At 31.2% G+C, this 72,089-nt stretch overlaps 1 protein-coding gene across 1 annotated transcript; it reads left to right on the plus strand.

Moving 5' to 3' along the window:
- Positions 1–3,107: 3,107 nt before the first annotated feature.
- On the plus strand, positions 3,108–53,893 carry LOC119606557 (inositol-trisphosphate 3-kinase B-like). Its single transcript, XM_037960108.1, is given in 10 exon segments — positions 3,108–3,605; positions 49,953–50,202; positions 50,267–50,416; positions 50,419–50,496; positions 50,499–50,533; positions 50,591–50,652; positions 50,654–50,699; positions 53,134–53,149; positions 53,152–53,346; positions 53,349–53,893. Coding segments are annotated over 10 exon segments (1,281 nt in total). The 5' UTR covers positions 3,108–3,350; the 3' UTR covers positions 53,543–53,893.
- Positions 53,894–72,089: the final 18,196 nt, after the last annotated feature.

A 72,089-nucleotide genomic window follows, 5' to 3' on the forward strand; every position in this document is an offset into this window, starting at 1 on the left:
AGTCTATAGTCTAGTCTATAGTCTAGTCTATAGTCTAGTCTATAGTCTAGTCTATAGTCTAGTCTATAGTCTAGTCTATAGTCTAGTCTATAGTCTAGGTCTATAGTCTAGTCTATAGTCTAGTCTATAGTCTAGTCTATAGTCTAGTCTATAAGTTAGTCTATAGTCTAGTCTATAGTCTAGTCTATAGTCTAGTCCTATATCTAGTCTATAGCTAGTCTATAGTCTAGTCTATAGTCTAGTCTATAGTCTAGTCTATAGTCTAGTCTATAGTCTAGTCTATAGTCTAGTCTATAGTCTTAGTCTATAGTCTAGTCTATAGTCTAGTCTATAGTCTAGTCTATAGTCCTAGTCTATAGTCCTAGTCTATGTCTAGTCTATAGTCTAGTCTATAGTCTATAGTCTATAGTCTAGTCTATAGTCTAGTCTATAGTCTAGTCTATAGTCTAGTCTTATAGTCTAGTCTATAGTCTAGTCTATAGTCTAGTCTATAGTCTAGTCTATAGTCTAGTCTATAGTCTAGTCTATAGTCTAGTCCTATAGTCTAGTCTATAGTCTAGTCTATAGTCTAGTCTATAGTCTAGTCTATAGTCTAGTCTATAGTCTAGTCTATAGTCTAGTCTATAGTCTAGTCTATAGTCTAGTCTATAGTCTAGTCTATAGTCTAGTCTATAGTCTAGTCTATAGTCTAGTCTATAGTCTAGTCTATAGTCTAGTCTATAGTCTAGTCTATAGTCTAGTCTATAGTCTAGTCTATAGTCTAGTCTATAGTCTAGTCCAGTGGCTGCTCAAACACATACTACCATAGTTTTATTTGTGTTGGTAAAGCAGCAGAGAACAGAATTTAATTCAAAAATAAAAGTATACTAATAAAATGACTAACAACTATAAAGTATATGCTAACTGTCAAATATTTATTATGGATTTTGACAGCCAGCGTATAGCAACGTCTATATATAAAAAACTATCAACTGTTCTCGTACATTAATTCGGCTTTCTCAAAATTTTGTTGTTGTATTTCTGTGTGTATTTTAAAAACGTCGCGCACAGACCTTGCTTTGGCAAGTGCTGATCAGCAACTGATTTGATTTTGTTTTTCAAGTTGAGAGCAAACCAACTGATATTGCTCATTATAAAAAGAAGAAGAATTAAACCTATAGTGTATGTGTATCAACTTAGCGTCAGCAGAATTTTCTTACCCTATCACGCGTGCTATGACACGGCCATATTGAGCTTCTCTGGTCTAGTCTATAGTCTAGTCTATAGTCTAGTCTATAGTCTAGTCTATAGTCTAGTCTATAGTCTAGTCTAGTCTAGTCTATAGTCTAGTCTATAGTCTAGTCTATAGTCTAGTCTATAGTCTAGTCTATAGTCTAGTCTATAGTCTAGTCTAGTATAGTCTAGTCTATAGTCTAGTCCTATAGTCTAGTCTATAGTCTAGTCTATAGTCTAGTCTATAGTCTAGTCTATAGTCTAGTCTATAGTCTAGTCTATAGTCTAGTCTATAGTCTAGTTATAGTCTAGTCTATAGTCTAGTCTATAGTCTAGTCTATAGTCTAGTCTATAGTCTAGTCTATAGTCTAGTCTATAGTCTAGTCTATAGTCTAGTCTATAGTCTAGTCTATAGTCTAGTCTATAGTCTAGTCTATAGTCTAGTCTATAGTCTAGTCTATAGTCTAGTCTATAGTCTAGTCTATAGTCTAGTCTATAGTCTAGTCTATAGTCTAGTCTAGTCTAGTCTATAGTCTAGTCTATAGTCTAGCTATAGTCTAGTCTATAGTCTAGTCCTATAGTCTAGTCTATAGTCTAGTCTATAGTCTAGTCTATAGTCTAGTCTATAGTCTAGTCTATAGTCTAGTCTATAGTCTAGTCTATAGTCTAGTCTATAGTCTAGTCTATAGTCTAGTCTATAGTCTAGTCTATAGTTTCTGTTCTAGTTCTGTTCTAGTTCTGTTCAAGTTCTGTTCTAGTTCTGTTCTAGTTCTGTTCTAGTTCTGTTCTAGTTCTGTTCTAGTTCTGTTCTAGTTCTGTTCTAGTTCTGTTCTAGTTCTGTTCTAGTTCTGTTCTAGTTCTGTTCTAGTTCTGTTCTAGTTCTGTTCTAGTTCTGTTCTAGTTCTGTTCTAGTTCTGTTCTAGTTCTGTTCTAGTTCTGTTCTAGTTCTGTTCTAGTTCTGTTCTACTTCTGTTCTACTGCTGTTCTAGTTCATTTCTACTGCTGTTCTAGTTCTGTTCTAGTTCTGTTCTAGTTTTGTTAGCCTGGAGTGTTGCTTATATTGTGGCCTGTGGCCTATTGTCTTCCATTGTTTTCAATAGAAGTGTTTAAAAGTTTCATTTTTGATTGCTTGTCTTGTATTTCAATTTTTTGTATTACATACCATGAAAAAATGTAGCAAGTGTCTTGTCCAGATAAAAACTGTATATTATATAAAAAAATTTAATAGTTGTAATATTTGTTGTACGTTTTTTTGTTGCTTCAGGCAATGAAGTGTTTTTTTCAGTGATCTACGACACTTATCAGGCCTTAGGCTCAAACCAAAATGTGTGACCATTTATGTCTGTGTATTGTTTGTAGTAAGCTGTTAGTATTTAGCGGCTAAATGTTTTTTTTATAGTATTGAGTAAATATTTATTGTTAGTGTTTTTTAAAGGTCTAATTGCAACAAAGTTATTTGAAGGAATTTTTGTATTTTATTTTTTAACTAATTAAAGTTTATTGATTAGCTGTTTGTGATAGAGAATTTTTAAGAATTGTTAGGTGGAAGTGGAAGTTTTCGTTTTGTGGTTTGTGTGAAAATATTTAAGGAACAGGTAGATTTAGATTATGAGGAAATTAAAAGTCAAGACTAATAGTAAGGCTGTTATTTTGCCCTTAATTTTCTTAAACTTTTTGTACAAATTTATTAATTTATTTAATTTCTTTTTCTTTGCAGGTATGTAATTTACAATATTTCCTTAAGACAGCAATTACAATTTTAAGTTTGTGAGGAATTTTTAAGAAATTTTGTTGTAGAAGGGATTCTCGTGTAACAAAACCCTTCTAGTTTGTCTAAAATTTAAAACGTGATAACCCGGTTTCGAAGTATTCTTTGATAAATTGAAGTTTTTATTTGTTTTTCTTTCAACTGTTTGAATTTTTTAAAAAATTTTCTTAAAAAAAATTAAATAAAATATTTCATAATATTTCCAAATAATAGGAAATCAAGCGAAAAAATATATTTTTTTTTAAAGAAAACATGTTTAAGTGTTAATAGACAACATTAATTTTGCACACAAAACGAAAGACTTAAGCAACAAACTTGTATTTAAAGAAAAGAGTGTAATAAATCCCACAACAACAACAACAACAGCAACATGGCATTATTTCCCTCATCCTCACGACCGCGTAGTCTAATGGAACAACTGTTGGCGCGTAAAATCGAAGCGGCAGCACAATCTGTTTCGGGGCCAGGTGGCACAAGACTACGACGTACCGATTCATTAGACTCCACCAGTAGTATTGGGTCATTGGGGTCGCTAATATTGGGTGATGATGTATGCCGCTGTGACGATTGCCTGCTGGGCATAGTCGATTTGTATGTAATCAGCGCCGAGGCAGCCAAGAAAAAGGTAAGAGTCACAACTATGTAAAATTTGCCACAACAACAGCAACAACAACAACAATTGATTGACTTACAACAAGCTATTTCACTAATTACTGGCTAATTACAACGACACTGACAATATTTCTTTTTCATTTAAACAAATACTTTTCATTAAACTACAAGAAAAATGCCCAAGAAATCCTCACCACTAAATGGACCACAACAAAAAAAAAAAAAGTTTTTTTCATGTGGTGCCAATGTATGGTTTGGCAATTTACATTGCCCGTAACATACAACACACGGCAGGTTGTCATGTTAAGGCTACAGAGACCACAAAAACCCAAGAAACGAAAAAAAAACTTAAGCAAAAAACTCTTTAAAGAAAATGTATTACCAAAAGTGTTTTTTTTTCTCCACTGAAATAGAGATAGATCTTTAGCAAAAACTTTAAAGAAACAAAAAAAAAAAAAAAAAAAAAACTATAGTTTATCAGTGGGTGATCATTAATCATTGAATATATAGTATATACAAGACACCTTTTGTGGCAAGACCAAAAACAGCTGCAGGCTGTCACAAAACTTAAACATGATGTCATTTCATTTAAATTTATTTTTTTTCACATTCAAGAGAAAATTGTTACAATTTTTTGTTGTCATAAGCAACAAGTGTTGCTTTTTCTGGGGGAGATATTTAAACAAAAATATTTGCAAAAGAAGTGATCATATTTAGAAATAAAAGATGAATGATGTTTTAACTAGAGTGACAACAATAAGGAATTTGAAACTAATAAGAAATCTTTGTAATATATTAAAAAAATATATAAATTATATATAGAGACTAGACCATAGACTAGACTATAGACTAGACTATAGACTAGACTATAGACTAGACTATAGACTGGACTTTAGACTAGACTATAGACTAGACTATAGACTAGACTATAGACTAGATTATAGACTAGACTATAGACTAGACTATAGACTAGACTATAGACTAGACTATAGACTAGACTATAGACTAGACTATAGACTAGACTATAGACTACACTATTGACTAGACTATAGACTAGACTATAGACTAGACTATAGACTAGACCATAGACTATAGACTAGACTATAGACTAGACTATAGACTAGACTATAGACTAGACTTTAGACTAGACTATAGACTAGACTATAGACTAGACTATAGACTAGACTATAGACTAGACTATAGACTAGACTATAGACTAGACTATAGACTAGACTATAGACTAGACTATAGACTAGACTATAGACTAGACTATAGACTAGACTATAGACTAGACTATAGACTACTAGACTAGACTATAGACTAGACTATAGACTAGACTATAGACCAGACAATAGACTAGACTATAAAGTAGACTATAGACTAGACTATAGACTAGACTATAGACTAGACTATAGACTAGACTATAGACTAGACTATAGACTAGACTATAGACTAGACTTTAGACTAGACTATAGACTAGACTATAGACTAGACTATAGACTAGACTCTAGACTAGTCTATAGACTAGACTATAGACTAGACTATAGACTAAACTATAGACTAGACTATAGACTACACTATAGACTACACTATAGACTAGACTATAGACTAGACTATAGACTACACTATAGACTACACTATAGACTAGACTATAGACTAGACTATAGACTAGACTATAGACTAGACTATAGACTAGACTATAGACTAGACTATAGACTAGACTATAGACTAGACTATAGACTAGACTATAGACTAGACTTTAGACTAGAATATAGACTAGACTATAGACTAGACTATAGACTGGACTTTAGACTAGAATATAGACTAGACTATAGACTAGACTATAGACTGGACTTTAGACTAGACTATAGACTAGACTATAGACTAGACTATAGACTAGACTATAGACTAGACTATAGACTAGACTATAGACTAGACTATAGACTAGACTATAGACTAGACTATAGACTAGACTATTGACTAGACTATAGACTAGACTATAGACTAGACTATAGACTAGACCATAGACTATAGACTAGACTATAGACTAGACTATAGACTAGACTATAGACTAGACTTTAGACTAGACTATAGACTAGACTATAGACTAGACTATAGACTAGACTATAGACTAGACTATAGACTAGACTATAGACTAGACTATAGACTAGACTATAGACTAGACTATAGACTAGACTTTAGACTAGACTATAGACTAGACTATAGACTAGACTATAGACTAGACTATAGACTAGACTATAGACTAGACTATAGACTAGACTATAGACCAGACAATAGACTAGACTATAAAGTAGAATATAGACTAGACTATAGACTAGACTATAGACTAGACTATAGACTAGACTATAGACTAGACTATAGACTAGACTATAGACTAGACTATAGACCTAGACTTTAGACTAGACTATAGACTAGACTATAGACTAGACTATAGACTAGACTCTAGACTAGTCTATAGACTAGACTATAGACTAGACTATAGACTAGACTATAGACTACACTATAGACTACACTATAGACTAGACTATAGACTAGACTATAGACTACACTATAGACTACACTAGACTAGACTATAGACTAGACTATAGACTAGACTATAGACTAGACTATAGACTAGACTATAGACTACACTATAGACTACACTATAGACTACACTATAGACTAGACTATAGACTAGACTATAGACTAGACTATAGACTAGACTATAGACTAGACTATAGACTAGACTATAGACTAGACTATAGACTAGACTATAGACTAGACTATAGACTAGACTACTAGACTATAGACTAGACTATAGACTAGACTATAGACTAGACTATAGACTAGACTATAGACTAGACTATAGACTAGACTATAGACTAGACTATAGACTAGACTATAGACTAGACTATAGACTAGACTATAGACTAGACTATAGACTAGACTATAGACTAGACTATAGACTAGACTATAGACTAGACTATAGACTAGACTATAGACTAGACTATAGACTACTATAGACTAGACTATAGACTAGACTATAGACTAGACTATAGACTAGACTATAGACTAGACTATAGACTAGACTATAGACTAGACTATAGACTAGACTATAGACTAGACTATAGACTAGACTATAGACTAGACTATAGACTAGACTATAGACTAGACTATAGACTAGACTATAGACTAGACTATAGACTAGACTATAGACTAGACTATAGACTAGACTATAGACTAGACTATAGACTAGACTATAGACTAGACTATAGACTAGACTATAGACTAGACTATAGACTAGACTATAGACTAGGACTATAGACTAGACTATAGACTAGACTATAGACTAGACTATAGACTAGACTATAGACTAGACTATAGACTAGACTATAGACTAGATATAGACTAGACTATAGACTAGACTATAGACTAGACATAGACTAGACTATAGAACTAGACTATAGACTAGACTTGACTAGACTATAGACTACTATAGACTAGACTATAGACTAGACTATAGACTAGACTATAGACTAGACTATAGACTAGACTATAGACTAGACTATAGACTAGACTATAGACTAGACTATAGACTAGACTATAGACTAGACTATAGACTAGACTAGACTAGACTATAGACTAGACTATAGACTAGACTATAGACTAGACTATAGACTAGACTATAGACTAGACTATAGACTAGACTATAGACTAGACTATAGACTAGACTATAGACTAGACTATAGACTAGACTATAGACTAGACTATAGACTAGACTATAGACTAGACTATAGACTAGACTATAGACTAGACTATAGACTAGACTATAGACTAGACTATAGACTAGACTATAGACTAGACTATAGACTAGACTATAGACTAGACTATAGACTAGACTATAGACTAGACTATAGACTAGACTATAGACTAGACTATAGACTAGACTATAGACTAGACTATAGACTAGACTATAGACCAGACTATAGACTAGACTATAGACTAGACTATAGACTAGACTATAGACTAGACTATAGACTAGACTATAGACTAGACTATAGACTAGACTATAGACTAGACTATAGACTAGACTATAGACTAGACTATAGACTAGACTATAGACTAGACTATAGACTAGACTATAGACTAGACTATAGACTAGACTATAGACTAGACTATAGACTAGACTATAGACTAGACTATAGACTAGACTATAGAGTAGACTATAGAGTAGACTATAGAGTAGACTATAGGCTAGACTATTGACTAGACTATAGACGAGACTATATAACTGGAGCTGATGTAATTCTTAAAAGAACTAGAACTGAACTAGAACTGAACTAGAACTGAACTAGAACTGAACTAGAACTAGAACTGAACTAGAACTGAACTAGAACTGAACTAGAACTGAACTAGAACTGAACCAGAACTGAACTAGAACTGAACTAGAACTGAACTAGAACTGAACTAGAACTGAACTAGAACTGAACTAGAACTGAACTAGAACTGAACTAGAACTGAACTAGAACTGAACTAGAACTGAACTAGAACTGAACTAGAACTGAACTAGAACTGAACTAGAACTGAACTAGAACTGAACTAGAACTGAACTAGAACTGAACTAGAACTGAACTAGAACTGAACTAGAACTGAACTAGAACTGAACTAGAACTGAACTAGAACTGAACTAGAACTTAACTAGATCTAGACTTTTTGCTAGAATTTACTTTGGCTAAGGACTAAGCTATTGCGTACACTATACAGTAAAGTATGTTCGGAAATATAAACAAAACTAAATTATGGTTAAGATTATAGACTAATTACTTTTTTTTTTTTTTATCCTAATCTTTACTTCATTAAAAATACCCACTTATTTCAACAATCTCCACAGTTGTGCTATTTTATAATAAACCATTTTTGCTAGTTAATTAAAAAAAAAACTTCTCTTTTATCCTTTAGACATTAATATTTTATTTACGTTGTCATTTCCATCATAGTTTCCCATAAATAATCATTCTTAAAATTTATCAATTACTTATTGCTTTTACGCATTTTTTTCGTTTCGCTCTACAATATTCTGGCATCATTAAATCATTAAAGGAATTATTTATAATAGTTTAAATTCCCATAATAGCTTTACGATACAAGAAGCTCTTTTACATTAACATAAATTTTGCATACGAACATGTTTGAACAAGTGGCTTATGCTAAGACCTAATAAAAAATAAAAAAAAAGTTCCAAACGAAATCCAAAAAAATAGTACTCATATAACACAAGCAATTAAATTTATAGACAAACAACAAATAACAGAAAAAAAGTAAGAAATATCGATAGCACTAAGAGGCATTTATCTCCTCCTGCGTACGGGACGTGATAGAATTGAAAGTAGAGAAGGACGGACGGATGGTTAGTGTTAGCTGTATGCTAAATACCATTGAACAACATTGAAATGTGTTTTTTAACGACCACCATGTGTAGCACCTTCTGTGGTAACCTCCTGCCGTCTTTTTTGTGCGGTAACTGTAGTCCTCCTTCTGTACCACCTCCTTCAGCTAGTTTTTTTTTTCACTCATTTTTCTATTTTTCTTCCTTTTATGAGGCTGCTACATGTAAGTATTTGCTTTGGTTTTATTTTTTTTTTGCATTTTTTGTAATTTTTTTTTGTTAAGCCGCTCTCTATAAATTCTCATTGACATTTCAAATGCAACATATTCATTTACATTCCTTATACATATTGCCTTTTGCAACGTTTGTGGCTGCAACATTTATTTATGCGGCAAACAGCCAACAAGCTGCATTACATTTCAGGCGCCACATTCAATGTTGCACTAGTGCTAGCAAAAATGTACAGATTCATGGTGACAGTTTAGTTTAAATATAGAGCAGTTTTTATGAAAACAATTCCAGTTTGTATTACAACTAAGTTTTTGGTTTAAGCTGTGCTAATTCGTTTAACACTACTGTTATTACAAAAATTTATTTCAAATCATAGATTAATTATGCTAATAAATTAGTTTTATTAATATTCTTAAAAAAAATCTTAAATTATTTTAATTGTGCTACTTTATTGCTCTCTGCTGTTTTCTAAATTTTGAAAAAATACTACTTTTACGCTATATTATGAAAAGTTTTACTTTAAATAAAAGTTTTCATTGAATTTTTAACCAAAAAAAGTTATTTTATCAATTGTGCTATTTAGTTGACCACTGCTGCTGGTTGAAAAATATAATTTTTTATATGTTGTGTTAAAGCAACATCTATTTGAATCAAGAAATTTATGAAAAATCAATTAAATACAAAACTTTTTTATTTTATCAATTGTGCTATTTAGTTAACCACTGCTGTTTGTTTAAAAATATAATTTTTAATAAGTTCTATAACATCTTAATAAGTTTAATTCCAAAAATATAAACAAATCCTACAAAATACATCAATTTTCCTACTGGTGCTACTTAGTTGACCTTTGCTGTTTGTCTAAAAACATATATTTTTTAAAGTTTTGTTAAAATATCATATATTTAATTACAAAAATATAAAAATTAATCATAAATTCTCAATTTTTCTAATAGTGCTATTTAGTTGTTTAAGGCTGTTGTTCAAAAATTCTATAAAATTGTAAAAAATTTATAATTGAACACTTAAATTAACAAAAAACTGAGACATAAAGTTCATTTCGAAGCAATTTATAAAGTTGTAAAACATGTGCTATTTAGTGGGTCTCCGCTGTAGTATAAAATATTAATATTTTATCATGATTTTTACAGAAAATACAGCTTTTCTTTAAATTTTGTTATAAAACTCCCAAGCAAACAATAATTTTTCAAAAAGTGCTAGTTAGTTGATCCCTGCTTTTGGACTAGAATTGACATGTAACAAAAATTTTACAAAAAAAAATCTAAAAAAATACAATTTTCCCAAAAGTGTTACCTAGTTGAACCTGACCTCTGCTGTGCTACTTATTTCCCCTTTGCTGTTGATACTAAACTTACTAAAATCATCTTTAAAATTTTGCAAAACAAACAAAATTATCTAAAAACATGTAAAAATCCTACCACCTCTGTGCTATTTTTACGCCCGCTGCCAACAGCAGTAGCTTAACTTTAGCACACACAACCAACCACTTTTCCCCTCCTCACAACATCAACCACAACACAAAAATCACACTTTATCATTTCTTCAACATTATTATTATCGTACAAGTATGACTTACAACACTTGACTGTTGCACATACAAGACAGCCACTGTTACGATTGTCTGTTGTGTATGAGAGAGTGTGTGTGCTGTTGTATGTCTGTTTTACAGACATAGATAAGTTTTTGCGTTTTGGAAGGCATAATTTGCCAAGTGTTAAGAGTGAAAAAAAAACATACGACACCAAAAACATGCACAATTCACCAGACACTCCTTAACAGAAGGAGGAAGCAATACAATGTGTGGCAGGGCCAACACAGGTTAATTAGTTGTTAAAATTATTATTTACAAATGGAAAAATTTGTTCAGAGATTAAAAACGAACAGCTTTTAATCAGTTGACATTTGAAATGGAGAGGAAAAAAACAAGTAGCCAGATGAGTATACAAGGTTGTAGTTAAACATATAGAAGATTAAGCTATGTTTTCGATAATAGTGTATAGTACAGTACATAGTTTAGGTCGAATTCATACAAGTAGTTTAAACCAAAATTTAAATACAATCTAGTTTTAGTTCTAGTTCAGTTTTAGCTCAGTTCTAGTTCTAATTCTGGACTAGTCTAGTATAGTATATAGTCTAGTCTATAGTCTAGTCTATAGTCTAGTCTATAGTCTAGTCTATAGTCTAGTCTATAGTCTAGTCTATAGTCTAGTCTATAGTCTAGTCTATAGTCTAGTCTATAGTCTAGTCTATAGTCTAGTCTATAGTCTAGTCTAGTCTAAGTCTAGTCTATAGTCTAGTCTATAGTCTAGTCTATCGTCTAGTCTATAGTCTAGTCTATAGTCTAGTCTATAGTATAGTCTATAGTCTAGTCTATAGTCTAGTCTATAGTCTAGTCTATAGTCTAGTCTAGTCTAGTCTATAGTCTAGTCTATAGTCTAGTCTATAGTCTAGTTATAGTCTAGTCTATAGTCTAGTCTATAGTCTAGTCTATAGTCTAGTCTATAGTCTAGTCTATAGTTCTAGTCTATAGTCTAGTCTTAGTCTCGTCTATAGTCTAGTCTATAGTCTAGTCTATAGTCTAGTCTATAGTCTAGTCTATAGTCTAGTCTATAGTCTAGTCTATAGTTCTAGTCTATAGTCTAGTCTATAGTCTAGTCTATAGTCTAGTCTATAGTCTAGTCTATAGTCTAGTCTATAGTCTAGTCTATAGTCTAGTCTATAGTCTAGTCTATAGTCTAGTCTATAGTCTAGTCTATAGTCTAGTCTATAGTCTAGTCTATAGTCTAGTCTATAGTCTAGTCTATAGTCTAGTCTATAGTCTAGTCTATAGTCTAGTCTATAGTCTAGTCTATAGTCTAGTCTATAGTCTAGTCTATAGTCTAGTCTATAGTCTAGTCTATAGTCTAGTCTATAGTCTAGTCTATAGTCTAGTCTATAGTCTAGTCTATAGTCTAGTCTATAGTCTAGTCTATAGTCTAGTCTATAGTCTAGTCTATAGTCTAGTCTATAGTCTAGTCTATAGTCTAGTCTATAGTCTAGTCTATAGTCTAGTCTATAGTCTAGTCTATAGTCTAGTCTATAGTCTAGTCTATAGTCTAGTCTATAGTCTAGTCTATAGTCTAGTCTATAGTCTAGTCTATAGTCTAGTCTATAGTCTAGTCTATAGTCTAGTCTATAGTCTAGTCTATAGTCTAGTCTATAGTCTAGTCTATAGTCTAGTCTATAGTCTAGTCTATAGTCTAGTCTATAGTCTAGTCTATAGTCTAGTCTATAGTCTAGTCTATAGTCTAGTCTATAGTCTAGTCTATAGTCTAGTCTATAGTCTAGTCTATAGTCTAGTCTATAGTCTAGTCTATAGTCTAGTCTATAGTCTAGTCTATAGTCTAGTCTATAGTCTAGTCTATAGTCTAGTCTATAGTCTAGTCTATAGTCTAGTCTATAGTCTAGTCTATAGTCTAGTCTATAGTCTAGTCTATAGTCTAGTCTATAGTCTAGTCTATAGTCTAGTCTATAGTCTAGTCTATAGTCTAGTCTATAGTCTAGTCTATAGTCTAGTCTATAGTCTAGTCTATAGTCTAGTCTATAGTAGTCTAGTCTATAGTCTAGTCTATAGTCTAGTCTATAGTCTAGTCTATAGTCTAGTCTATAGTCTAGTCTATAGTCTAGTCTATAGTCTAGTCTATAGTCTAGTCTATAGTCTAGTCTATAGTCTAGTCTATAGTCTAGTCTATAGTCTAGTCTATAGTCTAGTCTATAGTCTAGTCTATAGTCTAGTCTATAGTCTAGTCTATAGGTCTATAGTCTAGTCTATAGTCTAGTCTATAGTCTAGTCTATAGTCTAGTCTATAGTCTAGTCTATAGTCTAGTCTATAGTCTAGTCTATAGTCTAGTCTATAGTCTAGTCTATAGTCTAGTCTATAGTCTAGTCTATAGTCTAGTCTATAGTCTAGTCTATAGTCTAGTCTATAGTCTAGTCTATAGTCTAGTCTATAGTCTAGTCTATAGTCTAGTCTATAGTCTAGTCTATAGTCTAGTCTATAGTCTAGTCTATAGTCTAGTCTATAGTCTAGTCTATAGTCTAGTCTATAGTCTAGTCTAGTCTAGTCTAGTCTAGTCTAGTCTAGTCTAGTCTAGTCTACTGTCTAGTCTAGTCTATTGTCTAGTCTATTGTCTAGTCTATTGTCTAGTCTATTGTCTAGTCTATTGTCTAGTCTATTGTCTAGTCTATAGTCTAGTCTATACTCTAGTCTATAGTCTAGTCTATAGTCTAGTCTATAGTCTAGTCTATAGTCTTGTCTATAGTCTTGTCTATAGTCTTGTCTATAGTCTAGTCTATAGTCTAGTAGTCTAGTCTAGTCTATAGTCTAGTCTATAGTCTAGTCTATAGTCTAGTCTATAGTCTAGTCTATAGTCTAGTCTAGTCTAGTCTATAGTCTAGTCTGTAGTCTAGTCTATAGTCTAGTCTATAGTCTAGTCTATAGTCTAGTCTATAGTCTAGTCTATAGTCTAGTCTATAGTCTAGTCTATAGTCTAGTCTATAGTCTAGTCTATAGTCTAGTCTTTAGTCTAGTCTATAGTCTAGTCTATAGTCTAGTCTATAGTCTAGTCTATAGTCTAGTCTATAGTGTAGTCTATAGTGTAGTCTATAGTCTAGTCTATAGTCTAGTCTATAGTCTAGTCTATAGTCTAGCCTATAGTATAGTCTATAGTCTAGTCTATAGTATAGTCTATAGTCTAGTCTATAGTATAGTCTATAGTCTAGTCTAAAGTCTAGTCTATAGTCTAGTCCATAGTCTAGCCTATAGTATAGTCTATAGTCTAGTCTAAAGTCTAGTCTATAGTCTAGTCTATAGTCTAGTCTATAGTCTAGTCTATAGTCTAGTCTATAGTCTAGTCTATAGTCTAGTCTATAGTATAGTCTATAGTCTAGTCTAAAGTCTAGTCTATAGTCTAGTCCATAGTCTAGCCTATAGTATAGTCTATAGTCTAGTCTAAAGTCTAGTCTATAGTCTAGTCTATAGTCTAGTCTATAGTCTAGTCTATAGTCTAGTCTATAGTCTAGTCTATAGTCTAGTCTATAGCCTAGTCTATAGTGTAGTCTATATTCTGGTCCATAGTCTAGTCTGTACTCTAATCTGGACTCATAAAGATATTACTTTCGTAAAAAAATTTAAATAATTGTTTTATAAGATTTATTACATTTTATCATTAACATTTGTAACCCTGTAACTGAACATAAGCGTACAAGAGCTTTTGACTATTAAAAGCTTTTTAATGTAAACTTACATGACTGAGATGCTAAACTACTCACAACTAGATGGCGCTGATAGATTACTGTTATAGTTAATTCGCAGATACCATTCGCAGAGATTTAAATTTAAAGAAAACGTTACTTTTTTTAACGTTTCTAAAATATGGATTTTCAATAGATTTTTAATTTATTCATAAATTTTATGTAAATTGACAATTTTTTATATTTAATTGTGTCTCTTTTAGCTAAAAAAATTTCATCTAAATTGTATTTGCTTTTATTAAACACAACGAATGTTTAAATGCTATTGAAGTGTGTTTACCGAAGTATTATTCCTGTTGTCATTTATTTTATTTATTTATTTTAAATTAAATAATTTCGTTTCTTTTTTATTATTGCCAAATTCATTTTTAATTTTTCTGCTGTTGTCACAAAAAATACACACACACAAATTTGGTTTGACGTCACTGCGTAGCTTTGAACTAAAAAAAATTAAAATATTTTTTTTATTTAATTTTTTCAAATCGTTTATTTAATTCATTGTGTTGTTTGTTCAACGTTCAAAGTATTGAACGCTGATGTTAATGGTTGGTTGGTTGCTTGGGGTATGTGTTTTCTGGAATTATATTTTTATATTTAATTTAGTTTTTTCAAATTGTTGATATTCTTATCAGCAGTTTTTGACTTCAACTTATAGTAAGTGAACATTCACACATGGTTTACTTAGAAGAGAAATTTCTGAGCAAAATAAATAGTTTCTAATAGAGAACTACCAAGAGAAGTAGTTTTCCATTAAAAGTATTCAGAAGAGTTTTCTATGAGAAGACTAGAATAAAAACTAGAATATAGACTAGAATAGACCATAGACTAGTCTATAGACTACATACTATACTATAGAATAAATTACAGACTAAACTATAGACTAGACTATAGACTAGACTATAGACTAGACTATAGACTAGACTATAGACTAAACTATAGACTAGACTATAGACTAGACTATAGTCTAGACTATAGACTAGACTATAGACTAGACGATAGACTAGACTATAGACTAGACTATAGACTAGACTATAGACTAGACTATAGAATAGACTATAGACTAGACTATAGACTAGACTAGACAAGACTAGACTATAGACTAGACTAGACTAGACTAGACTAGACTAGACTAGACTATAGACTAGACTATAGACTAGACTAGACTATAGACTAGACTAGACTATAGGCTAGACTAGACTATAGACTAGACTAGACTATAGACTAGACTATAGACTAGACTATAGACTAGACTATAGACTAGACTATAGACTAGACTATAGACTAGACTATAGACTAGACTATAGACTAGACTATAGACTAGACTATAGACTAGACTATAGACTAGACTATAGACTAGACTATAGACTAGACTAGACTATAGACTAGACTATATACTATAGACTAGACTATAGACTAGACTATAGACTAGACTATAGACTAGACTATAGACTAGACTGTAGACTAGACTATAGACTAGACTATATACTTCATTATAGACTAGTCAATAGACTAGACTATAGACTAGACTATAAACTAGACTATAGACTAAGCTATAGACTAGACTACACTATTGACTACAAACTAGACTATAGACTAGACTACGCTATTGACTGCAAACTAGACTATAGACTAACTAAGCTATCCTCTATCAATGAAGACACTTTTCTATACGAAACTGTCTTCTTTCAATAAGAAAACAGTCTTCTATCAAAGAAGACACTTTTCTATAAGAAAATTGTCTTCTATCAAAGAAGACACTTTTCTATAAGAAAACTGTTTTCTATAAAAGAAGACGCTTTTCTATAAGAAAACTGTCTTCTATTAAACAAGGCTTTTGTCTAGAAGAAAACTGACTTCGATCAAAAAAGACACTTTCTATACTAAATTTTCTTCTATCAAATAAGACACTTTTCTATGTTTAAACTGACTTTTATTAAAGAAGTCTATTTTCCTTTGTTGTCTAGTGTTATGTGTTATTCAATTAAAGTTTCTGATTTGATTTCAAGTTTTCCCTTATTTTTATTAAATTTATTTTACGTTTTAGTAATTTAATAATTTTTGTGGTGGGTGGTGTTTTTGTTTTCAAAATTGACAATTCTTTTTTTCAGTTTTGTTAAATTGATTAAATTACTTTTTAACAATAAAACCACTTTAAATCATATGATTATCAACATAATATGATAAAGTGATATTTGTATTGTGGTTAATGATTTAAAGCTAAGGTTTAAGTGACACATGACGTCAAGCTAAAAATTAAGGGATCTTTTTTTCGGAATCTGTTTTTATTTCTTTGTTATAATAGTTATTGACAAAAAGACTTAATCAAATTGACCTTCAAAAATTGAGCTGAGATTTAGTTTAAGAATTTTACAATGAATTAAAGATTTAAAAATGTGGGAACTCAAACTTAGACTAGAGACTATTGTTTACCTTGTCCATTACTTGGAGTTAGGGAAGTGGATCAAATTTCATAAGAATTTTTTTTTTTTTTTTGTTAAACAGCCCTTAAATCCATATTTTATTTATAAAACGTAGTTTTCTTTAGATTTATTTATATTTAAAATTTTAACCATAAATACATACATACCTGTTAATATGAAACCTGTAAGAAAAACAACAAAAAATTAATAAAAATTTCAAATCAAATAATAATAATAATAATAAAAAATAATTATAATTGTTTATTTTGTGTGATAAAAAAAATGTACTAAACAAATTAAATTTCTAGGCTAAATGAAAAAAAAAACGAAATTAATACTCTCTAACACAAATTCAATTATAAAGCTTGCTCTCGCCCTCTCTTTTATTTACTTAATTATTCTCCAATTGAAGTGCTCTGTTTAAACTTGAGCTCTAAGTACAAAATATTAATTTGGTTGCTCTTGTTGTTGTAGTTTTCTTACGGTACATGCTATGCCCAAAAGGGAAAATTAATAAGGGGATTGTACAAAGGTCAAAATTAGGTACTATTTTGGGGTACTTATAAAAAAAAGTCTGCTTTTATAGAAAACAGTTTTCTTATAGAAAAGTGTCATCTTTATACTAAACTATAGACTAGACTATAGACTAGACTATAGACTAGACTATAGACAAGACTATAGACAAGACTATAGACAAGACTATAGACTAGACTATAGACTAAGCTATAGACTAGACTATAGACTAGACTATAGACTAGACTATAGACTAGACTATAGACTAGACTATAGACTAGACTATAGACTAGACTATAGACTAGACTATAGACTAGACTATAGACTAGACTATAGACTAGACTATGCTATAGACTAGACTATAGACTAGACTATAGACTAGACTATAGACTAGACTATAGACTAGACTATAGACTAGACTATAGACTAGACTATAGACTAAACTATAGACTAAACTATAGACTAGACTTATACTAGACTATAAACTAGACTATAGACTAGACTATAGACTAGACTATAGACTAGAATATAGACTAGAATATAGACTAGAATATAGACTAGACTGTAGACTAGACTATAGACTAGACTGTAGACTAGTCTATAGACTAGACTATAGACTAGGCTATAAACTAGACTATAGACAAGACTATAGACTAGGCTATAGACTATAAACTATAGATTATAAACTATAGACTAGATTATAGTCTAGACTATAGACTAGACTGTAAACTTCTTTTATGGAAGTTTTTTTATAGAAAAGTGTCTTCTTTGATAGAAGATATTTTTCTTAGAGAAAAGTGCCTTCTTTGATAGAAGATAGTTTTCTTAGAGAAAAGTGTCTTCTTTTATAGAAGATAGTTTTCTTATAGAAAAGTGTCTTCTTTGATAGAAGATAGTTTTCTTAGAGAAAAGTGTCTTCTTTGATAGAAGATAGTTTTCTTAGAGAAAAGTGTCTTCTTTGATAGAAGATAGTTTTCTTAGAGAAAAGTGTCTTCTTTTATAGAAGATAGTTTTCTTATAGAAAAGTGTTTTCTTTGATAGAAGATAGTTTTCTTAGAGAAAAGTGTCTTCTTTGATAGAAGGTAGTTTTCTTAGAGAAAAGTGTCTTCTTTTATAGAAGATAGTTTTCTTATAGAAAAGTGTCTTCTTGGATAGAAGATAGTGTTCTTATAGAAAAGTGTTTTCTTTGATAGGAGTTTTCTTATAGAAAACAGTCTTCTTTGTTAGAAGACAATTTTCTTATAGAAAAGTGTCTTTTTGGATAGAAGACAGTTGTCGTCAAGAAAAGTGTCTTATTTGATAGAAGATAGTTTTCTTATAGAAAAGTGCCTTCTTTAGAAAAGATATTTTTCTTAGAGAAAAGTGTCTTCTTTGATAAAAGATAGTTTTCTTAGAGAAAAGTGTCTTCTTTTATAGAAGATAGTTTTCTTATAGAAAAGTGTCTTCTTTGATAGAAGATATTTTTCTTAGAGAAAAGTGTCTTCTTTGATAGAAGATAGTTTTCTTAGAGAAAAGTGTCTTCTTTTATAGAAGATAGTTTTCTTATAGAAAAGTGTCTTCTTGGATAGAAGATAGTGTTCTTATAGAAAAGTGTTTTCTTTGATGGGAGTTTTCTTATAGAAAACAGTCTTTTTTGTTAGAAGACAATTTTCTTATAGAAAAGTGTTTTTTGGATAGAAGACAATTGCCGTCAAGAAAGGTGTCCTTTTTGTTAGAAGAAAGTTTTCTTATAGAAAGTTTGTCTTCTTTGATAGCAGATAGTTTTCTTATAGAAAAGTGTCTTCTTTGATAGAAGACGCGTTTCTTACAGAAAAGTACTTTTAAAAAAATACATAGGTACTTTTCCCTTTTAAACCCATCTCTTATTGAAACGATCGTTTTTGAAAAAACAGGCTTTTGGTCTCGTAATTTTGTAATTGAAAACGTTCTTTCGTTCGTGGTTTTCTGTTATTTACAACAATTTTTGTTGTTGTTGTTTTTATTGTTATGATTATGAGTCTTGCTGGCAGTTGTTGTTGTTTTTACTTCTTTAATTACAGTTTTTTTATGTGGTTGTTGTTGTCTCTTTTAAGTATCGATAGGTTGGGTTGTTGCTGAGAGTTTGCGGTTGTTTATACTTTTTTTTGTATGTATTAAGTTTGTTGTAAAACGAGTGCAAGCGATTACTTTTCGTGATAATGTCGTACTTGTTGCTGCTATTGTTGTTGTTATATTTTTGAGCTATATTGTTGTTGTTTATTGCGGTTGTTTGTTTTGTTGCTATTGTATTGAAGTGTATTGTGTTTTCATTATTATTTTGCTTTTTTTTGACAATATTGTTGTTATTTTTTATACGTATGCTTTATGAGCTTTAATTTGTTATTGTTGTTGTTGTTTTTATATTGATTATTACTACGAGAGTTAAATTTACTCTCAAGCTTTGTATTAAAATTCAGTTGTATTTTCACAGTGAACGCGTGCGTGCGTACGTTTTAGTGGCGCTGTGAAATTTTTTACTCTGCTTTTTTTTATACAAAAATAAAAAATTTTTATAAAAATTTTAACAGATAAAGGGACTTTTTTTGTAGTTGTTTTGTTAATGTCTTCCATTATCACTTAACCTCAATTAATTAATTTAGTTAATTTATGGCTTTTAAACAAAAATAAATAGTAATTTATATAAAAAAACATAATCTTGTGTTGTTGACTTTGTTTTTTAAGGAGAAATTGTGTTAAAGAGTTTGTGTTTTTTAAAATTATCCATTAACAAGTGAAAGTGCAGAAATTTTTATGTAATTTCGAAAAAAAAAAAATCTGAAAAACAAACATAAGTAAAGCAATAAAAGGCCTGATTAATAACCAGTAATTAAAAGAAACAAGAAATTTAAAAAAAGTAAATAAAAGAAAAAATTAAATATAAAAAAATAATAAAATTTATGAAACAATCCATCAGTAAATTAAAAAAAAAAAAAAATTATAAAAAGAAAATCATAAACAAAAAAGTAAAATTTAAATTAAATTTTTCAAAACTTTTTAGAGAATAAAAACTGATATTTTCCGGTATCTAAAGGTTTATCTTAGTAGAAATCAAACTCCTAAATTTAACTATAATTTTTAAGATTTAGGTAATTTCTAGTTTTGAGTCAATTTATGTTAGTTGCGCTAAAGAAAGTGCTCAGAAATTGTATATAATTTTAAAGCAAATCTTATCTATTTTCCAGAAATATATAAAAAAGTTTCAATATTTTAATATGTTAAGTTTTTAACCGTAAAAATGAATCAAAACCTTGATTTCAAGTTGTAGGGTCACTTCTGTCTTCTATACTAAAGAAAACTGATACAAATTGTATATCATCTTAAAGCTATTTGTTTCTACTTTCCAAAGATATACAAAAAGTTTCAATATATTATTATGTTTCCTCTTAAATGACAAAATTAGTTGATATGAAACATTTTAAGTAATTTTCAAGACCTCAACTTTAGATTTCGTTTATTTTGAAGGCATTAAATAAAAGGCTTACAAATTATATATCATCTAAAAGCTTATTATGTCTACTTTCCAAAAATATATAAAAACCTTCTATATATTAATATATTTATTTCTAAATGGCAAAAGAGTTTCCTAATACATTTTAAAAGAATTACATGTTCGCTACTTTTGAGTCCATTTACTTCGGGGATATTCAAGAAAAGGCACCTAAACTATATATCATTTGAAAGCTATTTATAACTACTTTCCAGAAATATATAAATATAAATATATATGTTTTTAAATTATCAAACACACTTGTTTTTTAAAATACCAAAGAAATTATTAAACCCCAAACTTAGGGTACATTTATAGCTCCTAAACTTAGTAAATTGCTCACAAATTGTATGGCATCTTAAAGCTAATTGTTTGTACTTTTCAGAAATATATAAAAAAGTAACTAAATTTAAGAAAACTAGCAAAACTTTTATAAATAAAAAAAATAACGTAATAAAAAATTATTAAGAAAATTGTAACATTTGAACTATATAGGTAGGGGTCTTAGGGAAATCGGGAGGGATTTCCGGTTTTTACAAATCTTAGAGTCCTTACTCTTGAAATATGCCTTTAGAGTTATACTTTTTTAAATAAAATTTTGTAAAAATTTAAATTTTCTTGAAGACCTTTTTTGTTCAAATGAAAATTTTTATTTATTACAAAATATGGACTTTGGATATTTATTATAATTCGAGGGCTTGAAATAACCAAAAATTTGTATAGCCCAGACATTGCTTAACATATGGGACTTCCTAGAAAATTTTTTAAAAAATTGTATCTGCTCTTTAGGAAAAATTATTTACAAAAAAAGAAAATAAAGTCAAAGTTAGAAATTGAATTTTTCGAATTATAAAGACCTTTACTCTGAAACAATGCTTCAGGTGGGGTGCTGAATAGAATCGAAGCCGGACAGCATCTTTGTAAAGGTATTGAGAATACCGGAACTTTTAAATAAAAATTCTCTCTTGTCTAGGAGAAAGGTCATTTGCAAAGTAGCAAATTAAGTCAAGTGCAAAAATGTAACATTTTTAAATTAAATGCTGACTTTGGATATTTTTATAAATTCGGGCGTTTAAGATATTAGAATTATTTTTAGGAGACACCATTTCTAAGAGTATTTGGTATACTGAAAAATATAAATAAAAATGGTCTCTTACTTGATGGAATAGTTATTATTGGAAGACCAAATAAAGTCAAGAGAAAAGATTATTTCTTTTTAATTTTAATACTGACTTTAAAAATTTATTAAAATTCGGGGGTTTAAGATTATTGAATTATTTTTAAAGCAAACCCTTTTTAAAAGTACTACGAATCCTAAAAAATTAAAACAAAAATGCTCTCTTGCTTAAGAGAAAAGTTTTAAGCAAAAGAGAAAATTAAGTCTAGAGCGAAAATTCAAATTTTTTTAAATTTTAATACTGACTTTAAAAATTTATTAAAATTCGGGGGTTCAAAATTATCGAATTATTTTTAGAGCAAACACTTTCTAAAAGTATTAGGAATCCTACAAAATTAAAATAAAAATGCTCTTTTGCCTAAGAGAGAAGTTTTAAGCAAAAGAGATAATTTAGTTTAGAGCGAAAATTAAATATTTTTAATTTTGATACGGACTTCAAAAATTTATTAAAATTCGGAGGTTTAAGATTATCGAATTATTTTTAAAGCAAACCCTTTTTAAAAGTGTTAGGAATCCTAAAAAATTAAAACAAAAATGCTCTTTTGCTTAAGAGAAAAGTTTTAAGCAAAAGAGAAAATTTAATCTAGAGTAAAAAATTCAACATTTTTAATTTTGGTACGGACTTCAAAAATTTATTAAAACTCGGGGGTTTGAGATTATAGAATTATTTTTAGGGAGAATTATAACAAACAGTATAAAGAATTGTAGGAGATTTTTTAAATACTCTCTTGCCTAAAGGAAAAGTTTGAAGTAAGAGAGTAACTAAAGTTAAGAGAGAAAATCTATTATTTTTAAATTTAAAGCTGACTTTGAGGAGTTTTATAAATTTGGGGGTTTAAAATATAAGGAAAAATTGTACGGGAAACTTTTTCTATAGGTATTAGGAATACAGGAAAATTAAAATAAAAATGCTCGCTTTACTAAGGGAAAAGTTATAAGCAATGTAAAAAAAGTCAAGACCAAAAAAATTGTTTTTTTTTTTAATTTTTTCTTGTTTTTAAGAAATTATTAAAATAAGATGGTTTACACTAATTAGGACAAAATATCGAAAAAACTCAAACACCCAGTTGACAAATTTGTTAGAAATTTTCCTACCAAACAAACCCACTGTTTGGTTTGCTTTATGGCCTTAATTTAATTTTTTTTCGACATTTTGTTTATTAAAAAAGCCATAAATCTTAAGGAAATACCTTATTTTGCCACAAATTATTAATTCCTTATTGTTTATTTTTTTTTTTATTTTTCTCAAATAAAATTTACAACGCGTATTCTTGTTTGTGATTTCAAGCTACAAATTTTTTGAAAACATTTCATTTACTGCTCATTCGCTGACATGTTGGTAATAAAAGTTACGATTCAATGATTTACGCATGTTACGCCGCCGCTGTTGTTGTTGTTTTTCGCCAAATATGGTGAAATGCTAATGTGTCGGGTAACCATAACACTTAAAATAGAAGATTGACTGGCTGGCCGTCCGGCCGGCCGTTCGTTCAAATGGTTGGAGGGACGGACAGACAGACTAAATTGAATTAAAACAATTGCCTTTTGGACATTTGTTTAAAATATTGCTGATTATTTTGTCTTAAATTTGAAATTTTGACGTTTAAAAAAAAATTTAAAATTTAATGGGAAAAATTTAAGTTTAAATACGATTGATCTAAGGTGTGTGTGTGTCTAGACTTTAGTCTGTTAAAGGTTTGTGTCTTCACTTTAGTCAACTATAGTTCATGGCAAAACTAACGATTGAAATGGTATGCTTTTTACTCTTAATTAATTCTGGCGGGAAGATTTAAATTGTCGTGTGAACGATGTTTAGGGTTTGTGTCTTTGCTATTCTTTGTGATCAAGTCATGGCAAAGGTTCTTATCTTGGTGTCTTTGCTAGACGAAATCTTGCAGCTTTTAAAGAGACGAAATCGTTAGATTCGAATAAATCTTTTCTGAAGGGTACTATAAAGGAAGGGTGAAAATTCTTTCTATATATTTTTTTTTTCAGTTATAAAAAGCTTTACAAAAAGCTGTGTTTAACCTAACAAACGTGTTATGAAATCTAATTAGACCAATCAATCAAATTAAATGTTTAAATATAAAAAAAACTTTTTGCGTTTCTAAAAATTCTCCCAACAAATCGTGCTATTAACAAGAAAATTTTAATAAAAGTGTTAAATTTTGTTTTTAACAAATTAATAAATAAATAATAAACTTAAGCCTTAATACTCAAAATAGTCATTATTACAGATTTTCCAATGTATTACTTTTTGGTCTTCCTAAATACTTCAGGTTTTTTGGCTACAGTCTGCCAAAAAAAACCAACAATATTATTAATATTGTTGTATATACTTTTATACAAAGGCCTTCAAGTGCAATTTATTTAGCTTAATTTGGTAAAAGTTATTTTGCTTGTCATTTTAAAATTTATGATAACACACGCATTTTTTGTTGCTGCAACAAAAATCTGCTAAAATGTTTTTCTTGGTTAAATCTGTGTTTTATGGTGTTAACAACAAGATGCTGTTGACATTATTGTTTGTCACTTAAACCTTAATAAAAATTTAGCAAACAAAAGGCGATTATATGAAAAATTAGATTTGGTTCGGATGCTGGTGAAACATATTAAATGGTAAAAAAATATAGAAAAATCTATATAAACAACTTAACCAATTTACTAGATTATAGACTACACTATAGACTAGACTAGATTATAGACTAGACTAGACTAGACTATAGACTAGACTATGACTAGACTATAGACTAGACTATAGACTAGACTATAGACTAGACTATAGACTAGACTATAGACTAGACTATAGACTAGACTATAGACTAGACTATAGACTAGACTATAGACTAGACTATAGACTAGACTATAGACTAGACTATAGACTAGACTATAGACTAGACTATAGACTAGACTAGACTAGACTATAGACTAGACTATAGACTAGACTATAGACTAGACTATAGACTAGACTATAGACTAGACTATAGACTAGACTATAGACTAGACTATAGACTAGACTATAGACTAGACTATAGACTAGACTATAGACTAGACTATAGACTAGACTATAGACTAGACTATAGACTAGACATAAAGGTATAATTGGTATAGACTATAGCCAATTAGACCTTTTTTTATCAGAACTTATAATAATTTATTTTATAAATTGCTTTTTTATCACAAAATATTTTCTTTTTATAAAAAAAGTAAACAATTAAGTAATCATAATTATCGTTATAATTATAGTATTTTATCTTTGACAGGAAAAAAATGGAAATAGTTTGATAATATTTACAAGATAAGCATTAAATATTATACGTTCATATATATTTTGTAAACAATTTTCAAGCGGTTTGAAAAATCTATTTAAATTTTTATTTATTTATAAAACAACACACCCTTTTAAGGCTTAAATACATACCCACACGTAATTCGTTTAAATATACAATGAATTTTAATAAAAATATAAAGCAAACGCCCACCTTTATGTTAAAGACTTGTGGTCATAAATCAGATTTTTTATAGAATAATTTTTCTCCTAAAAATTCTACTTTGAAGTAATTTTTATTTGCTTTACGAGATAAAAAAAAAATGAAACAAAATTTACCCGGTCTTTGGTTAACTTTGCTTACTTCATAAATTATCTATAATTTCTTTAAGCTTTTATAAGATAATTATTGTTATTTATTAGACAATGTTTGAAAAGGCACAAAAAAAAAAAATTGTCAGTTAATTTAAATTACAAAAAAAATCAACATCAAACATAAAATTATGACTTATGTTAGATAAAAACAAAGTAAAGCCACATTTTTAACGTCATTATCATACAATGTATATAAATTCAAATTAAAGTTTCTGAATAAATACTTTAATATCTGGTTTAAGTCACCTTTCTATAGCTTAAGGCATTTTTTTGAAATTAATTTTCCTCTTTTTTTCTCTTCAAGTTTTAAGACAGTTTGAAAGACAAACAAACAGGGTGACAGTTAGTTGAGATTATAATTATAAGTATTTATGAATATTTGTGGCAAATTAATGTGGATTTGAAAGTAGGTTGAAGTCAAATGTTGTTGTCAGTCTTCTTTGACGGACGCCTACTTGATGTTAGTCTTTGAAAGGAAAAGTGTTTACTTGGACATTTTCCTAATAATTTAAAAAAATTAATAAAGGAGACAAGTTATTATAAACAAGTCCAGACAAGAATATGCGATAGACCATATTAAACTACAGTCTGGACTAAGGCTAGACTATAAACTAGTCTACAGACTAAAATATAGTCCAGACTATAGACTAGAATATAGTCCAGACTATAGACTAGACTATAGGCCAGGCTATAGACTAGACTGTAGTCCAGACTATAGACTATAGTCCAGACTTTAGACTAGACCGTAGTCCGGACTATAGACTAGACTATAGTCCAGACTATATAGACTAGACAATAGTCCAGACTAGACCATAGTTCAGACTATTTATTAGACTAATCCAGGATATAGACTAGACTATAGTCCAGACTATTGACCATATAGTCTATAGTCTGGACTGTAGTCTAGTCTATAGTCGGGACGATAGTTTAGTCTATAGTCGGAACTATAGTTTAGTCTATAGTCTGGACTATAGTCTAGTCTACAGTCTGGACTATAGTTTATATTATATTATACTATAGATTATAGACTAGGCTATAGTCCAGACTATATAGACTAGACAATAGTCCAGACTAGACCATAGTTCAGACTATTTATTAGACTAAACCAGGCTATAGACTAGACTATAGTCCAGACTATTGACCATATAGTCTATAGTCTGGGCTGTAGTCTAGTCTATAGTCTGGACTGTAGTCTAGTCTATAGTCGGGATTATAGTTTAGTCTATAGTCGGAACTATAGTTTAGTCTATAGTCTGGACTATAGTCTAGTCTACAGTCTGGACTATATATATATATATATATATACGATTGATTAGACTATGGACTAGACAGACTTATAGACTAGACCATTGACTAGACTAAAGACTATACCATAGACTAGACTATAGACTACACTATAGACCAGACTATATATTAAACTATAGCCTGGACTATAGGCTAGACTATAGGCTACTGTATAGACTAGAATATAGTCTAGACTATAGACTATACTATAGTCGAGACAGTAGACTAGTCTATAGACCAGAGTATAGTCCACACTATAGACTAGAGTATAGTCCAGACTGTAGCCCAGACTACAGTTTGGACTATATAGTCTGGACTATAGTTTAATCTATAGTCTGGAATCTAGTCTATTCTATAGTCTGGACTATAGTCTAGTCTATAGTCTTGACTATAGTCTAGTCTAGTCTATAATCTGGACTATAGTCTAGTCTAATCTATAGTCTTGATTATAGTCTAGCCTATAGTCTGGACTATAGTCTAGTCTATAGTCTGGACTATAGTCTAGTCTATAGTCTATAGTCTGGACTATAGTCTAGTCTATAGTCTGGACTATAGTCTAGTCTATAGTCTGGACTATAGTCTAGTCTATAGTCTGGACTATAGTCTAGTCTATAGTCTGGACTATAGTCTAGTCTATAGTCTGGACTATAGTCTAGTCTATAGTCTGGACTATAGTCTAGTCTATAGTCTGGACTATAGTCTAGTCTATAGTCTGGACTATAGTCTAGTCTATAGTCTGGACTATAGTCTAGTCTATAGTCTGGACTATAGTCTAGTCTATAGTCTGGACTATAGTCTAGTCTATAGTCTGGACTATAGTCTAGTCTATAGTCTGGACTATAGTCTAGTCTATAGTCTGGACTATAGTCTAGTCTATAGTCTGGACTATAGTCTAGTCTATAGTCTGGACTATAGTCTAGTCTATAGTCTGGACTATAGTCTAGTCTATAGTCTGGACTATAGTCTAGTCTATAGTCTGGACTATATCCTAGTCTATAGTCTGGACTATAGTCTAGTCTATAGTCTGGACTATAGTCTAGTTTATAGTCTGGACTATAGTCTAGTCTATAGTCTGGACTATAGTCTAGTCTATAGTCTGGACTATAGTCTAGTCTATAGTCTGGACTATAGTCTAGTCTTTAGTCTGGACTATAGTCTAGTCTATAGTCTGGACAATAGTCTAGTCTATAGTCTGGACTATAGTCTAGTCTATATTCTGGAATATAGTCTGAACTATAGTTTAGTCTATAATCTGGACTATAGTCTTGTCTATAGTCTGGACTTTAGTCTAGTCTATAGTTTGCACTATTATATTGTCTATATTCTGGACTGAAGTGTAGTCTATAGTCAGGACTATAGTTTAGTCTATTGTCTGCGCTATAGTTTAGTCTATAGTTTATAATTTAGTATATAGTTCATTTAGTATATATAGTTTAGTCTATAGTCTTGTTTACAGTCTAGTCATTGGTATAGTCTTTGCTTAAGTCTAGTCTAGTTTATAGTCTGGACTATAGTCTAGTCAATAGTCTGAACTATGGTCTAGTCGGCAATCTGGACTATAGTCTAGTTTAGATTCTGGACAACAGTTTAGTCTATGGTCTGGACTATAGTTTAGTCTATCGTCTGAACTATAGTCTAGTTTATAGTGTAGCTAGAGTCTTATCTATAGTCTAATCTTTGGTCTGGACTATAGTCTAGTCTATAGTGAGCACTATAGTCTGGACTATAGTCTACTCTATAAACTATAGTCTAGTCTATAGTGTGGAATATAGTCTAGTCTTTTGTCTGGACTATAGCCTAGTTTATAGTCTGGACTATAGTCTAGTCTATAGTCTTGAATATAGTCTAGTCTATAGTCTGAACTATAGTCTAGTCTATAGTGGGGACTATAGTCTACTCTATAAACTATAGTCTAGTCTATAGTGTGGACTATATTCTGAACTCTAGTGTGGACTATAGTCTAGTCTACAGTGTGGACTATATTCTAGTCGTTTGTCTGGACTATAGTCTTGTCTTTAGTGGGGACTACAGTCTAGTCTATAGTCTGGACTATAGTCTACTCTATAAATTATAGTCTAGTCTATAGTCTGGACTATAGTCTAGTCTATAGTCTGGACTATAGTCTAGTCTATAGTCTGGACTATAGTCTAGTCTATAGTCTGGACTATAGTCTAGTCTATAGTCTGGACTATAGTCTAGTCTATAGTCTGGACTATAGTCTGGACTATAGTCTAGTCTATAATCTGGACTATAGTCTAGTCTATAGTCTGGACTATAGTCTAGTCTATAGTCTGGACTATAGTCTAGTCTATAGTCTGGACTATAGTCTAGTCTATAGTCTGGACTATAGTCTAGTCTATAGTCTGGACTAAAGTCTAGTCTATAGTCTGGACTAAAGTGTAGTCTATAGTCTGGACTATGGTCTAGTCTATAGTCTGGACTAAAGTCTATTCTATAGTCTGGTCTAAAGTGTGCACTATAGTCTAGTCTATAGTCTGGACTATAATTTAGTCTACAGTCTGGACTGTTCTATAGTCTATAGTCTGGTCTGTAGTCTTGACTATAGGTTAGTTTATAGTGTGGACTATAAGTTATTCTATAGTCTCTGGACTATGTTCTAGTCTATTTTGATTTTTTTTTCAAAATAACTAATTGTCTAATCTTTCATATGATGCAATTAATTTGTTTTCCCCATTTCCTATCTAATTGCTCTACAACTTGTGTGGCAGTCAATTGTCTAAAGTTAAGAAAACAATTTAATTTCAACACTTTTTAAACGGTTTAATAGCAGCATTTGTATTTTGCTGTCATTTTTTTTCGTTAGACTTATAAAACGCTTGATTGCGTTGATAAATTGCAACGACAGAATAATAAAACAAAAAACAAAAAAACTTAATAAATTCTATATGAAAGTCTCTAGAAATAGAATAAAAAAGAACAATTTATAAAATTGTATGATTAATTAGAAATAAAATAATAAAAATTACACAGTAAAGGCGAGTTTATTTAATTGTTATAATTAAAATACTAATGACGTCAATTGTAAATAAAGAGTAAAAATTACATAAATATAGTAGGTTTATTAAAGAGTTTATAATAAAAACTAGAAGTGTCTAAATTGAAAGAATTAATAATTAATTTTTATGCAAAAAAAAAAAAAAAAGAAAGACGGATTTCAACTAAATGAGTCATTAGGCAGGGGTTGGCAAAAATTTTAATTAAAGATAATTTAGTGGGAATTTCGCAGGAAATTCTAGGAATTTAAAATGAGCTATAGATACCGGAAAGTAACAGTTAGGGGAATAAAAGTTAACTAATATTTTTTTGCAAATATTTTAGTTTCCATAGAAACCAGTGAAAAGAAAAATTGCATTTCAAGTTGAAAAAAAAAATGTTAAAAATTTTTAAATTATTTACGTTAAAGTGTTAAAAATACTATGAGTGTTATTTTGTTATGCTGCCAGTGAAAATGTCTTTATGTGCCTATCCCCAAGTAAGAATCTACGAAGACTTTGATAAAATGAGTGCCAAAGAGGTGTATTACAACGAGGCTGGCAAGAAGATTACCGTAAAATTATTACATTTTCCCGAAGTGCCTCCTGAAGAGATCAATAATATAAGATTTGAGGAAGAAGAAAAACAACAAATGGAAATTATTAATGGCAATAAACCAGTACCAGTTGCAGTGGAGGCTATAGCTCCTAAAGCCCAACAAGAGGAGGATTTTCTCGATAATGAGGAAGAGGATGATGATCCTGAAGAAACTGAGGCTGATGAGGATAAAGAAGCAGATGAGGAGGAGGTGGTGCAGTCAAACAAAAAAGAGTCTTCGCATCATCATCATCATCCTAAGAAAGCTTTACGTAAAAAATCTTCTGGTAATTTAAATCATGGTCGTAAGGTTAGCATGGCTTTTGCCCAGGCCCATGGCATGCCCATTTCTTCACCCAAAGGCGCTGTACCCAAAACTCCTCCTCCTACACCCACCATCATGATACCGCCCAAGACCCCTAGTGATAACAAAGACACTATAGCCAATCTGCGCAAAAATTCTCTACTACAACGTCGTTCTCCCTCACCTCATGCTCTTAGCGGTAATCTTAGTCCTGGCTATGTCCAGTATTCGAAATCTTTACTTGAAGTCCCTTTACCTCGTGATTATGGCTATGCCTCCAGTGATGATTTAAGTTCGGAATGGGATTCAGATGTACCCACCACCAACAGCCAAGTAAAAAAGGTAGGTGTTTCACCAAATGCAAAAAAACAATAAAACTGGTCTATTTAGTTCCTTTAAATATAAATCCATTATTTTAATCTACACTCTTTTTTCTAAAAAATCACGTTTTTGCAATGACGTTGTTTCTTTCTATCGTTTTTTGAAATAGTACAAGTTCACACCAAATTTACGTCACGTTTGCTGCGCAACGTTAGCAGCAACAAAAACAATAAAATTATATTAAATTTAGTTGTCATTTGATAATAAAATATTTGCATTAATTAACATAATTAAATATTTAGAAACTAAGTGGCGATTAGTTGTTAGTTAATAGATTTGCATCAAATACATATTAACGAAGGAAGTAATAAAAGTTAAACACCAATTTCTCTAGACTTAAAGGTAGTTCTGACGTCAGACTATAGTTCACAGTATGGATTAGACCATAGTCTAGACGATGGAGTAAACTATAGTCCAGACTATCACTCCAAAGTATAGTCTAAAATATAGTATAAACCATAGTTAAGACTATAGTCCAAACCATAGACTATTCACTAAACCATAGTCTACATTATAGTAAAGATTATAGTCTGCTCCTAGTTCTATATAGGCAAGACTATGCCTCCACTTCTAGTTCTGTTCTAGTTGTGTTCTAGTTGTGTTCTAGTTGTGTTCTAGTTGTGTTCTAGTTGTGTTCTAGTTGTGTTCTAGTTGTGTTCTAGTTGTGTTCTAGTTGTGTTCTAGTTGTGTTCTAGTTCTGTTCTAGTTCTGTTCTAGTTCTGTTCTAGTTCTGTTCTAGTTCTGTTCTAGTTCTGTTCTAGTTCTGTTCTAGTTCTGTTCTAGTTCTGTTCTAGTTCTGTTCTAGTTCTGTTCTAGTTCTGTTCTAGTTGTGTTCTAGTTGTGTTCTAGTTCTGTTCTAGTTCTGTTCTAATTCTAGTTCTGTTCTAATTCTAGTTCTGTTCTAATTCTAGTTCTGTTCTAGTTCTGTTCTAGTTCTGTTCTAGTTCTGTTCTAGTTCTGTTCTAGTTCTGTTCTAGTTCTGTTCTAGTTCTGTTCTAGTTCTGTTCTAGTTCTGTTCTAGTTCTGTTCTAGTTCTGTTCTAGTTCTGTTCTAGTTCTGTTCTAGTTCTGATCTAGTTCTGTTCTAGTTCTGTTCTAGTTCTGTTCTAGTTCTGTTCTAGTTCTGTTCTAGTTCTGTTCTAGTTCTGTTCTAGTTCTGTTCTAGTTCTGTTCTAGTTCTGTTCTAGTTCTGTTCTAGTTCTGTTCTAGTTCTGTTCTAGTTCTGTTCTAGTTCTGTTCTAGTTCTGTTCTAGTTCTGTTCTAGTTCTGTTCTAGTTCTGTTCTAGTTCTGTTCTAGTTCTGTTCTAGTTCTGTTCTAGTTCTGTTCTAGTTCTGTTCTAGTTCTTTTCTAGTTCTGTTCTAGTTTGTTCTGTTCTAGTTCTGTTCTAGTTCTGTTCTAGTTCTGTTCTAGTTCTGTTCTAGTTCTGTTCTAGTTCTGTTCTAGTTCTGTTCTAGTTCTGTTCTAGTTCTGTTCTAGTTCTGTTCTAGTTCTGTTCTAGTTCTGTTCTAGTTCTGTTCTAGTTCTGTTCTAGTTCTGTTCTAGTTCTGTTCTAGTTCTGTTCTAGTTCTGTTCAAGTTCTGTTCTAGTTCTGTTCTAGTTCTGTTCTAGTTCTGTTCAAGTTCTGTTCTAGTTCTGTTCTAGTTCTGTTCTAGTTCTGTTCTAGTTCTGTTCTAGTTCTGTTCTAGTTCTGTTCTAGTTCTGTTCTAGTTATGTTCTAGTTCTGTTCTAGTTCTGTTCTAGTTCTGTTCTAGTTCTGTTCTAGTTCTGTTCTAGTTCTAGTTCTGTTCTAGTTCTGTTCTAGTTCTGTTCTAGTTCTGTTCTAGTTCTGTTCTAGTTCTGTTCTAATTCTGTTCTAGTTCTATTCTAGTTCTGTTCTAGTTCTGTTCTAGTTCTGTTCTAATTCTGTTCTAGTTCTGTTGTAGTTCTGTTCTAGTTCTGTTCTAGTTCTGTTCTAGTTCTGTTCTAGTTCTGTTCTAGTTCTGTTCTAGTTCTATTCTAGTTCTGTTCTAGTTCTGTTCTAGTTCTGTTCTAGTTCTGTTCTAGTTCTGTTCTAGTTCTGTTTCTAGTTCTGTTCTAGTTCTGTTCTAGTTCTGTTCTAGTTCTGTTCTGTTCTAGTTCTGTTTTAGTTCTGTTCTAGTTCTGTTCTAGTTCTGTTCTAGTTCTGTTCTAGTTCTGTTCTAGTTCTGTTCTAGTTCTGTTCTAGTTCTGTTCTAGTTCTGTTCTAGTTCTGTTCTAGTTCTATTCTATTCTAGTTCTATTCTATTCTAGTTCTATTCTATTCTAGTTCTATTCTATTCTAGTTCTGTTCTAGTTCTGTTCTAGTTCTGTTCTAGTTCTGTTCTAGTTCTGTTCTAGTTCTAGTTCTGTTCTAGTTCTGTTCTAGTTCTGTTCTAGTTCTGTTCTAGTTCTGTTCTAGTTCTGTTCTAGTTCTGTTCTAGTTCTGTTCTAGTTCTGTTCTAGTTCTGTTCTAGTTCTGTTCTAGTTCTGTTCTAGTTAAGATTTTTTATTTCCTGTTGTTGATTTTGCGATTATTTGCCCCTTTTTTATTTAAAAAAAAATTAATTTCTTTTTTTCTATGATGTCATTACATTTGTTTATTATTTATTTAATGATTGTCAAAAATAATTAGTTTTAAAAATTTTCCACAAAATTCTTTCGTTTCTGTGTACTTATTAATTCATTAAAGTATGGAAATTTTTAATTTTAATAAATTTAATTGAGTTGAAAGAACAATAATATTTATTTAGCAAACTATAAGATAATTTAAAAAAATTAAAGAAAAATTAAAAAAATTACGAAGTCTTGCCTGTCTGGTTCGTTTTTGCTTTATTTTTTTCAACAACAACAAACATTTAAGTACAAAAAATTCATGCATAATTTTTGTTTTAATTTAACAAAAAACTGATATTTTTTTTCAGTATGGGAACCATACTCGTTTTACACGTGTGTTTTTAAATTTTTATGTCATTGTATTTATTAACAGACCACAAAAAATACCAAAAACTCGACAAGTGAGAGTTTTAATAAAACTGTCTGCCAGTTAAGCCGTCGGACGTTTTAATTTAACTGTAAGTCAGACTGTCTGTCTGTCCTCTTTTTTTTTAGCATTTTTTTGTGACTTTCTGTCTGTCTGCCTTTATTTATCATGTTTATAGCTGTTTATTTTATATTTTTTATATATTTAATTTTGTTGTAGTAGTTGTTTTTGTTTTTTTTTTCATTATATGTTTAGGAAGTTGCCTACTTTAAGACGTTTGTGCTAATTTGGTTATTTGACGTCACATTATTAGCACACAACAACAATAAAATGAATAACTGACAACAACAACCACATTTACTAAAATAAGCAAACCAACTGCAAAAAATATGTTTTACGTACAAACAGTGTGGTTTTGTTTTAAATACACATAAAGATAAAATCTTAGTATGAAAACTAAATTTAGAATTGTGTATAAAGCGGACTATATAGACTATATTTACAACAACTATGCTGAATTTGACCAAAGTTTGGACTTTATGTATATTTTCCATAGTTTAATGCAAACATAACGGGCATACATAGTATAGTTTATAGTATGGATTCTAGCCTAGTCTATTGCCTGGTCTATATCCTAGTATACAGCCTAGCCTAGTTTGGACTATAATTTCGACTGTAGTCTAATCAACAGTCTGGACTATAGCCTACTCTATAGTCTGGACTATAGTCTACTCTGTAGTCTGGACTAATCTATAGTCTAGTCTATTGTCAAGTCTATAGTCTAGTATATAGTCTGCTCTATAGTCCAGTCTATAGTCTAGTCTTTAGTGTAGTCTATAGTCTAGTCTATAATCTAGTCTACAGTCTAATCTATAGTCTAGTCTATAGTCTAATCTATAGGCTAGTCGATAGTCTAGTCTACAGTCTAGTCTATAGTCTAGTCTATAGTCTAGTCTATAGTCTAGTCTATGGTCTAGTCTATAGGCTAGTCGATAGTCTAGTCTATAGTCTAGTCTATAGTCTTGTCTGTAGTCTAGTCTATAGTCTAGTCTATAGTCAAGTCTATAGTCAAGTCTATAGTCAAGTCTATAGTCTAGTCTATAGTCAAGTCTATAGTCCAGTCTATAGTCTAGTCTATAGTCTAGTCTATAGTCTAGTCTATAGTCTAGTCTATAGTCAAGTCTATAGTCAAGTCTATAGTCAAGTCTATAGTCTAGTCTATAGTCAAGTCTATAGTCTAGTCTATAGTCTAGTCTATAGTCTAGTCTATAGTCTAGTCTATAGTCTAGTCTATAGTCTAGTCTATAGTCTAGTCTATAGTCTAGTCTATAGTCTAGTCTATAGTCTAGTCTATAGTCTAGTCTATAGTCTAGTCTATAGTCTAGTCTATAGTCTAGTCTATAGTCTAGTCTATAGTCTAGTCTATAGTCTAGTCTAGTCTCTCTATAGTCTAGTCTATAGTCTAGTCTATAGTCTAGTCTATAGTCTAGTCTATAGTCTAGTCTATCTCTAGTCTATAGTCTAGTCTATAGTCTAGTCTATAGTCTAGTCTATAGTCTAGTCTATAGTCTAGTCTATAGTCTAGTCTATAGTCTAGTCTATAGTCTAGTCTATAGTCTAGTCTATAGTCTAGTCTATAGTCTAGTCTATAGTCTAGTCTATAGTCTAGTCTATAGTCTAGTCTATAGTCTAGTCTATCTAGTTTACAGTCTAGTCTATAGTCTAGTCTATAGTCTAGTCTATAGTCTAGTCTACAGTCTAGTCTACAGTCTAGTCTATAGTCTAGTCTATAGTCTAGTCTATAGTCTAGTCTATTGTCTAGTCTATAGTCTAGTTTATAGTCTAGTCTATAGCCTAGTCTATAGTCTAGTCTATAGTCTAGTCTATAGTCTAGTCTATAGTCTAGTCTATAGTCTAGTCTGTAGTCTAGTCTATAGTCTAGTCTGTAGTCTAGTCTATAGTCTAGTGTATAGTCTAGTCTATAGTCTAGTCTATAGTCTAGTTTATAGTCTAGTTTATAGTCTAGTCTATAGTCTAGTCTATAGTCTAGTCTATAGTCTAGTCTATAGTCTAGTATATAGTCTAGTCTATAGTCTAGTCTATAGTTTAGTCTATAGTCTAGTCTATAGTCTAGTCTATAGTCTAGTCTATAGTCTAGTCTATTGTCTAGTCTATAGTCTAGTCTGTAGTCTAGTCTATAGTCTAGTCTATAGTCTAGTCTATAGTCTAGTGTATAGTCTAGTCTATAGTCTAGTCTATAGTCTAGTTTATAGTCTAGTTTATAGTCTAGTCTATAGTCTAGTCTATAGTCTAGTCTATAGTCTAGTCTATAGTCTAGTCTATAGTCTAGTCTATAGTCTAGTATATAGTCTAGTTTATAGTCTAGTCTATAGTCTAGTATATAGTCTAGTCTATAGTCTAGTCTATAGTCTAGTCTATAGTCTAGTCTATAGTTTAGTCTATAGCCTAGTCTATAGTCTAGTTTATAGTCTAGTCTATAGTCTAGTATATAGTCTAGTCTATAGTCTAGTCTATAGTCTAGTCTATAGTCTAGTCTATAGTCTAGTTTATAGCCTAGTTTATAGTGTAGTCTTTAGTATAGTCTATAGTCTAGTCGATAGTCTAGTCTATAGTCTAGTCTATATAGTCTAGTCTAGTCTATAGTCTGGTCTGTAGTCTAGTCTATAGTCTAGTCTGTAGTCTAGTCAATAGTCTAGTCTACAGTCTAGTCTATAGTCTAGACTTTAGTCTAGTCTTTAGTCTAGTCTTTAGTCTAGTCTTTAGTCTAGTCTATAGTATAGTCTAGAGTCTAGTCTATAGTCTAGTCTATAGTCTAGTCTATAGTCGAGTCTATAGTCTAGTCTTTAGTCTAGTCTATAGTGTAGTCTATAGAATAGCCTATGATATAGTCTACAATCTAGTATACAGTTTGGTGTCACGACTACAGTTTAGTGTATAGTGTCTATATAGTAACCTATAGTCTGGTCTATAGTCAATTGTTCGAATTATTGTCTAGTCTAGTGGATAGTCTGGACTATAGTCTAGTCCATAGTATATATAGTCTGGTCTAAGACTCTAGTCTGATCTATAGTTTGGACTCTGTTCGAATTATTGTCTAGTCTAGTGGATAGTCTGGACTATAGTCTAGTCCATAGTCTGTACTAAAGTCTACTCTATAACATGGACTATACATAGTCTGGTCTAAGACTCTAGTCTGATCTATAGTTTGGACTCTGTACCACATTTGCTAAAATCTGAAAATCCTATTAGTAATAACGTTGAATTTTGAAAAGTATTCATTGCGGTTTTAAATTTCAGATTTCAAAGTATTTTGCAACTTGTTTTTTATAACAATATTGTTTTCAATTCCTGGAACTAAGTAGAGAAAAATCCCGATTATATTGTTATGGCAAACTTAAGTAACTACGCCTAATAAAAGAACGGATCTCAGACAATTGCCCCTGCGCAATAATATAAATCATTCTCAAACACGCTCACATTTGAAATTTCGTTTTGACAGTTTATGACATTTGAAGTTTTGTGAGTGTACGTGTGTGTGTGTGTGGAGATGTGTTTGTATATATATTTATACGTTATCAAGCGTGACAGTTTTACAACAACGGAGACGTCATTTCAAATATATTTTCCAACAGCGTCATAAAAAAAAAACTTAACTAACAACTGACTAAATGAATGAACGAATGAATGAATTACAGACAGAACTGGCAGAAGAATTTTTTAAGTTTTTTTTTGTTGTATTTTATTTTATTCACATTTGTGAGTTGTATGTAGTTGTTGCTGCTGCCAAGAAATGAATATTATAATTAAAACAATCATAATTTTTTATTAAAATAAAAATAATCAACAACAACAACAGCAATAACAAAATAGTATAGAATTCATTGTTTGTTAAAAAAAACTAAACAACTGGTATTCAGTATTAAACGTTCGGTGTCTGAAGTAAAATGGGAAAATTTTTATATTCAAAATAAAGCGGTTATTTAAATAAGAAAAAAAAACACAAAATTCTTTTTGTTTCTTAAAATAATAAACAGTAACAACAACAATTAAAGAAATATGTATTATATAATTTGTTTAAAGAATTATTTAAAACATGTGTGTTAAATTATTCCATCTTTTGTTATTAAAATTTAACGAGTGACCTTAATGTCTTTTACAAATTCTACTTTATTTCAAAATTTTACCCCATTTACGGAGTTACAAACCCATAATTGTTTTGCCTCATTTACATTCGTACGCAAACGTTTTAGAAGTCACGGCAAATATGTAGTCAATCCATCATCATCATCAACATCATCGGTATCTATACAAACAACAGCAGTCAATCCCTCTTCGTCATTGTCCATAAACCAAACGGTGCTAATAACCTCATCATCGGAAACCACAACAACAACTACCACATCATCATCCACTCATACCTGTGAAATATACGTTGAAGACTCAAAGGTAAATACCACCCAAAAACGACAACAATAACAACTACAAGCCCAACCTGAAATGTACGTTTTCTCTGTTAAATCTGAGAAATCAAATCAAAACAAATCAACGCCATTTGAATTTGATTTCAATATTTGATTGTGAGAAGTTTGTCTTTCAATTTAGCATATGAATGCAAATTAAATGTGTAAACTGTTGCAAACAGGGTGTAAATTTGCAAGATTACTTCATGGGTATTTAACACTGCACTCACTACTGCACTTCATTGACGTCACTCACTTTTACGCTAAATGATGAAGGACATTGATATGAGAAATAAATAAGATGTGGACGGGAGATTACATAAAAATATTTTTAAGTAAATACAAAAAAAAGAAATGTGTTCAAGGTGTAAAGTGATTAAGTAACTAAATATAACTATAAATTACACTATAGTGTAGTGTATAATAAAGACTGTGGTCTAGTCTATAGTCCAGGCTATAGTCTTCAATTCCAGTTCTAGCTCTAGTTAAGTTCCAGTTCTGTTCTAATTCTGTTGTAGTTCTATTCTAGTTCTGTTCTAGTTCTGTTCTAGTTCTGTTCTAGTTCTGTTCTAGTTCTGTTCTAGTTCTGTTCTAGTTCTGTTCTAGTTCTGTTCTAGTTCTAGTTCTGTTCTAGTTCTGTTCTAGTTCTGTTCTAGTTCTGTTCTAGTTCTGTTCTAGTTCTGTTCTGTTCTGTTCTGTTCTGTTCTGTTCTGTTCTGTTCTAGTTCTGTTCTAGTTCTGTTGTAGTTCTGTTCTAGTTCTGCTCTAGTTCTGTTGTAGTTCTGTTGTAGTTGTTGTAGTTCTGTTGTAGTTCTGTTGTAGTTCTGTTGTAGTTCTGTTGTAGTTCTGTTGTAGTTCTGTTGTAGTTATATTGTAGTTGTATTGTAGTTCTGTTGTAGTTCTGTTACTGTTCTAGTTCTGTTCTAGTTCTGTTCTAGTTCTGTTCTAGTTCTGTTCTAGTTCTGTTCTAGTTCTGTTCTAGTTCTGTTCTAGTTCTGTTCTAGTTCTGTTCTAGTTCTGTTCTAGTTCTGTTCTAGTTCTGTTCTAGTTCTGTTCTAGTTCTGTTCTAGTTCTGTTCTAGTTCTGTTCTAGTTCTGTTCTAGTTCTGTTCTAGTTCTGTTCTAGTTCTGTTCTAGTTCTGTTCTAGTTCTGTTCTAGTTCTGTTCTAGTTCTGTTCTAGTTCTGTTCTAGTTCTGTTCTAGTTCTGTTCTAGTTCTGTTCTAGTTCTGTTCTAGTTCTGTTCTAGTTCTGTTCTAGTTCTGTTCTAGTTCTGTTCTAGTTCTGTTCTAGTTCTGTTCTAGTTCTGTTCTAGTTCTGTTCTAGTTCTGTTCTAGTTCTGTTCTAGTTCTGTTCTAGTTCTGTTCTAGTTCTGTTCTAGTTCTGTTCTAGTTCTGTTCCAGTTCTGTTGTAGTTCTGTTGTAGTTCTTTTGTAATTCTGTTGTAGTTCCGTTGTAGTTCTGTTGTAGTTCTGTTCTAGTTCTAGTTCTGTTCTAGTTCTGTTGTAGTTCTGTTGTATTTCTGTTGTAGTTCTGTTGTAGTTCTGTTGTAGTTCTGTTGTAGTTCTGTTGTAGTTCTGTTGTAGTTCTGTTCTAGTTCGGTTCTAGTTCTGTTCTAGTTCTGTTCTAGTTCCGTTCTAGTTCTGTTCTAGTTTTGTTCTAGTTCTGTTCTAGTTCTGTTCTAGTTCTGTTCTAGTTCTGTTCTAGTTCTGTTCTATTCCTGTTCTATTTCTGTTCTATTTCTGTTCTATTTCTGTTCTATTTCTGTTCTATTTCTGTTCTAGTTCTGTTCTAGTTCGGTTCTAGTTCGGTTCTAGTTCTGCTCTAGTTCTGTTCTAGTTCTGTTCTAGTTCTGTTGTAGTTCTGTTGTAGTTCTGTTGTAGTTCTCTTGTAGTTCTGTTGTAGTTCTGTTGAAGTTCTGTTGTAGTTCTATTGTAATTCTGTTGTAGTTCTGTTGTAGTTCTGTTCTAGTTCTGTTCTAGTTCTGTTCTAGTTCTGTTCTAGTTCTGTTCTAGTTCTGTTCTAGTTCTGTTCTAGTTATGTTCTAGTTCTGTTCTAGTTATGTTCTAGTTCTGTTCTAGTTCTGTTCTAGTTCTTTTCTAGTTCTATTCTAGTTTAGTTCTAGTTCATTTCTAGTTCAGTTTTTGTTCAGTTCTGGTTCCAGGAAGTTTATGATTTAAAGTCAAAATCAGTCCACAAATAACGGAAATATGAACAAAATACCAAAAAATCTTTGACAATCTAAAAACAATTGTTTATAAAATTTAAAGTTGATTTATGATGCCAAAAATATATTGTCGGCTTTTAAACAAAAGCCAGAAAATTTTAATAATTTTATATTAAATGTCATTAATTAAAAATTAATAAATAATTTAAGCAGAATATGGGTTACACGTGGTAATAAGTTATACAAAAATATACAACAAAACAAGAGGAAGATTATTATAGTAATAAATTAATTAAAAGGTTAATGACTTTTAATAAATTTAAATAAATCTTATATTAAATGAAATTTTTAAAAACTCATGTAATATTTTCTTGATTATTTTAATATTTATTTTCTTTTGTAAGAATTTTATTAAAATTTATTTTCTTTTTTGATTAATTGCAGGTATTTGTTAAAATAAATTTGTTTGTATATAGTAGTAAGTATTAATAAAAGTATTTTTTTATTATTGTTATTATGATTTGCCTACTGTGTGTTGATTTAGTGGCGTAAATTAATTGTAAGAGGTGGTAAAGAGGAGACCCAGTTTCATTTTTATTAAAAGTTATAACGCACATTTATTTATATTGAAAAAAGGAAAAAAATATAATAAAATAAAAAGACAACATTGTGATCTATGAAAAGCAAACAAACAGATAAAAATTATCATGTAAATGGCTCGCAAACAGTGGGTTAGAAGCCAGGAATTTCAAAAATAAAATCTAAAAAAAAATTGCAACTAAATGATGGAAATATTATGTTGCGAATATTGTAAAACATTATTTAAATACTTTTTTGTTGTCGTTTTCTCTACCCACTGTTCCTTGCTATTATTTGCATGAGTTCTATGCATGTTTTTCTTTGGCAATTGTCTACAAACTATTTGACACAGACCATTTACTGTGTCAATTTCAATAAACTAAAATGTAAAACGAAATGATATTACTGCCACAGCAACAATGTCGATATATTTTTGTACATAACTACAACAGATAGACTACATACAACAAGTCTTCCAAGTGAATTAAATTGTTTAAAAAATATTTTTTTAAGCGGGGTATAAAATATGTAAACGCCACCGCTTTTTGCTTAAAATATGCAAATTTTTTATACATTTTTTTTGTGCGGAAAACTGAAATTAAATTAAAAAAAAAAAAAAAATAAATGAATTCTTTGAGAACTACAGTTAAAAACAAACTTGTCAACAGATTAGACTGAAGACATTGACTATAGAACAGTCTAAGGTTAATGAATATACATAGATGAGACTAAAGTCTTAACGATAAATCAGAATATGGTGTTAACTAAAGATCGGACTATAGTCATGTTAATAGTACAAGTTCTCGTTCCTATCTACATCAATTCGAGTTCTGTTTCAGTTCTGTTCTAGTTCTGTTCTGTTCTAGTTCTGTTCTAGTTCTGTTCTAGTTCTGTTCTAGTTCTGTTCTAGTTCTGTTCTAGTTCTGTTCTAGTTCTGTTCTAGTTCTGTTCTAGTTCTGTTCTAGTTCTGTTCTAGTTCTGTTCTAGTTCTGTTCTAGTTCTGTTCTAGTTCTGTTCTAGTTCTGTTCTAGTTCTGTTCTAGTTCTGTTCTAGTTCTGTTCTAGTTCTGTTCTAGTTCTGTTCTAGTTCTGTTCTAGTTCTGTTCTAGTTCTGTTCTAGTTCTGTTCTAGTTCTGTTCTAGTTCTGTTCTAGTTCTGTTCTAGTTCAGTTCTCAGTTCTAGTTCAGTTCTAGTTCTGTTCTAGTTCTGTTCTAGTTCTGTTCTAGTTCTGTTCTAGTTCTGTTCTAGTTCTGTTCTAGTTCTGTTCTAGTTCTGTTCTAGTTCTGTTCTAGTTTCTAGTTCTGTTCTAGTTCTTCTTTCTGTTCTAGTTCTGTTCTAGTTCTGTTCTAGTTCTGTTCTAGTTCGTTCTGTTTGTTCTAGTTCTGTTCTAGTTCTGTTCTAGTTCTGTTCTAGTTCTGTTCTAGTTCTGTTCTAGTTCTGTTCTAGTTCTGTTCTAGTTCAGTTCTAGTTCAGTTCTAGTTCAGTTCTAGTTCAGTTCTAGTTCAGTTCTAGTTCAGTTCTAGTTCAGTTCTAGTTCAGTTCTAGTTCAGTCGTTTCAGTTCTAGTTCAGTTCTAGTTCAGTTCTAGTTCAGTTCTAGTTCAGTTCTAGTTCAGTTCTAGTTCAGTTCTAGTTCAGTTCTAGTTCAGTTCTAGTTCAGTTCTAGTTCAGTTCTAGTTCCCGTCTTAGTTCAGTCTGTTCAGTTCTAGTTCAGTTCTAGTTCAGTTCTAGTTCAGTTCTAGTTCAGTTCTAGTTCAGTTCTAGTTCAGTTCTAGTTCAGTTCTAGTTCAGTTTCTAGTTCAGTTCTAGTTCAGTTCTGAGTTCAGTTCTAGTTCAGTTCTAGTTCAGTTTATAGTTCAGTTCTAGTTCGTTCTAGTTCGTTCTAGGTTCAGTTCTAGTTCAGTTCTAGTTCATGTTCTAGTTCAGTTCTAGTTCAGTTCTAGTTCAGTTCTAGTTCAGTTCTAGTTCAGTTCTAGTTCAGTTCTAGTTCAGTTCTAGTTCCGTTCTCGTTCAGTTCTAGTTCAGTTCTAGTTCAGTTCTAGTTCAGTTCTAGTTCAGTTCTAGTTCGTTCTAGTTCAGTTCTGTTCAGTAGTTCAGTTCTAGTTCAGTTCTAGTTCAGTTCTAGTTCAGTTCTAGTTCAGTTCTAGTTCAGTTCTATTCAGTTCTAGTTCAGTTCTAGTTCAGTTCTAGTTCAGTTCTAGTTCAGTTTTAGTTCAGTTCTAGTTCAGTTCTAGTTCTGTTCTAGTTTAGTTCTAGTATTTTCTGGAATCTGGACTATAATTTCAGCTATTAACTTGCTTATGGTGTAGGATGTATTCTCTTTATTCTTTATTATGAACTAAGTCATGTTGTATGGAATCTTAATAGTCATCAAGTAGCAAATACATTATATTCCATTATTTCAAATAATTTTATAAAAACAGAAAAAAATTAACAGCAAACAATTAATTTTTTTATACAAATTAACACTAAATATTACTGACGGTATAGTGTTGTTTTCTCGCAAACTTTATTTGTTCATCTTATAATTAATAAAAAAATATTTAAACCTCATCTCTTAATGTGGGAGCTTAAGTGTCAGACACTTTGCTTCTGTAGCTGATTGTTGTTTTTTGTATTTTCTATATTTTTAAAATATTGTGGTTGCATGATTTCATTCCGAAATGACGTCGATCATAATTGAAAAGTTGAAATTATTTTTAATTTTTGTTTTCTTTTCTTCAAGACTCAATGTGTGGGAGTTTGAAATGTGATTGTATGAATTTCTCTTAATTGATTAAACAAGTTTAGGGTCTTGGAAATCGTGATGACTATACACTAAGAAAATTTTAATTTTCTGAACACACCTCTTAACATTTTTGATAACCCACTTTTATCTTAAAACTTCTCAATTTTTCAAATAAACATATTTCAATATTTAAAAAAATTTTAAATTCACATGTAAATGGTGTAGTCTTTCATAGCCAAAAATTCACCATTTTATCTCAATTATTTTGTTATTTGATCTTTTAATTTTCAACATCGAAAAAAGTATCAGAAAACTTGTTTTCCATACCCAAAAAAAAGTATTGGATGCCGTCGTCTAACAATTTATAAGGTGTTTGATTGCTTAAATACCAGCACGTGCCACTTGCGGTAGCACTACTTTAAAACTATTACAATCATATCAAGTTTATTTGCAATTCTGTGGGGTTTGTGGGTTTTGTTTTCTAATCTTGGCTTTAAACGCAAAACAAAACAAGCTAAAACATGCTAAATGCTACAAACATGGCATTAAACAGACATATTTAATTTTAGAAAAAACTAAATTGTAACTAAATTTGTCAAGTAAGAAAAACTAAAAAACCGAAAATACTTAGTTGTAAAAATTTACAAAATACACGGACTGTAAATCAAAAAATTGAGGCTGATACATGTTAAAACAAATTTAAACAAGATGTTTTAAATTTAGAAAAGAAGTGGAAAAAAGTGTAAATCAAAAAATTGAGGCTGATACATGTTAAAACAAATTTAAACAAGATGTTTTAAATTTAGAAAAGAAGTGGAAAAAAAATGAACGGTGATACCCTACAATAGGACTGAGCTAGAACTGAACTAGAACTGAGCTAGAACTGAACTAGAACTGAACCTAGAACTGAACTAGAACTGAACTAGAACTGAACTAGAACTGAACTAGAACTGAACTAGAACTGACTAGAACTGAACTAGAACTGAACTAGAACTGAACTAGAACTGAACTAGAACTGAACTACACGACTAGAACTAGAACTGAACTAGAAACTGAACTAGAACTGAAAGAACTGAACTAGAACTGAACTAGAACTGAACTAGAACTGAACTAGAACTGAACTAGAAACTGAACTAGAACTGAACTAAACTGAACTAGAACTGAACAGAACTGAACTAGAACGAACGAACTGAACTAGAACTGAACTAGAACTGAACTAGAACTGAACTAGAACTGAACTAGAACTGAACGAGAACTGAACTAGAACTGAACTAGAACTGAAACTAGAACTGAACTAGAACTGAACTAGAACTGAACTAGAACGAACTAGAACTGAACCTAGAACTGAACTAGAACTGAACTAGAACTGAACTAGAACTGAACTAGAACTGAACTAGAACTGAACTAGAACTGAACTAGAACTGAACTAGAACTGAACTAGAACTGAACTAGAAACTGAACCTAGAACTGAACTAGAACTGAACTAGAAATGAACTAGAACTGACTAGAACTGAAACTAGAACTGAACTAGAACTGAACTAGAACTGAACTAGACTGAACCTAGAACTGAACTAGAACTGAACTAGAATGACTAGAACTGAACTAGAACTGAACTAGAATTGAACTAGAACTGAACTAGAACTGAACTAGAACTGAACTAGAACTGAACTAGATCTGAACTAGAACTGAAGTAGAACTGAATATTTTCTTATAAAATTTCATTATCATAGTAAAGTTTTAGGTTAACCGTTTCAAATTAAACAATTTATACTATCACATCATATCATCATTACCAAGCAAATTTTCAAAAAAAATGTGTTTTCCAATTCCAATCACGTCCTCTCTAACAACTGTTAAAAACTATTCGCTGCTTTTAATTGTTTTCAAACACAAATAATTGACTTTGTATAAGGCTCTATGAACGCTCTAACAATCGCTAATAACACTTTTGGCTAAAAGCTATAAAATAATTTGTGATCAAATCTAACTGAAAAAAAAAAAAAAACTAAACACGCCAAAGGTGGTCTTAATTTTTATGGGCAATTTAGCTTTTAAATATCGCAGACAAATCGTATTAAACAGGCCTGCTGGGTCTGAACAGCCACCAAAATGAATTTTAAATATAATTCTTAAATATTTTCCATGCTGTAGAAAAAAACTATTTCAATTTTTTAAAATTGTGTATGTGTGGCCAGGTTTCTCGCCTCAAAATGTTGTTGGTGTTAGTAATTGAATAGAAAAATAGAGGAGTGTTTAAAGCGTCACTTAGAATTAAACAATAAAAATATTTGAAAAATTTGGATTTATTTTCGATAAAAAAACTACAATTTATGCACAAAACTATACTTTAACTCTGTCTTTCTTCATTGTTTGAAAAATTATCTAAGGAATTTTAAAGGTACACTCATTAGAATTAAAAATGAGCCAAAAAATTCCATCAAAGTTATCATAAAATTCTCTATCGACTAGGCTTTAAACTGGACCACAATATAGACTAGAGACCAGACTAAAGAATTGACGATAATCTAAACTATAAACTAGACTATAGTCTTGACTACAGACTAATATATGGAATAGACTATAGGTTAGACTATCGACTAGATTATGGACCATACTATATACTAGACTATAGGTAACTAGACAATATACTAGACTATAGACTAGACTGTAGAGTAGACTATAGACTAGTCTATAGAACAGACTATAGACTATACTATAGACTAGACTATAGACTAGTCTATAGACTAGACTATAGACTAGACTATAGACTAGACTATAGACTAGACAATAGACTAGACTATAGACTAGACTATAGACTAGACTATAGAATAGACTATAGACTAGACTATCGACTAGACTATAGACTAGACTATAGACTTGACTATAGGCTAGACTATAGACTTGACTATAGATTATAATATAGACTATACTATAGACTAGACTATAGACTAGACTACAGACTAGACTATAGACTAGACTATAGACTAGACTACAGACTAGACTATAGACTAGACTATAGACTGGACTATAGACTAGACTATAGACCAGACCATAGACTAGACTATAGACTAGACTACAGACTAGACTATAGACAAGACTTTAGACTAGACTATAGACTAGACTATACACTAGACTATATACTAGACTATAGACTAGACTATAGGCTAGACTATAGGCTAGACTATAAACTAGACTATAGACTACACTATAAACTAGACTATAGACTAGACTATAGACTAGACTATAGACTAGACTATAGACTAGACTATAGACTAGACTATAGACTAGACTATAGACTAGACTATAGACTATAGACTAGACTATAAGACTAGATTATAGACTAGACTATAGACTAGATTATAGACTAGACTATAGACTAGATTAAAGACTAGACTATAGACAAGACTTCAGACTAGACTAACGACTAGACTACAGGCTAGACTAAAGACTAGACTATAGACTATCGACTAGACTATAAACTAGACTATAGACTAGACTATAGACTAGACTATAGACTAGACTATAGATTAGACTATAGACTAGACTATAGACTAGACTATAGACTAGACTAGACTATAGATTAGACTATAGACTAGACTATAGATTAGACTATAGACTAGACTATAGACTAGACTATAGACTAGACTATAGATTAGACTATAGACTAGACTATAGACTAGACTATAGACTAGACTATAGACTAGACTATAGACTAGACTATAGACTAGACTATAGACTAGACTATAGACTAGACTATAGACTAGACTATAGACTAGACTATAGACTAGACTATAGACTAGACTATAGACTAGACTATAGACTAGACTATAGACTAGACTATAGACTAGACTATAGACTTGACTATAGACTTGACTATAGACTAGACTATAGACTAGACTATAGACTAGACTATAGACTAGACTATAGACTAGACTATAGACTAGACTATAGACTAGACTATAGACTAGACTATAGACTAGACTATAGACTAGACTATAGACTAGACTACAGACTAGACTTTAGACTAGACTTTAGACTAGACTTTAGACTAGACTTTAGACTAGACTATAGACTATAGACTAGACTATAGACTAGACTATAGACTAGACTATAGACTAGACTATAAGACTAGATTATAGACTAGACTATAGACTAGATTAAAGACTAGACTATAGACAAGACTTCAGGACTAGACTAACGACTAGACTACAGGCTAGACTAAAGACTAGACTATAGACTAGGACTATCGACTAGACTATAAACTAGACTATAGACTAGACTATAGACTAGACTATAGACTAGACTATAGATTAGACTATAGACTAGATTATAGACTAGACTATAGACTAGACTATAGACTAGACTAGACTATAGATTAGACTATAGACTAGACTATAGATTAGACTATAGACTAGACTATAGACTAGACTATAGATTAGACTATAGAGTAGTTTATAGACTAGACTATAGACTAGACTATAGACTATACTATAGACTAGACTATAGACTAGACTATAGACTAGACTATAGACTAGACTATAGACTAGACTATAGACTAGACTATAGACTAGACTATAGACTAGACTATAGACTAGACTATAGACTAGACTATAGACTAGACTATAGACTAGACTATAGACTAGACTATAGACTAGATATAGACTAGACTATAGACTAGACTATAGACTAGACTATAGACTAGACTGTAGACTAGACTATAGACTAGACTATAGACTAGGACTATAGACTAGACTATAGACTAGACTATAGACTAGACTATAGACTAGACTATAGACTAGACTATAGACTATAGACTAGACTATAGACTAGACTATAGACTAGACTATAGACTAGACTATAGACTAGACTATAGACTAGACTATAGACCAGACTATAGACTAGACTATAGACTAGACTATAGACTAGACTATAGACTAGACTATAGACTAAACTATAGACTAGACTATAGACTAGACTATAGACTAGACTATAGACTAGACTATAGACTAGACTATAGACTAGACTATAGACGAGACTAGACTATAGACTAGACTATATACTAGACTATTTACTAGACTATAGACTAGACTATAAACTAGACTATAGACTAAACTATAGACTAGACTATAGACTAGACTATAGACTAGACTATAGACTAGACTATAGACTAGACTATAGACTAGACTATGGACTAGATTATAGACTAGACTATAGACTAGACTATAGACTTGACTATAGACTAGACTAGATTATAGACTAGACTATATACTAGACTATAAACTAGACTATAGACTAGATTTTATAGTCGAATCTATAGTTATTCTAGTCTATAGTCTATTATAGTTCATTGTTAATGCGTAAATTTTACTACGATCATTTTACTACAAGATCATTCATTATCTTTCTCTACTTTTGTGTAATTTTTTTGGTAAAAAAATAATAGATCTTAAGACAATCTACGCTATATACATTATTTATATTGACGTCAATGCTTTGTGTACAAGATTTTGTAGCTTTTTTTGCTGATAATTTTTGTTATTGTAGTAGTTACTTTTTATCTATTGTTAACTTAGAAAACAGCAACTTAGAAAAGCAATTCTAAAACACATTTTGAATCTATAATTTCAAAATAAAGCAAAACCAGAAAAAAATCTAAATGCATTTCTTTCCCACATTGTTTTTCTTTGCAGCCCTCTGGTTGGCGTAAGATACGCAATATAGTACAATGGACTCCCTTCTTTCAAACATACAAAAAGCAGCGCTATCCCTGGGTTCAATTGGCCGGACATCAGGGAAATTTCAAGGCAGGACCCGAACAGGGTACAGTGTTGAAGAAATTATGTCCCAAGGAGGAGGATTGTTTTCATATACTAATGAAAGATGTTTTAAGACCCTATGTCCCGGAATATAAGGGTCAAGTTACCAGTGAAGATGGAGAGTGTAAGTTTTGTTCTCACACATTCTAAAACTCGGAATTAATACTAATTAAAACTTCTCGCTTTAGTATACCTCCAATTACAAGATCTATTAAGTGATTTCTATCAGCCCTGTGTTATGGATTGTAAAATCGGCGTACGCACCTATTTGGAGGAGGAATTGTCGAAGGCCAAGGAGAAACCCAAATTGCGCAAAGATATGTATGAGAAAATGATACAATTGATCCGAATGCTCCCAGTGATGATGAGCACAAGGCCAAGGGTGTAACTAAGCCCCGCTATATGGTCTGGCGTGAGACTATTCCAGCACGGCCACATTGGGCTTTCGCATAGAGGTGAGTTTTATTGCGAAGTTTTCAAAGAGTTTCAACTAAATTTGTATATTTTTATAGGGCATTAAGAAAAGCGATGGCACCAGTTCGAAAGATTTTAAGACAACGAAATCTCGTGAGCAATCAAGTCAGCTTTCGTGAGTTTATAAGTGGTTTTCCACATGCAATGGTGAGTAAATGAAATAAACTTTAGACCAGAGAATAGAACAGAAAAAGAATAGAGCTAGAGCAGACCTAGAACAGAACTATAACAGAACTATAACAGACTATAACAGAACTAGAACAGAACTATAACAGAACTATAACAGAACTCGACAACTAGAACACTAGAACAGAACTAGAACAGAACTAGAACAGAACTAGAACAGAACTAGAATAACTAGAACACTAGACAACTAGAACAACTAGAACAGAACTAGAACAGAACTAGAAAAGAACTAAACAGAACTAGAACAGAACTAGAAAGAACTAGAACAGAACTAGAACAGAACTAGAAACAGAACTAGAACAGAACTAGAACAGAACTAGAACAGAACTAGAACAGAACTAACAGAACTAGAACAGAACTAGAACAGAACTAGAACAGAACTAGAACAGAACTAGAACAGAACTAGAACACTAGAACAACTAGAACAGAACTAGAACAGAACTAGAACAGAACTAGAACAGAACTAGAACTAGAACTAGAAACAGAACTAGAACAGAACTAGAACAGAACTGAACAGAACTAGAACAGAACTAGAACAGAACTAGAACAGAACTAGAACAGAACTAGAACAGAACTAGAACAGAACTAGAACAGAACTAGAACAGAACTAGAACAGAACTAGAACAGAACTAGAATAGAACTAGAACAGAACTAGAACAGAACTAGAACAGAATTGGAACAGAACTAGAACAGAACTAGAACAGAACTGGAACAGAACTAGAACAGAACTAGAACAGAACTAGAACAGATCTAGAACAGAACTAGAACAGAACTAGAACAGAACTAGAACAGAACTAGAACAGAACTAGAACAGAACTAGAAAAAACTAGAACAGAACTAGAACAGAACTAGAACAGAACTGAACAGAACTAGAACAGAACTAGAACAGAACTAGAACTGAACTAGAACAGAACTAGAACAGAACTAGAACAGAACTAGAACAGAACTAGAACAGAACTAGAACAGAACTAGAACAGAACTAGAACAGAACTAGAACAGAACTAAACAGAACAGAACTAGAACAGAACTAGAACAGAACTAGAACAGAACTAGAACAGAACAGAACTAGAACAGAACTAGAACAGAACTAGAACAGAACTAGAACAGAACTAGAACAGAACTAGAACAGAACTAGAACAGAACTAGAACAGAACTAGAACAGAACTAGAACAGAACTAGAACAGAACTAGAACAGAACTAGAACAGAACTAGAACAGAACTAGAACAGAACTAGAACAGAACTAGAACAGAACTAGAACTAGAACAGAATTGGAACAGAACTAGAACAGAACTAGAACAGAACTGGAACAGAACTAGAACAGAACTAGAACAGAACTAGAACAGAACTAGAACAGAACTAGAACAGAACTAGAACAGAACTAGAACAAAACTAGAACAGAACTAGAACAGAACTAGAACAGAACTAGAACAGAACTAGAACAGAACAGAACAGAACAGAACTAGAACAGAACTGGAACAGAACTAGAACAGAACTAGAACAGAACTAGAACAAACTAGAACAGAACTAGAACAGAACTAGAACAGAACTAGAACAGAACTAGAACAGAACTAGAACAGAACTAGAACAGAACTAGAACAGAACTAGAACAGAACTAGAACAGAACTAGAAAGAACTAGAACAAACAGAACTAGAACAGAAAGAACAGAACTAGAACAGAACTAGAACAGAACTAGAACAGAACAGAACTAGAACAGAACTAGAACAGAACTAGAACAGAACTAGAACAGAACTAGAACAGAACTAGAACAGAACTAGAACAGAACTAGAACAGAACTAGAACAGAACTAGAACAGAACTAGAACAGAACTAGAACAGAACTAGAACAGAACTAGAACAGAACTAGAACAGAACTAGAACAAACTAGAACAGAACTAGAACAGAACTAGAACAGAACTAGAACAGAACTAGAACAGAACTAGAACAGAACTAGAACAGAACTAGAACAGAACTAGAACAGAACTAGAACAGAACTAGAACAGAACTAGAACAGAACTAGAACAGAACTAGAACAGAACTAGAACAGAACTAGAACAGAACTAGAACAGAACTAGAACAGAACTAGAACAGAACTAGAACAGAACTAGAACAGAACTAGAACAGAACTAGAACAGAACTAGAACAGAACTAGAACAGAACTAGAACAGAACTAGAACAGAACTAGAACAGAACTAGAACTAGAACAGAACTAGAACAGAACTAGAACAGAACTAGAACAGAACTAGAACTAGAACAGAACTAGAACAGAACTAGAACAGAACTTGAACAGAACTAAAACAGAACTAAACAGAACTAGAACAGAACTGGAACATATCTAAAACAGAACTAGAACTGAACTAAAACTTAATGAATTATCTGTTTTCCATATATTTATAGGCCCGTTACATCCAACGTTACGTGCTATACGTGCCACCCTCGAATGTTCAGACTTCTTTCGCAGTCACGAAGTTATCGGCTCTTCTCTGCTCTTTGTACACGATCGCAAGCAGGCCAATGTCTGGTTGATAGATTTTGCCAAAACAGTTCTATTGCCAGAAAACCACTACATTGATCATGCCAGTACCTGGAAGGTGGGCAATCATGAAGATGGTTGATAGGCATCAATAATCTCATAGATATATTTACCGAATTGGAAATGGAAATAAATACCATAACCGACTCATCAACAGCATCTTCCACTTCATTAAACCCCTTACTGGATCATCGCCAGCCTCACTGTCACCGAAAAGAAGAACAAGTGAAACGAATTTGGGGAGAAGGAACAACAGGAGGAGGCCCAGGGTGAAAATATTTTAGAGCAGCAGAACCAGAACAAATAGTTAAAGACGAACATAAAGAGGCCTTTGCAGGAGCCACAGGAAATAAAAATATTTTTATATTTTTTTTTTGGTATTTTTTTTTTTATTTAAAAAAATATATATTTTTATAATTTAAAGCAAAAATATTAAAACCTATATTTATATATATTAATAAGTTTAAAACAAAAACAAACAATTGCTAAGCACTTTAAAGACTGAAATTTAGTAATTTATTATTTTTCTTTTAGTTTTATTAATTTTATTATTATTACTATATACTTTTAAATAATATTAATAATTTGCTTAATATTTTTAATTTTTTATTTTTAATTTTTATTTGTTGTTTGTTTTTATTTGCGTTTAGTTTTATTTTATAGTAATTTTTTTCCTAATACATAATTTCCTTAGTATTTTTTTAAACATTTATTTTATTTAAATTTAGCTTAAAAATTATCAAAAATATTCTAAACAAAATAATTTTATTATTTAAATAATTTTTAGAATTTAAGTTAATTTTCCATTCAAAAAAAGAAGAAATTTCAAACAAAAAAACTTTAAATTATACTAATAAATATTAAATATTAAATATTAAATTTTAATCTTAAAAACAAAAGACGAAAAAGAAATTTATTTCATAAAGTGCTAGTGATAAAGCAGTGTCAAGAAAGGTTTGTGTTTGTGATAAACTGGTAGATAAAACAGTTGTACAGAAATACTTCATTTTATATTGCCGACTTTAGGGAGCTGTATAGTTACAGTGGGTAAATAAATGGTGTCGGAAGGACCATTTTATTTTAGTTTTTCTTTTTTATAAATTTTCATTGACTACTTTATACTCTGTGTCAGTTTTCTATTATAATTTCTATTAAAACTTTATACATTCACATTTCTGTTGCTTCAGTTTAAATATATGTTGCTGTCTAAAGCATATTGCTCTACATCTAAAATGCCAATTAAATTTCTAAGGTTTTTAAACATATGTCTATATTTCAGTATTAATTCTAATGGAAACCCAACATAAACTAAAAACAACATGAATCTATAGAAAATAAAGTTTCAAAACATTACAACTTTTAACATTTCTGCAGATTTTTTGCTCAAACTTCCCTCCTGCACTGCAAATACATTACTAACTCTACAAAAAAGCAAAAAAGATTTAACATTTTTAATAATATGTTTTGCAGATTTTCCAGGAAAAATTTATTAAATTGATATTTCAACATAATAAACGTTGGCAAGCATATATAAAAATTACAACTTTTAAATTGCCATAAACTTTATGCAAAGTTTACCTTTGGTAAGCAAATGGTAATTATTTTAATTATTTAATCAGCTTATAAATGTTAATTCACTAAAAAGTTAATGCAAATGTAAACATACAGTGGATTGCAATGCGGTATGGAATAGCCATGAACTGACAACTAACTCTATATGGACTATTGACAAAAGTATACTAACTTACAGACTAAACTATACACAAGGTTTTAGACTAGACTATACTCTAGACTATAAACAAACTATAGCCTAGACAATAGATAAACTGTTGACTATAGACAAGTTCCGCTCTAGTTCAATTATATGTATGTATGTTGGCGTATGGGTGATATTCAACTTTCAATAAATTAAATAATAATCATACGCCCTGTATTGCTCAAAACTGTTCTCAGTAGTAGTTAAGTTCTAGTTTAATTCTAGTTCAGTTCTATTTCAGTTCTATTTCAGTTCTACTTCAGTTCTAGTTCTAGTTGTGTTCCAGTTGTGTTCTAGTTCTGTTCTAGTTCTGTTCTAGTTCTGTTCTAGTTCTGTTCTAGTTCTGTTCTAGTTCTGTTCTAGTTCTGTTCTAGTTCTGTTCTAGTTCTGTTCTAGTTCTGTTCTAGTTCTGTTCTAGTTCTGTTCTAGTTCTGTTCTAGTTCTGTTCTAGTTCTGTTCTAGTTCTGTTCTAGTTCTGTTCTAGTTCTGTTCTAGTTCTGTTCTAGTTCTGTTCTAGTTCTGTTCTAGTTCTTTCTAGTTCTGTTCTAGTTCTGTTCTAGTTCTGTTCTAGTTCTGTTCTAGTTCTGTTCTAGTTCTGTTCTAGTCTGTTCTAGTTCTGTTCTAGTTCTGTTCTAGTTCTGTTCTAGTTCTGTTCTAGTTCTGTTCTAGTTTCTGTTCTAGTTCTGTTCTAGTTCTGTTAGTTCTGTTCTAGTTCTGTTCTAGTTCTGTTCTAGTTCTGTTCTAGTTCTGTTCTAGTTCTGTTCTAGTTCTGTTCTAGTTCTGTTCTAGTTCTGTTCTAGTTCTGTTCTAGTTCTGTTCTAGTTCTGTTCTAGTTCTGTTCTAGTTCTGTTCTAGTTCTGTTCTAGTTCTGTTCTAGTTCTGTTCTAGTTCTGTTCTAGTTTTCTAGTACTGTTCTAGTTCTGTTCTAGTTCTGTTCTAGTTCTGTTCTAGTTCTGTTCTGTCTTTCTAGTTCTGTTCTAGTTCTGTTCTAGTTCTGTTCTAGTTCTGTTCTAGTTCTGTTCTAGTCTGTTCTAGTTCTGTTCTAGTTCTGTTCTAGTTCTGTTCTAGTTCTGTTCTAGTTCTGTTCTAGTTCTGTTCTAGTTCTGTTCTAGTTCTGTTCTAGTTCTGTTCTAGTTCTGTTCTAGTTCTGTTCTAGTTCTGTTCTAGTTCTGTTCTAGTTCTGTTCTAGTTCTGTTCTAGTTCTGTTCTAGTTTGTTCTAGTTCTGTTCTAGTTCTGTTCTAGTTCGTTCTAGTTCTGTTCTAGTTCTGTTCTAGTTCTGTTCTAGTTCTGTTCTAGTTCTGTTCTAGTTCTGTTCTAGTTCTGTTCTAGTTCTGTTCTAGTTCTGTTCTAGTGTTCTAGTTCTGTTCTAGTTCTGTTCTTTCTGTTCTAGTTCTGTTCTAGTTCTGTTCTGTTCTAGTTCTGTTCTAGTTCTGCTAGTTCTGTTCTAGTTCTGTTCTAGTTCTGTTCTAGTTCTGTTCTAGTTCTGTTCTAGTTCTGTTCTAGTTCTGTTCTAGTTCTGTTCTAGTTCTGTTCTAGTTCTGTTCTAGTTCTGTTCTAGTTCTGTTCTAGTTCTGTTCTAGTTCTTTCTAGTTCTGTTCTAGTTCTGTTCTAGTTTGTTCTAGTTCTGTTCTAGTTCTGTTCTAGTTCTGTTCTAGTTCTGTTCTAGTTCTGTTCTAGTTCTGTTCTAGTTCTGTTTAGTTCTGTTCTAGTTCTGTTCTAGTTCTGTTCTAGTTCTGTTTTAGTTCTGTTCTAGTTCTGTTCTAGTTCTGTTCTAGTTCTCTAGTTCTGTTCTAGTTCTGTTCTAGTTCTGTTCTAGCTGTTCTAGTTCTGTTCTAGTTCTGTTCTAGTTCTGTTCTAGTTCTGTTCTAGTTCTGTTCTAGTTCTGTTCTAGTTCTGTTCTAGTTCTGTTCTAGTTCTTCTAGTTTTCTAGTTCTGTTCTAGTTCTGTTCTAGTTCTGTTCTAGTTCTGTTTGTTCTAGTTCTGTTCTAGTTCTGTTTCTAGTTCTGTTCTTTAGTCTGTTATACGTTTAGTCTGTTTAGTTCTGTTCTAGTTCTGTTCTAGTTCTGTTCTAGTCTGTTCGTTCTGTTCTAGTTCTGTTCTAGTTCTGTTCTAGTTCTGTTCTAGTTCTGTTCTAGTTCTGTTCTAGTCTGTTCTAGTTCTGTTCTAGTTCTGTTCTAGTTCTGTTCTAGTTCTGTTCTAGTTCGTTCTAGTTCTGTTCTAGTTCTGTTCTAGTTCTGTTCTAGTTCTGTTCTAGTTCTGTTCTAGTTCTGTTCTAGTTCTGTTCTAGTTCTGTTCTAGTTCTGTTCTAGTTCTGTTCTAGTTCTGTTCTAGTTCTGTTCTAGTTCTGTTCTAGTTCTGTTCTAGTTCTGTTCTAGTTCTGTTCTAGTTCTAGTTCTTTTCTAGTTCTGTTCTAGTTCTGTTCTAGTTCTGTTCTAGTTCTGTCTAGTTCTGTTCTAGTTCTGTTCTAGTTCTGTTCTAGTTCTGTTCTAGTTCTGTTCTAGTTCTGTTCTAGTTCTGTTCTAGTTCTGTTCTAGTTCTGTTCTAGTTCTGTTCTAGTTCTGTTCTAGTTCTGTCTATTCTGTTCTAGTTCAGTTCTAGTTCAGTTCTAGTTCTGTTCTAGTTCTGTTCTAGTTTTGTTCTAGTTCTGTTCTAGTTCTGTTCTAGTTCTGTTCTAGTTCTGTTCTAGTTCTGTTCTAGTTCTGTTTTAGTTATGTTCTAGTTCAGTTCTAGTTCAGTTCTAGTTCTGTTCTAGTTCTGTTCTAGTTTGTTCTAGTTCTGTTCTAGTTCTGTTCTAGTTCTGTTCTAGTTCTGTTTTAGTTATGTTCTAGTTCAGTTCTACTTCAGTTCTAGTTCTGTTATAGTTCAGTTCTATTTCGGTTCTATTTCAGTTCTAGTTCAGTTATAGTTCAGTCCTAGTTCAGTTCTATTTCAGTTCTATTTCAATTCTAGTTCAATTCTAGTTCAGTTATAGTTCATTTCTAGTTCAGTTGTTTATTGCATAATTTCATGGTGTTTCCATTTTCGCTTTCCTGGCTTTAAAACTTTTTTTTTTGCCATTTTTTACAGCTTATTTTTATTATGCCTGAAAACATGTCATATCTATCACGTTAGACAAACAAATAAAAGCTGTAGCTCGATTTATAATTACAGTAGTTTTCCGATTTAACGACCATTCAATTCTATGAACATCGCATTTAACGAACAAGCTAATTTTTCCTATTGACTACCTTAAATAACGAACAAAACTGGTTTTTTGTACTCTGTTTAACGAACTAATAAAAATATTATTATTTAAATGAAGATAAAATGACATCAAAAATAACAAATAACCTAAGTTGTAGCAAAAAACTATACCGTTGTTTTAAGCGGTGCTTTTATACCCAAAACTGTAACACATTCTGGGTTCTTATTAAATTTTAGTTCGATGTAGCTATGTCCGTCCGTCCTTCAGATAATGACTTTAACGCTCAATACTCGCTTAACAATACGAGTACGCCGATGAAATTCGATACAAACATGTTCTATACTAACCTAAATCTCTAACAAATTTTATGGGAATCGGTCCATAATTGACCTTACCCTCCATATCAGGCCCCCTTAAGAAAATTACTTCAACGCTCATTACTCGTTTAAAAATACGAGTATAGCGATGAACTTCGGGAAATAACTTTAAAGCTCATGACTGAATTAAAAATACAGCGATTAAATTCGACACAAATATAGTTTGAAGGTGGGTATATAAGATTCGGAATTTTGTGTTTTGTGCTATTTTTATAAAAAAAAAGAATTAATTTTTATAAAATACATTTAAAAAATATTTTATGTCCCTATTTTTAATTATTTTACTACCAAAACCCCACGTTTTAGTTAGTACTGCATATAACGAACTTTTCAATTTTACGAACAGGCCTGACAACATATGGGTTCGTTAAATCGGAAAACTACTGTATACACTAATGATTGAATAAACCCAAAACTCCCCCTGTGTTCAGTGTTAGTTGAACTAAGTTAGTTGTTTTGTACTTTGCGCGCTAAAAATATGCAACTCTTTTGTTAAGTTTATTTTTGTTGGTGTTAAAACCTGGTGAACTGTTAGTTGCCGTGTGCAAGTAGTAAAAGTAGTTGATCATAATAATTTAGGATTTTATGTGGTTTAGTGGTCTTAAACGAAAGTGTGTCTATTGTGGTGTTTAGTTTTAACTCAGCTGTGTGTAGTTGCATTAGTGTTGCTGCAATTTGGTTAAAATTTTACTCCCAATTGGGTGTTTTCATTTTAGTTAGTTGCTATGTCTAATGTTGACAACATTTTTGGAAAATTAGTTAACAGTAAAAATATGGTTGACATAATTACCGAAATATATCCTCGAACTGTAAGATACAAAATTTTTTAAGCAAATTTCTAAAGATTTTATATTATTTGACTTTATTCAGCCCTTCTTTATCGCTGTTGTTATTAACACTACCGTTTTAATTAACCCAAATGCCATTTTAATTATGTGTTTTAACGTGTTTTATCCCCTTTTCATAGAGTAATAAAACACTTTCAAATATGTTGATATTTTCATATCCTGTTGCTTATCTACTTTATTACATGGAAATGTAGTTAAGCTTTAATGTGTTGCAAAAATAGCGTATGATAGGAATTATAAGATTAGCAGAAAGGCTTTTGAGAGATTTTGTTAATACAAAGAGAATTTTCCTTAATGCATTTTAATAAAGACAATTAATTAAGTAATTATTTTAACTATAATAGAAACTGTTATATCTATAATAGCTAAAATGATATTCATAAAATTTTAAAATTTAAAGGTATTTAGGTTTTATAGTCATAAAATTAAGAATTTTAACAAAATAAGTATGTGTCTACCCATAGATTGCTTTAAATCTGGTACACCACAACGTATGATTATTGTATACAGAAAATAAACAACAACCATACGCCACCCATAACCAAATTAAAATATGTGTTGCCATGACACAAATTAAGTTTACTTTTTTAATTTTGTTTGATATATTTTCCATATAGTATGTATATTCCTATAATTATTGGTTATTTTTGTGTAAAAAGACAAAAAAATAACATTTGCCATATGAAAACATTATGAGTTCAAATTTCCTGTTAATTAAAGCAATACTGCGACTATTAAATTTCAAATGAGAGATGTCAAAATATTGTGAGGACCAAAAGCAAAATATATGAGCAAAATATCAAAAAAATAAAACAGGGTTTAATTAATACTATTAATTATTAAAGCAGAAAAATAAAAGACGTAAGGTGATATTTAATTCGAAATAAAATAAATAACAATCATACGCCCTGTACTACTCAATACAGTTATATTTCAGTTCTAGTTCAATTCTAGTTCAGTTCTAGTTCAGTTCTAGTTCAGTTCTAGTTCAGTTCTGGTTCAGTTCTAGTTCAGTTTTAGTTTAGTTCTAGTTCAGTTCTAGTTCAGTTCTAGTTCTGTTCTAGTTCAGTTCTAGTTCAGTTCTAGTTCAGTTCTAGTTCAGTTCTAGTTCAGTTCTAGTTCAGTTCTAGTTCAGTTCTAGTTCAGTTCTAGTTCAGTTCTAGTTCAGTTCTGGTTCAGTTCTAGTTCAGTTCTAGTTCAGTTCTAGTTCAGTTCTACTTCAGTTCTAGTTCAGTTCTAGTTCAGTTCTAGTTCGTTCTAGTTCTAGTTCTAGTTCAGTTCTAGTTCAGTTCTAGTTCAGTTCTAGTTCAGTTCTAGTTCAGTTCTAGTTCAGTTCTAGTTCAGTTCTAGTTCAGTTCTAGTTCAGTTCTAGTTCAGTTCTAGTTCAGTTCTAGTTCAGTTCTAGTTCAGTTCTAGTTCAGTTCTAGTTCAGTTCTAGTTCAGTTCTAGTTCAGTTCTAGTTCAGTTCTAGTTCAGTTCTAGTTCAGTTCTAGTTCAGTTCTAGTTCAGTTCTAGTTCAGTTCAGTTCTAGTTCAGTTCTAGTTCAGTTCTAGTTCAGTTAGTCTAGTTCAGTTCTAGTTCAGTTCTAGTTCAGTTCTAGTTCAGTTCTAGTTCAGTTCTAGTTCAGTTCTAGTTCAGTTCTAGTTCAGTTCTAGTTCAGTTCTAGTTCAGTTCTAGTTCAGTTCTAGTTCAGTTCTAGTTCAGTTCTAGTTCAGTTCTAGTTCAGTTCTAGTTCAGTTCTAGTTCAGTTCTAGTTCAGTTCTAGTTCAGTTCTAGTTCAGTTCTATTTCAGTTCTATTTCAGTTCTAGTTCAGTTCTAGTTCAGTTCTAGTTCAGTTCTAGTTCAGTTCTAGTTCAGTTCTAGTTCTAGTTCATTTCTAGTTCAGTTCTAGTTCAGTTCTAGTTCAGTTCTAGTTCAGTTCTAGTTCAGTTCTAGTTCAGTTCTAGTTCAGTTCTAGTTCAGTTCTAGTTCAGTTCTAGTTCAGTTCTAGTTCAGTTCTAGTTCAGTTCTAGTTCAGTTCTAGTTCAGTTCTAGTTTAGTTTCTAGTTCAGTTCTAGTTCAATTCTAGTTCAATTCTAGTTCAGCTCTAGTTCAGTTCTAGTTCAGTTCTAGTTCAGTTCTAGTTCAGTTCTAGTTCAGTTCTAGTTCAGTTCTAGTTCAGTTCTAGTTCAGTTCTAGTTCAGTTCTAGTTCAGTTCTAGTTCAGTTCTAGTTCAGTTCTAGTTCAGTTCTAGTTCAGTTCTAGTTCAGTTCTAGTTCAGTTCTAGTTCAGTTCTAGTTCAGTTCTAGTTCAGTTCTAGTTCATTCTAGTTCAGTTCTAGTTCAGTTCTAGTTCAGTTCTAGTTCAGTTCTAGTTTCAGTTCTAGTTCAGTTCTAGTTCAGTTCTAGTTCAGTTCTAGTTCAGTTCTAGTTCAGTTCTAGTTCATTCTAGTTCAGTTCTAGTTCAGTTCTAGTTCAGTTCTAGTTCAGTTCTAGTTCAGTTCTAGTTCAGTTCTAGTCAGTTCTAGTTCGTAGTTCAGTTCTAGTTCAGTTCTAGTTCAGTTCTAGTTCAGTTTCTAGTTCAGGTTCTAGTTCAGTTCTAGTTCAGTTCTAGTTCAGTTCTAGTTCAGTTCTAGTTCAGTTCTAGTTCAGTTCTAGTTCAGTTCTAGTTCAGTTCTAGTTCAGTTCTAGTTCAGTTCTAGTTCAGTTCTAGTTCAGTTCTAGTTCAGTTCTAGTTCAGTTCTAGTTCAGTTCTAGTTCAGTTCTAGTTCAGTTCTAGTTCAGTTCTAGTTCAGTTCTAGTTCAGTTCTAGTTCAGTTCTAGTTCAGTTCTAGTTCAGTTCTAGTTCAGTTCTAGTTCAGTTCTAGTTCAGTTCTAGTTCAGTTCTAGTTCAGTTCTAGTCAGTTCTAGTTCAGTTCTAGTTCAGTTCTAGTTCAGTTCTAGTTCAGTTCTAGTTCAGTTCTAGTTCAGTTCTAGTTCAGTTCTAGTTCAGTTCAAGTTCAGTTCTAGTTCAGTTCTAGTTCAGTTCTAGTTCAGTTGTAGTTCAGTTTTAGTTCAGTTGTAGTTCAGTTTTAGTTCAGTTCTAGTTCAGTTCTAGTTCAGTTCTAGTTCAGTTCTAGTTCAGTTCTAGTTCAGTTCTAGTTCAGTTCTAGTTCAGTTCTAGTTCAGTTTAGTTCAGTTCTAGTTCAGTCTAGTCAGTTTTAGTTCAGTTCTAGTTCAGTTCTAGTTCAGTTCTAGTTCAGTTCTAGTTCAGTTTCTAGTTCAGTTCTAGTTCAGTTCTAGTTCAGTTCTAGTTCAGTTCTAGTTCAGTTCTAGTTCAGTTCTAGTTCAGTTCTAGTTCAGTTCTAGTTCAGTTCTAGTTCAGTTCTAGTTCAGTTCTAGTTCAGTTCTAGTTCAGTTCTAGTTCAGTTCTAGTTCAGTTCTAGTTCAGTTCTAGTTCAGTTCTAGTTCAGTTCTAGTTCAGTTCTAGTTCAGTTCTAGTTCAGTTCTAGTTCAGTTCTAGTTCAGTTCTAGTTCTGTTCTAGTTCTGTTCTAGTTCTGTTCTAGTTCTGTTCTAGTTCTGTTCTAGTTCTGTTCTAGTTCTGTTCTAGTTCTGTTCTAGTTCTGTTCTAGTTCTGTTCTAGTTCTGTTCTAGTTCTGTTCTAGTTCTGTTCTAGTTCAGTTCTAGTTCAGTTCTAGTTCAGTTCTAGTTCTAGTTCAGTTCTAGTTCAGTTCTAGAGTAGTTCTAATGAAGTTCTTGTTTAATCAGTATTAGTTCACTTCTTATTTATGTATGTACGTGGACGTATGTGTGATATTTAATTATCCATAAATTAAATAATAATCATACGCTCAGTAGTATTCAAAACAGCTTCAGTTCTGTCCTAGTTTAATTCTAGTTCAGTTCTGGTTGTTATGTTTCATAATTAGTTGCAACGCCAACATAGTTTTCTATTCATACTGTTGTGTACGGGTGTCTTCATTCTACTTGTCCTTGTTTTACCTTTCCCACTTCTTGCCCTTTACAATATTTATTTTTGCATATTCATTTAATTTTTTTATTCTAGAAAATTTATCATATCTATCACAACAAACAGATAGATTAAAATATTTACTCTATTTCTAATTACGCACTCAATGCCTAAACCCAGAAACTTCCCTTGTCTAGTCTATAGTCTAGTCTAGTCTAGTCTATAGTCTAGTCTATAGTCTAGTCTATAGTCTAGTCTATAGTCTAGTCTATAGTCTAGTCTATAGTCTAGTCTATAGTCTAGTCTATAGTCTAGTCTATAGTCTAGTCTATAGTCTAGTCTATAGTCTAGTCTATAGTCTAGTCTATAGTCTAGTCTATAGTCTAGTCTATAGTCTAGTCTATAGTCTAGTCTATAGTCTAGTCTATAGTCTAGTCTATAGTCTAGTCTATAGTCTAGTCTATAGTCTAGTCTAGTTAGTCTATAGTCTAGTCTATAGTCTAGTCTATAGTCTAGTCTATAGTCTAGTCTATAGTCTAGTCTATAGTCTAGTCTATAGTCTAGTCTATAGTCTAGTCTATAGTCTAGTCTATAGTCTAGTCTATAGTCTAGTCTATAGTCTAGTCTATAGTCTAGTCTATAGTCTAGTCTATAGTCTAGTCTATAGTCTAGTCTATAGTCTAGTCTATAGTCTAGTCTATAGTCTAGTCTATAGTCTAGTCTATAGTCTAGTCTATAGTCTAGTCTATAGTCTAGTCTATAGTCTAGTCTATAGTCTAGTCTATAGTCTAGTCTATAGTCTAGTCTATAGTTTTGTTTATAGTCTTGTTTATAGTCTTGTCTATAGTTATCAGTTTAATGTGTCTTATTTTCCAATGAATATTTTAAATTTTCAAAAATAAAATCCATAATTTAATAATTTAATTTATTTTAGCCGCAAGATAAGCTTAAAAATAAACAGAAAAAGAAATCACTTTGGTGACATTTATTAAATGAAACCATAAAAACAGAAATTGAATTAAATCGTTTTTTAGTTTGCTGAAGCACATCCGCAGATCAGCACCCCGTAACGTTGCGTGCTGTCGGTTCATCTTGACTGCTCTAGATTTGGCAGTCAAAATTTAAATAAATATTTAATGATATTTGCCAAAAAAAAAAAAAAAAAAAAAAAAAATACATAGACTTTTGCTGGCTACAAGCGTATCAATGAAAATTTACTTTTAAAGGGGAGTCGGTGTCGGCTGCAGGCAAGGAAATTTAAGAAGAATTTTTACATGCCAAGCACGTTTCATTTTTGTTTAGGAATTTTTGTTATTGTTGCTGGAGTTGTTGTTTGTTTAAGCCTCTAGTGGCAATGTTTTCGTATTTACCAGTTTTTGACAGCGTTTTTTCTAACAATCTAAGCTGGGGAGACGAAAAAGTAGTGACAGTCAGTCAAGGACAAATAATGTTTTTTTGCTGTAGCTGTAGGTTGTGATGTTTTTGTTGTATTTTTATTAAAAACCAATTAGTTAACCAACAGCATTAAACTTATTTTACTTCCGTTTAATGTTAAATTATATAATTTTTATTACACCAAATAATTACTTTAGCATACTTTAAGGCTTCCGCTTTTAGAAAATATTACAGCTAAAAGTATAGTACATAAGAAGTATTTTCTTTTTTTGGCAATAAATGTTTTTTTAGCCTCTTATATTTTTAAAATTTTTATGAATATTTGGTATTTTATGGCAAAATCAATATTCATGCTTGTTAACGGGCAAATGGCCATAACAAATAATTTTATGTTCAACACCAACATAAACAAAACTGTTAAACACCGCACAAACATTTCAATGATGATCAAAAAGTATTCAAAAAACAGTTTACTACAATAACAACTTTTCTGTGGCCTACTTTAAGGCAAAAAAGCAACCCTCTGGGTTTTAAGCATAAAATTATGAGAAAAGTTGTAAAAAAAGGGGGTAATAAAAATTTGTTTTTTTATATATTTTAATAATTTAAGAAAAAAAGTATTTTTGAACAAAACTGTTAAAAGGTTACTGAATTATGTTTAAGGTAAATGCTTATAAAACATAAAAATCATGACCCTGTTACCTTAGAAATACTTTTAAAGAAAAAATTAAAGTTTTACATTTTTAAAGATATAAAAATTATTTAAATTTCTCCTTTACAAAAATACCACAATAATCTCCATCATTTAGCTTCAGACAGCATAAGACAGGTAATCAAAAACCTAAAAAAAAACAAAATTATTTTTCCAAAACATGTCCATCATTTAAAGCCTCCCAAAAAAAATATTCCATTAAAATCAGCAGCGAAACTTTAAAAAACATATTTATTAAAAACAACCCACCTTAAAGTATACTTCATATTTGCATACAAAACAACTCAACAAGTATGCTCTACTTATTACCTCTTCCTACAGCTACGCATTCATGACAAAGGCAAAATACCAAGGGCATTAGTCTAAAGCAGCTGCAAAAACAAACCTCCAAAAATGTTCGTAAAAAAATATAAAAAATATTTTTTATCAAAATAGCAGCTGCTACAGCATTATTATCATCGCAGTAAATATTTTACTATTCAAATGTTTCTATGCTTTTGTTATTCATTATTTGTGTTTCAACGAAAAACAGCTGTCTATGAATATAAATTCTATTGCAGAAAATAATGTTAATAAGGTTAATGATGATGATAATTATCATTTATAGCAAATAAAATCTGACTGTTGCTGGGTAAATTATATCTCAAAATAATGAGGATTTAATAAATTTAACAGATTACAAAGACGACTAGAAAGTAGACTATAGACTAGACTACAGACTAGACTATAGACTAAACTATAGACCAGACCATTGACTAGAATAAAGACTAGACAATAGACTAGACTATAGAATAAATTATAATAAACTATAAGCTAGACTATAAACTAAACTATAGAATAGAATATAGAGTTTACTATAGACTGGGCTATAGACTAGAATATAGACTAGACTATAGACTAGAACAGACGAGACTATAGACTAGACTATAGACTAGACTATAGACTAGACTATAGTCTAGACTATAGACTAGACTATAGACTAGACTATAGACTAGACTATAGACTAGACTATACACTAGACTATAGACTAGACTATACACTAGACTATAGACTACACTATAGATTAGACTATAGACTAGACTATAGTCTAGACTATAGACTAGACTATAGATTAGACTATAGATTAGACTATAGACTAGACTATAGACTAGACTATAGTCTAGACATAGACTAGACTATAGACTAGACTATAGACTAGACTATAGACTAGACTATAGACTAGACTATAGACTAGACTATAGACTAGACTATAGACTAGACTATAGACTAGACTATAGACTAGACTATAGACTAGACTATAGACTAGACTATAGACTAGACTATAGACTAGACTATAGACTAGACTATAGACTAGACTATAGACTAGACTATAGACTATAATATAGTTTAGAATACAGACTAGACTTGACTATACACTAGACTATAAATTAGACTATAGACCAGACTATAGACCAGACTATAGACCAGACTATAGACTAGATTATAGACTAGACTATAGACTTCACTATAAATTAAGCTATAGACTAGACTGTAGGCTAAACTATATACTAGAGTATAGAATAGGCTAAAGACTAAACCCTATACTAGAATGTAGACTAACCACTCACTAGACTATAGACTAAACTATAGACTAGACTATAGACTAGACTATAGACTGGACTATACACTAGACTATAGACTAGACTATAGACTAGACTATAGACTAGACTATAGACTAGACTATAGACTAGACTATAGACTAGACTATAGACTAGACTATAGACTAGACTATAGACTAGACTATAGACTATACTATAGACTAGACTATACTGTAGTTTAGAATATAGACTAGACTAGACCAGACTATACACTAGACAATAAACTAGACTAGACTAGAGACTTCAATATTGACTAGACTAAAGGCTAAACTATGTACTAGAGTATAGAATAGGCTAAAGACTAAACCAGATACTAGACTGTATACTAACCATACAATAGACTATAGACTATACTATAGACTAGACTGTAGACTACACTATAGACTAGACTATAGTTCACATTGTAGTCTACACTATATATTAGACCATAGACTACACTATAGATTATACAATTGACTAGACTATAGACTAGGCTACTAATAAAGTCCTTTATGTATTTAATTAATTGTAGTTCAATTTAATTTATTTTAATATTAAAAAACCATGACTTTTCATTATACATTACTTATGTTATCATAACTTAATTAATACGTTGTTTTTTAATTTAATTTTTTTATACTTCAAACAATTGTTTTAACCTTATACCTCCAATAAACAAATATTATTTTGTACTTTTTCATATTTTAAATAAATTTAATTTAATAAAATGTAAACATGTCGGCACTCCTGAACAAATCAACAAACTGTAACTGACAACAGAATTATAATTGATATTAATAAAGTTTTAATTTGATTATAATTATTTTAAATTAAATTTTGTAACAAAATAAATGAATTGAATTACAAGTAGGTGTATTCGTTGTGTTAGTGTTTAGCAAGAGCAAACCTAAAGTTATGCAATATAAAATTTTATTTATTTGTTTATTTGAGTGTAATTATATAAATATTTAGTTTTCAGCATTTTCTTCTTAAATTGAGTTTGGTTTATTTGCATTTTATTCAAATTTTTTGATAAAATTATTTATATTAAAAAAATTTGCATAATTGTTTGTTTAGGTTTAAAAGCAATCTTAATTCAAAAATATTAGGATTATTTTTTTGTTTTTATAAAATTTTTGATAAATTTTAGCACTTTTTAAATATAGTATACGTTTTTATAATCTTCATTTAGAATTGTTTATTTTGATTCTTTACTTTCCAAAGTTCATTATCCTTATTTTGTTTAAACAGCCACCAATTAGCAAAAACTTAAAACTAAGCCATAAAACAAATCGAAATTTTTAATAAGCTGAAATGTCTGCAAAACAAATATTATAACTTAAACCTCAATTTAAGGAATCTACTACAACACAACATAAACTTCTTTAAATCCTCTTGTTAGAATACCACGAAAAATATTAACTTTGATGTTATTTGTTTAACAACGAACTAATTTACTTTCCACCTCCCACAACTTGGCCATTTGAAGAAGATTAATAAACAAAAAATATGAAAACAAAAATTAATGGAATTTATTTTTGTTATTTTAACAAATTAACATAAATAAACATAATTTAATGGAAATATATGTTTTTCTTCATAAATAATGCAGACAGGAGCCGGGGGAGTTCAGCGTGTCTATAATAGGACTACTGACTAGACTATAGACTAGACTATAGACTAGACTATCTACTAGACTATGGACTAGACTATAGACTAGACTATAGACTAGACTATGGACTAGACTATAGACTAGACTATAGACTAGACTATAGACTAGACCAGAAAGAAGAAAACAACACACTTGATTATAGACCAGACTATTGACTAGACTATAGAATAGACTAGACTATAGACTAGACTATAGACTAGACTATAGACTAGACTATAGACTAGACTATAGACTAGACTATAGACTAGACTATAGACTAGACTATAGACTAGACTATAGACTAGACTATAGACTAGACTATAGACTAGACTATAGACTAGACTATAGACTAGACTATAGACTAGACTATAGACTAGACCATAGACTAGACTATGGACTAGACTATAGACTAGACTATAGACTAGACTATAGACTAGACTATAGACTAGACTATAGACAAGACTATAGGCAAGACTATAGACAAGACTATAGACAAGACTATAGACTAGACTATAGACTAGACTATAGACTAGACTATAGACTAGACTATAGACTAGACTATAGACTAGACTATAGACTAGACTATAGACTAGACTATAGACTGTAGACTAGACTATAGACTAGACTATAGACTAGACTATAGATTAGACTATAGACTAGACTATAGACTAGACTATAGACTAGACTATAGACTAGACTATAGACTAGACTATAGACTAGACTATAGACTAGACTATAGACTAGACTATAGACTAGACTATAGACTAGACTATAGACTAGACTATAGACTAGACTATAGACTAGACTACAGACTAGACTATAGACTAGACTATAGACTAGACTATAGAGTAGACTATAGACTAGACTATAGACTAGACTATAGACTAGACTATAGACTAGACTATAGACTAGACTATAGACTAGACTATAGACTAGACTATAGAGTAGACATAGACTAGACTAGACTAGACTATAGACTAGACTATAGACTAGACTATAGACTAGACTATAGACTAGACTATAGACTAGACTATAGACTAACTATAGACTAGACTATAGACTAGACTATAGACTAGACTATAGACTAGACTATAGACTAAGACTATAGACTAGACTATAGACTAGACTATAGACTAGACTATAGACTAGACTATAGACTAGACTATAGACTAGACAAGCTAGACTATAGACTAGACTATAGACTAGAATATATAGACTAGACTATAGACTAGACTATAGACTAGACTATAGACTAGACTATAGACTAGACTATAGACTAGACCATAGACTAGACTATAGACTAGACTATAGACTAGACTATAGACTAGACTATAGACTAGACTATAGACTAGACTATAGACTAGACTATAGACTAGACTATAGACTAGACTATAGACTAGACTATAGACTAGACTATAGACTAGACTATAGACTAGACTATAGACTAGACTATAGACTAGACTATAGACTAGACTATAGACTAGACTATAGACTAGACTATAGACTAGACTAGACTATACTATAGACTAGACTATAGACTAGACTATAGACTAGACTATAGACTAGACTATAGACTAGACTATAGACTAGACTATAGACTAGACTATAGACTAGACTATAGACTAGACTATAGACTAGACTATAGACTAGACTATAGACTAGACTATAGACTAGACTATAGACTAGACTATAGACTAGACTATAGACTAGACTATAGACTAGACTTTAGACTAGACTATAGACTAGACTATAGACTATAGACTAGACTATAGACTAGACTATAGACTAGACTATAGACTAGACTATAGACTAGACTATAGACTAGACTATAGACTAGACTATAGACTAGACTATAGACTAGACTATAGACTAGACTATAGACTAGACTATAGACTAGACTATAGACTAGACTATAGACTAGACTATAGACTAGACTATAGACTAGACTATAGACTAGACTATAGACTAGACTATAGACTAGGCTATAGACTAGACTATAGACTAGACTATAGACTAGACTATAGACTAGACTATAGACTAGACTATAGACTAGACTATAGACTAGACTATAGACCACACTATAGACTAGACCACACTATAGACTAGACCAGACTATAGACTAGACCAGACTATAGACTAGACCAGACTATAGACTAGACCAGACTATAGACTAGACCGGAATATAGACTAGACTATAGATTAGGCTATATATTAGACTATAGACTTGACTATAGACTGGACTATAGACTAGACTATAGACTAGACTATAGACTAGACTATAGACTAGACCATAGACTAGACTATAGACTAGACTATAGACTAGACTATAGACTAGACTATAGACTAGACTATAGACTAGACTATAGACTAGACCATAGACTAGACTATAGACTAGACTATAGACTAGACTATAGACTAGACTATAGACTAGACTTTAGACTAGACTATAGACTAGATTTTAGACTAGACTATACACTAGGCTAAAGACTACCGTTAATATTAATATTATTTATTGATATACATTTTGTATTTGTTAACCCTCCATAGCTCCATTACGCATACACAAGTTATCCATCATTCTTAATCATTGTCAATACATACATACATACATATGTGTGTGACTGTTGTCTGTGTATGAGTGTTTCACTTCATACGCAAAATATAAAGAAAAACATAAATATTAAAAAATTACAACCTATTATGTACTTGCAAATATAATCTGTAATATTTCATAATTTCATATTTAACAAACTCAAATGTACAAATATATGTAAACAGGAAAAAAATCCTTGTAAAACAAATACATTCATACACACACATTCATAGATGCATGTTTGTATTGTCAAGTTACTTATATATTGACATAAAGTGTATAAATATTAATATTTATGTTTCACTTTTATGAATATTGAAAAAAGGATAATCAAATGTGAGGAATAAAAAAGTAAAAATAAATGGGTGAAAATAATGAGAGAAATATGGCAAGGAACAGGGAAAAATAACAGCAGCTTCAAGTAGTTTGAAAACTGAAAATATATAAATAATAAAAAATATTTCAAGATTTCCCGAGCGTATGATTTGTTATAAAGATTGGTCCTCAAATTACTTTTTTTAAATTCTCCACAAAAGCAAAAAATATATTTATATTCTTCATCTTTTGCAAGTCCCTAATCTTCAGGACGTATACTTCATTTGCTTTATAATGGTCTGCTAATTACTCATAACTGCTTTTGCCTTAAATCCATAATTGCTTTTACTATAAACCTGACCAAATTATACAGAAAATGTGACTTAATTTTGAAATTTAATATTATTGAAAAACATTTATTACTGTACAATTTTAAATCATCC

Source organism: Lucilia sericata, unplaced genomic scaffold (genome assembly GCF_015586225.1).
Source record: "Lucilia sericata isolate MDLA Ls3-8-SP2 unplaced genomic scaffold, ASM1558622v1 Contig000601F_arrow, whole genome shotgun sequence".
Lineage (NCBI taxonomy): Eukaryota > Metazoa > Arthropoda > Insecta > Diptera > Calliphoridae > Lucilia > Lucilia sericata.